Source organism: Cuculus canorus, chromosome 13 (genome assembly GCF_017976375.1).
Source record: "Cuculus canorus isolate bCucCan1 chromosome 13, bCucCan1.pri, whole genome shotgun sequence".
Lineage (NCBI taxonomy): Eukaryota > Metazoa > Chordata > Aves > Cuculiformes > Cuculidae > Cuculus > Cuculus canorus.
In genome coordinates, this window is record NC_071413.1 from 7,545,832 (window position 1) to 7,617,920 (window position 72,089).

General features: G+C 39.1%; 2 protein-coding genes across 5 annotated transcripts; both read left to right on the plus strand.

Moving 5' to 3' along the window:
• Positions 1-12,986: 12,986 nt before the first annotated feature.
• On the plus strand, positions 12,987-51,268 carry KCNG4 (potassium voltage-gated channel modifier subfamily G member 4). 4 transcript variants are annotated; one of them, XM_054078813.1, is made up of 6 exons: positions 12,987-13,380; positions 14,242-15,041; positions 31,052-31,151; positions 31,236-31,291; positions 46,186-46,241; positions 49,795-51,268. In XM_054078813.1, exons 2-6 carry the CDS (start codon positions 14,292-14,294, stop codon positions 49,856-49,858), a joined length of 1,026 nt encoding a protein of 341 aa, XP_053934788.1. In that variant the 5' UTR covers positions 12,987-13,380; positions 14,242-14,291; the 3' UTR covers positions 49,859-51,268. The 4 variants fall into 4 exon arrangements, with proteins under 4 accessions (XP_053934788.1, XP_053934787.1, XP_053934786.1 ...); XM_054078812.1 differs by having other exon boundaries at positions 31,052-31,291; XM_054078811.1 differs by lacking the exons at positions 46,186-46,241; positions 49,795-51,268 and having other exon boundaries at positions 12,988-13,380; positions 31,236-32,555.
• Positions 51,269-63,715: 12,447 nt separating this feature from the next.
• On the plus strand, positions 63,716-68,014 carry HSBP1 (heat shock factor binding protein 1). Its single transcript, XM_054079147.1, has 4 exons — positions 63,716-63,842; positions 64,684-64,750; positions 64,968-65,087; positions 66,526-68,014. The coding sequence occupies exons 1-3, from the start codon at positions 63,798-63,800 to the stop codon at positions 65,084-65,086; spliced, it is 231 nt and encodes a 76-aa protein (XP_053935122.1). The 5' UTR covers positions 63,716-63,797; the 3' UTR covers position 65,087; positions 66,526-68,014.
• Positions 68,015-72,089: the final 4,075 nt, after the last annotated feature.

The window sequence follows — 72,089 nt, forward strand, 5'->3', positions numbered from 1 at the left end:
GCATGAAAGCAATCCATACAAAAGCAGCTGTAGGGAAATGTTCTTTATACATCATCATCTGCATATATACTGCATGAAAACAAAATGCTTTTGAAATGACATAAATATGAGTATTTGTCTTATTTGCCTCTCAATAAATAATTGATACTTGAGAATGCACAAAGTACTTTTTTTCTGAATAAAATGCTTCTTTACATGTTTTTCTTCGGATATATTTTGTGACTGTTACCAAAACCCAGTACTACTCTCCTGCAAACCAAGTGGCCGTGATCCGACACCTCCTGATGCTGTTGCACTGACAGGGTGTGAAGGGAGCCCCAGCCTCAGGTTTCAGCATTGTTAGGGGGCACAAAGGCAGGCAGGAAGGATGCAAGGGAAAGCCAGAAGAGCAAGATTATCTGCTAGTCAAACAACACCAAACAGGCTGACTTCAAAACAAACATGATACCACTGAAGAGATGGGCTCCTTGATGACAGACTTCTAAACCTCTGCTCCTGGAATGAATCTTTCCATGACTGAGTCACTAGTTTTAATGATGATACCTCACTGCTCATGACCCAAGAGAACATCTTAACTTTTTTTTGAGTGAACTATTAATAAGGTATTTGACAGGAGGAGGACTGTATATTAGGAGGACAAACAGCCTTTGGGAAGAGAGATATTTTCCTTAATTAAATGTCAGAGGAGAACAGTTCTGAAAACTAAGCCAAGACATACCAATGAAGAGAACTGTTCCTGCCAGATAGCTCTAGGGATTCCAACCCAAATCAAACTCACAGAATAGGATGTTTTTAGTAGGTGTTTCAGGTGAGCTCAAATTTCTGATAGTTTTTTGCCTAAGAGACAAGAGCAAACCCTTGCCTGAGTAGGCATCTATCCACTGCTGACATAACCCAGGTGTGGATAGCTGGTGCGGCACAGCGGCTGGTTGCCTCCCAAACGATTTGGAAACATTCCTACTTGGGTCCTGCCGGATAGCTCACTGGATTAAGTCATTTTAGGAGCCCAACTTTCCCTCTCTGAAAAAGCAGGGTGTCTGTTATGGATCAAATAACCCAGAATCAACTCTAATAACAGACAAGCAAGGAAAACTTTTCCTTAAAAACAATAAAATTAGCAACAGTGGAACCAAATTGGAAAAGCATGAAGAAATGAAAAATGTTAAGACTGACAGTAGCATCCTCTTTAGATGCTATCAATGACAGCATTAAAGGCAGAAATATAGATGAAAAAGGTTCATTCACAGATGTGATGACTCCATTTGTTTTGCAATTACATTCCTTTGCATAAATGAACAGTTTTAAAAGGAACATTAAATATACGGTTTAATCAAAATGTGTTACTGCAATAAATACATTTCAACATCCCTGGCCTGATTTCCTACTCACTTAAATCTCTCTTAGCTGGTGTAATCCCAGGGAATACAATAGCTTTGATCCTGGGGGGATAAAGTCAGATGTCAAAATGAAGTTACAATGAGAAATGATTCCAAAAAGTCACAACATAACCTGCTCCCCATGAAGGTGTCAGATAAAGACAGAAACTGGCAGAAACAATGTGTTTATATTTTTGTCCAGGTGAGAAGATAAATGAATAGGCAAACACTAAAGATTATGCTAATGAGCGTTAGACAACACCATTTCCATTTGAAATACTTCCAGAGAGCACTGACCAAGAAATCAGTATCTAAAATCCAGAAAAATCCAAGCAAACAGTAATGGCTCACTATCCTTCAGCACGTGCCTTCATTTTACCTCCAGCTAATCTAGTCACAAATGAATTTGTCTTTTTTTATCTCCTGTCTTTATTTGAAACAAACGCTACAAGGAATAGTGATAAAAGCACTTTCAGTTATGTATTGAACTCTGAGGCAACTAACTGAGGAGGTCACGGTTTCTGCATAAAGATAATCAAACATAATAATAACAGCAATAATAATAATAATGCTTTGGAAATCCTTTTATGAACGTTATGAAGAAGCTTATTACAAGCCAACTAGTGCTTCTTAGGGCTTTCTCATGAAAATAGCATCTTAAGTGAGCTAGCCACGAGACTGTATTTTTGAAGAGTCCCCATTGATATTAGAAGATGATATAATTCTTAGTAAAAGCAAAAAGATGGATAGATCTATTTTCCTCTTTAACTCAGCCTAAAGAAACTTAACTGTAGCTGAGTATATCTGGAGAAAAGAAGGAAAGAAGGAAAACTTGCTGCTATTGTGACATGTTCCCCACAACCTTGTCCTGCGAAGGGCACGATAAAGGACAATCTCAAATTCAGGAGCGTGCAGGTCAGGGGGGCTGGGCGAGATGGTCATAAGCACTTTCCCATGCCAGCAAAATTAAAAGGGCCATTCATAAATCAGCATTCTGTATTTTGGGCGTGCTTGGGCTCAGTAATGATTAATTGACTTTTGAAAACATGAATGTAATGGAAATACAAAGATATGGGAATGCTTCTATCCTCAAATTGCCTCTCCAACCGGAAGAGTTTGCCCCTTATCAAAAATTCACTCCAGCTTCCATAAACTGGGCACATAAAGTCAAAACACTTGTCAAACAAACAGTAAGTGCCGCACATAACTTTTTATTAGTTGTAAATGTAATGATATTAAAATATTTTTTAAACAAGGTGTTTTGAAGACTACTGAACCTTTTATCAAGGTGTGTAGCTTCTGATTGCATAACTGCAATCTGTTCTTACTATAGAGATGCCCTAGGAGGGCAAAGCCTCAGAAAAGCTAAGAATTATCAGTGGAATTTATTATTAAAGGATGCAGTTCAAACGTATAACCATGAGCCAATTAACTCTATTGTAAATAGATGCTGGAAGGGACTACAATTCAAAGGACTCAATAGCTTAAGATGTGCTAACATCTGCCAAAGAATCTTTCACTGCCTGAAGTGAATTTAAAGTTGAAGGTAAGAATGATACTAGCACTTCTTGTCTACAGACTTTTCTGCACACCATCTACAACTCAGCATTATTTTACTGGAGTCTAAAATATTCAGCTTTGGCCTTGGCCTGAAAACATATGGTCCTTCTTTTTCTTGAACAAGTGCTGACATATTTTGCTTGTCATGCCCATATGAACATTTTCTACTCACAATTAACAGGACAGCATCCAGTATGACTGAAATTAACAGAATAATCGTGGGACAGAGAAGGATGGGATTTGGCCCTTAAGTTCTATATATATTGGGCAATTGGCCAGCTAGTGACAAACAGGAATTCACTCAAGACTCTCCCAGTGAAACCGGAGCCCCACTGTTGCCTTGAAAATGGTAAACATTTTCATACAATACTGAAGTCCAAACAAACTGACAGTGCCTGGCTTAGTCTTTTGCATCTATTTCAAGGGTGAGCTTTCTGACACAACCATCTGTTTGTCCCATGTTTTTACAAAACAAGAGGGTGTTCAAGTCTATTCCTTAGATTCTTAGGCTCTCCTGCAACACCGCTAATGACCAAGTAACAGCAAAAACAATCTCGTCTCAGATACCAGAAAGCCAGCATTGATTTCTAGGCAATATTCATGTAACAAAACATTGGGTTTTGCTGGAAATCATAGAGCCATAATACAGACAAAATATCACATGGTAAGATAGATGTTCTAGAGAGGTGTTTGTATTTCAATACTCTGACACAATTCTTCCTTTGTGTTGGAAAATAATTTATGTATCAGTTTGAATGAAAATAATAACACTTCTGTAACAGTAAAATAATTCTCACCACTACCAGAATGTGAATCTGGAATCTTATAGTCCTTCGAAAATCCTGGAGCCAGCCAAAGTATGTTGGAATATGAATCTGCAGAAAGCTGTTTCTTAAAATTAAGATCTCATCCTAAACCCAAAAGAACATTACACCACTTTTGGTTTTGCCAGTCAGCTTTATTTTTTGCCTTCTCATATCACCAGTAATGAAGAACTTGCACCCCCAACTATGCCCTCCATGGCATTGGGTCCGTTTCAGCTCTTGTTCATCACTGAACTCTGCCTGAACTTAGTGACCAATTCTGTTGACAATGCACAAAAAAGAAGATGATTTAGCTGCATTTCTGCTGGCAGGATTGCATCCCCAAAGGTAGAAGAGAAAAGCAGCATCGGTAACAGCAGCAGTTCTGCCTCTGAGTTCAAGCAGGGACCTGGAGGTGCTGAGTAAAGCACTACAATTTTTTCCTCAGTCAGTTTTCAGAGAAGGTTGTGCTTTCACCTGATGCCCTCTGCTAATCATATGCTTAGATCACATCACCTCAAATACTCTCCCTGTTTTTATCTGTTGATGTAGTTGATGAAAGGAGTAAGTGTTGGCATTGATTTTACAAGCGTTTGCAGTAGCATATGATCAGCAGGGCTCAGAGGACAATACAAGCAATAATACATCATGCTGTCACCTAATGAAAAAAAAGGAAGCACTATATTGCCCGGTTCATCAGCATGGACTGACACACCGAGATGACTCCTGAGAGGAAAATAGACTGGTGAATGTTCCTCCAAAAAGGACAGTTACTGCAGTAGTAGTACAAAACAGCAGCACCAACAAACTAGAGCAGCAATCAGAGCATGGAGGGTTATGAAAACTCACTAGGTATATGACTAGGAACCAGGGAGTTGAAGGAGCCCATCGAAAGGGATATTTGAGAGAGCTTGCAGGTAATTCTGCTGTCTGTGTTACTTTCTGAGTTTATGACAATTTGGATTGTTTCATTCTAATCAAAATCTTCTAATATTTCTTATCCATTCAGCAGATTAAATATCGCTAGAAGGAAAATCGACATCCACACACAAAGCGTGGACTCATCCATTGAGTTTAGTTATCTAATTGAGGCTGTTAAGGTTTAATAACAACCCCTTTTAGCCAGCTACAGACCCAGTAGAGAAGGAAAAGAAACAGGAAAGAATCAGACTTTCTGAGATCTCTATCCCACTCTAAGCAGTTTCTTGGTTTTGCCTATCCAAATAGATAGTCTGGAATAAATACATTTCAAATTAGTCTCCTTTGCGATGCGAGATGGAGCAACATCTTGGAGACAGAATTCATTCCTGGGCACAGTCTGTGAACAAAATGTATGCACGAATGTAAAATTACCAGGGACTTAACATTCCTGCGGCCCATGTCTAAACTGAGGAAATTTTACTGAGGGTAAAAACATTTCAACTAAATACAATGATAATTCCTGCACCTGAAAAGGGGTGCATGGAGACTTGTCTTTTTTTTTCCATGTGAAATGGTTAAAATGGACTACAAGAATTCTGACTTCAATATATGAAGAAATATCACAGCCAAAATGAGCCTTCAAATTCTCTTTCACTTGCTTCCATACATTTATATGTAACATGACTGCCTGGTTATTTCCCAAACAAGCAATAAGAGACCAAGTGGTAATTAAGTTACCTCACTCAAACACTGAGTATATTTTGAGCCACAGTAATATTTCAGCATCTCACATACCTTTCATGTCCTGTTGTTTAATAATCAAAGGAGCAATGAAAAGGAGCATGGGAATGAGGTGTAGATGAATATGAATTATTGAAAGGGAATAGGAAGCAAGCACTACAGAAACAGGAGTATCTGTCATTTAAGCTCAGTGTAAGAGGTTTTAAATCACGAATGATAGCAGTAAATGTGAAAATGCTCTGACTGGTTTGTACTGCTTAATAGAGAACAGGGGGTGGTTGAGTTCCCTCCCACAGCATGGAGAGCTCCAATACTGGGGGAATACTCAACAGCACCCAAGACATGCAGCCAGCTTCTATACAGCTACCTCCTCCCTTCAGAGCCTCTGGAGGCACCTCAGTGAACATGATGACACTGTCATTTTCCAGTGCCTCCTATCTGTCTGACTGGCCCTCCAGGATCATCACTTCTACAGTTTACAGCAGTCTTGCCTTTACTGCACCCGGCAGTAAAAACCATTCTCTCAAACAACATTCACTACTGCTTTACACCAAGGGCTTGCACTCATTCAGACCAACCACTGGCTTCTGGCAGGACAAAACCACTGGGCAGAAGAGCAGCTTTGCTGAAAAAGCTTCGGCCCCTTTAGGAGCCTAAGTGACCTCTTAAAGACATTTTTTATTGTTGAGCCCAAGCATTCAGACTGAATTTTTTTGTCTTTAGCTGAATTGTTCAAAGCAATATTTCCTTTTTCTTCATGTTAACACACATTCAAAAACCTTGGAAGGTTGTCACATCACTTCTAATCCCTTAAGTTCTTCTTTTCTCTTCCCTTGTTTTTTTTCGTCTTTTTTTCATAAGATAAAACTTTGATGTCTTTAAATGACTTTGACAACCTCATTCCTTTCAAATTCTGCAAATCTTTTTCAAACAATGAAATCCAAAACCACGGGAACTAAGAATTTAACACTACTTCCATTTAATCCACGATCCATAGCATCATCTTGTAAAATATCTCTACAGGCATCTTTTCATTAGTTTGGCGGATGAACTACATGAATGGAATAATTTTATATTTTGCTTTATGCTACCCCATCATATTATAAAACCAAATAGCATTTCTGCTTTCCAGACACTTGCTTTTCATTGCATTCATGTCTCTTCCTACTTTATGGCTGTTTTCCTTTAGATTACTCCCCCATAGTGGACATATCAGTCTGCTTTCCCTAGGTTTAAGCCAAAATTTATTAAAGCCTATCGTTTTCTTTAATCTCTTCAGCTCTGTCTATCTATCTTTCCAGACATTACCCTTGATTTTGCCATTAATTAATGTATCTTTGCAGTGTTTGCAACAAAAACAGGGTTATAAACATGAATCACATATCCATTCTCTCAGTCACTCGGAGTCAGACCTTTTCCAAATCAGTATGCTGATAATTGTAAGATTACAGTGAATGAAACACTTTCTAATTATTTTTCCCCTCCAGTATTTCAGCACTCATAGCTGATACGTCCTCCTGATTTTGCAGAACAGGAGGAGGTAGGGATTACAGACTGAAAACAGTGATCGGTTTGCAAAAGGTACTCACCCAGAATGTCATCTTTGGGTGGGGAATCTCACAAGGGGCACTTGTACCTTCCTAGTCCTTGTGCCTTTTCATGCCAAGCCAGCTCTCTAATGTACCTTAAAGCAATCCAAAAGTTCCTCTGCAGAAAGGGGTGGTGAAGCATCCAGAGATCAGCAAAAAGTGGAAAATAGTTACCTATTGACAGCAGGATAGGAACTCGAGCTATCCTACAAGTTTTGCAGTACTGAAAATTTCCACTGCTGAAGCTTTGTAGGCTGCTGAGAGGGGTCTCTCCTTGGGTTGCTCATGCAAATTTCCAAACAAACAGGGAAAGAGTTTATAGGAGGGAAAGTGCAAACCAAGGGTTTTAGTTTCAAAAAGTAAGCAGTTTTTAATTAACTTTTTAATTTAACTTTTTAATTAACTTTTGAGATATGAACCTACACAAAAGTAGGTGTTGTCAGATGGGTTGAAAGATGGGTCTGACGAGGGGTTTTGAACGAACAGCTTGGTTTTTCAACTGATGGTGGGCTTTTAAAAAGAAATGTTCAGTGATAGCCTAATAAAGGTGTCGCCAAAGCAGATGGTGGATCTCCAGAATCAGTACAAGGGGGGGAAATTCATTCCTTCCTTCTCAAAGGGAGAGGTGAAACAGTTATTCATGGCTCAGTGTATGGGTATCTTCTCAAGCATGGAAAGACTGCAATGTAAGCACATAGTGTTTTTCTACTGTTTTCATAATAGTATGATCAAACCATAATATCTTTGTATTTTAGAGTGAAAGAGACTAACATTTCATTGATTAAAATAGATACAGAGCTTGACGAGGAACTGAGCTTAAGGGTACTTGTTAGCAATGGGGTGTACTACATTCACAACAATGTCTTTTCTGTATATTGCTTTTTAACACAAGCTCTCAAGACATGGGAAGAAATGTAATTGCAATGATTTTTTTTTTGACATTTAATGCATTATATATGAAGAACTGGATTTGTATAATCATTTGTTTGAACAGGGCAGGTTTAGGTAAAAACAAGATGAAGTAATCAATCTTACCAGTAACAACGACAAAAAAATTCTCAGGTCTTCCTTCACTAGTTTTAAATTATTCGAGAAATAATTCCTAACAGGAGAGGGGGGGAAAAAAAAATCAACAGCATTCTGTATTCAAACCCACCTCAGCTGCTTAGCAATTCACATTTTAATCTGGCAGTTTGTCACAGTAGCTAATGTACTGTTTCTGCTTTCTATTTGAAAACTGAAAGTATTGCTGTATTTTATTCTTGAGTTACATAACTTTAGGTAATCACTCTTACTAGTAAATTATCCACCTATTTAAGAAAGTCCACTCCAGCATAGTTAGTTGAAGATCAACAATTTTAATGCCTTCTGTCCTTCTCCCCAAATGGGAGCTTGCTGTCATATCTTAGCATCATAAACAGAGTTCGCCTTACAAGACTTACAAGCCCTTATGCAAAATTCATTGGGATTGAAATAGAAATGTTTATGTATTCAAAATCATTTTCCTTGGGTACTGTCCATTACAGGTATAATTTTCAAGAGAGTCCAGAGGAAACAAGCACAGAAAACTTTGGGAAACTTACCTGAAGTTAATTCCTAGGTTCAGTCTTCATGCATGGACAAGAGTGAAAGGACGCATAAATTTGTGCTTTATGTATCATGAACCTAATTTTACACTTACATAGCAAAGAAATGCTCTGAATAGTTCATTTGGTTTGGTGATATTTCACCTACTCAGAAGGCAGTTTCATTAAACTTAACAGGGAAAAAAACCCCCACTTTTACGAATGACAGGGATGGATATAAGGAACAAAACACTGCCAAAGTGTGATTCAGTCTCCTAAGACAGTTTGTGGCCCCTCAAGAGCGTAGATCACAACTGGGGTTTCTAAGGACTCAAATGAGCCAGCAATATATCAATGAAAGTGCTTAACAAATCAAGGGTGCCCATTGCCTGATTTACCACATATTCCTGGGCAATCGCAGCATTCTTCTACTGGAATCAATAATGCTGCAACTAGGTAAGACTTGAATAATGAAGAGGTGAATCCAGACCTTCACTGTCAACTTAATTATCCATACAAACTAGGCATTTGGCAAGGAAGGGTATTTCTATTGCTCCACAAAGTCAAATTACGATGAAATAAACAGGAACATGAAGCTAATGGTGTTGGACTGAATAAAATAGCATAAATCCTGAAAGTTTACCTTGCAATAAATTATGTCATAATTGAACTAAGAAAAGAAGACTAAGCTATTCTTTATGCCAAATGAGTAATATAAGGAACTGAGAAGAAATTAGATTTCCATGTAACAAGGCTATCTAAATCCAATTATCTTCAGAGTGTTAACCTCCTGTGAACACAATAGAAGCATTTAACTACTTTTTAAGTGCTCAAATGCTCCTTTCAATCCTATGCCAATTATTTTGCAAATAACTGGAAAAAATATTTTATTTATCCGAAGAGTTCAAATGCCAAACTTAAAGATCCTGAGGGCGGCCAGGGCTATACATTGGCTGAGTCTTAGAGAAAAATTAGCCCTCATAGACAAAGAGCACATACTCAACTGATAAAAGGAACAGCACCCTATAATTTTGTGATGAAATTGCTCAACTGAAGATTCAACAGTGGGCTAATTTCTAATGAATGAAGACTGTACAATTTTTTAAAATTAATTTCTTTCATTCTTATTTTTCTCCTTTTTTTTTCTTCAGTGCATTCATATTTCCTTAAATAATTATCTTGATTTACACTTATGCTTTCTCTCTGACTTTAAAAGCCTGAAATGCATCTTCTATTATAGATGCCAGGCAAAGTAATAAACTTTGTATTATATTTAAGCACTACAAAAAGCCCAGTTCGGGAGGAAGGGAGGAAGGGAGGAAGGAAGGAAGGAAGGCTGACAACAGTGCCATTATTAAATTACATGACTGCTCCCTGCTAATTGATTGGAAGACCTGCAAGTACGTACAATTTCAGAGTGCAAGACATTGGATCTACCTGGTGGACCTCTCTTGAATAATCTTGCTTGGTCCTTTCCTGAATACTTTACACTCTTGGTCACCAAAACATCATGCGCCAATAAATTCAAAAGTTTCCTTATGTGCTCTGTGAAAAAGTGCTTCCTTCAGTGTATCTCTATTCTATATGTATCTGCTGCTCGATACAGGATTCTGGCATAATGGCAGAGAACAAAATACAGGAGATGAAATTACAGGTAAGCAAGCTATTCAAGCCAGTGACATTCCCTGGCTTTCTCATTTTCTAGAGCATTTAACTATTATCAATATCTAAATACTAGCCCTGCTAATTATTCCATTATTGAACTAGCTAAGAAAAAACTCTGCTCACCACAATGCATGTCTCTTACCAGCCACCTCTGCGTGTCACAGGCACACCCATGAGGTTTCAAACCAGCCTAGTAGGTCTCTGCTGTGTGTATTTGAATTTGATCCTGTAAGAATTTCACCATTAATTCATGTATGGCCTAGAATGAAGCTTTAACCTTGGTTTGCATAGCCCTAGGCTTAGTCCAGCTGAAACAGCTGTACAACTGTGTAACTGCTTTGTCCCTGGAGCCATCTGATAAGGTGAGGTATTGCTCCTTCTCAGCAGTAGCACTTTGCCCTTGTTGTACAAAGGGGATGCGGGAGGTAGGTCTAATCCAAATTACAGGAGAACAGCAAAACAACAAAAGCAGTGAAACAACTTGGAGAAGACAGGAACGTCATTCTTATCAACAAATAAATAAAGATTATGAAAACTGCACTTTAAGGCATAAAGTAGATGTAAAAAAACCAAAAAGTTGATATGACCAGATGGCTGAGGTGTAAGGATAGAGCAATTCCAGAACTTGTAAAGCAAATATAGAACAAGAAAAGAGAAAAAAAGATTATGAACTTCATACTGAATAGGGCAAATCCAAAGGGAATTTAGCAGTAGTGGTTATGAAGAAAAAAAAAAAAGTGAAAAACCAAGTCAGCACAGGTTAGAATTGAGGCAGGAAACGTGGCTTTCCCACCCAATGAGAGCTTGCAATTTTGTGGTGTCAGTATTAATAGTTTTAGATACTCTACTACTAAGGAGGATCTCATACAGACATGGTAGAAGGGTACTGGAGAGCAGAAGGCAGAGACTGGCCAGGATGGAAGGACAGCTTTGCAGGTAAGCTACATGCTTAACACCTTCAGAGTTGGGGTCAGTATCTGGCTACCTCAAATAGCAAATAAAGTAGTTCTCTTTTCTGTGCCTTCATGTCCTGTTAATAAAATTAAGACGCAAATATTTCTATCTTTTCTCCCTCTCATTTATGAACACAGAGGACTCTTAAGGACTGTCTGACAGATCTTGTATGGTTCTAGCTGACAATGAGGTCCTGATCTAGATACAGACACAGCTGTAGATCCCAGTAAATCAAATATTAGGGTATCTATTACTGGAAGTAAAGTCTTCAACGTTAGAATATATGCATTTTTTGATAAATAAGTGTAACTCTCAAATTATTCAATTATGTACAATATTTACTCATAGTTTTGGATTTATTTACCTCCTGATCATCTGGCTTTAGAACCATAACCTTTAACAACACCTCACAAGGGTTTCACAAGGTAAGAAGGAAATGCTAATTGGTTTTATCCTTTTGTGAAACGATCCATCCAAAGTTAATTAGAATAGGTTTGTTTTTTCTTTGTAAAACAATCCATAAGAAAGACTGATAGGCAGAGCAAACTGCACCTTGCACAAAGGCGGTAGGATTTAAGGGATTTTGAGCTATGCTCCCAGAACTCAGTTGCCTTCAGGCATCTATCTGGTCTTTCTCCGTGGATGGAATAATTAGGACTTGAGTGAAACCCCAGTGGTGAAGCCTGATAAGAAGGTAATTTTCCAGGCACCACATGGGCCAAGAGAGATGTACCAAAAAGTCCAATTAGCAAAGGTTTCTACCCTAGACTGTGCCATAGCATTGCTCAGCACCGATAAACAGCTGCAGCATGTGCTTCCAAGGTGTGTCAGTCCAGCAGTAGACAAGCCCCATAGACACAACAAGGGTTAGCAGCACAGTGCAATAAAGAGGGTACCACCTGCACCTTGTACCCACTGTACAAATGGCAGAAAAACAGCTCTGCAATCCAAGCACATAACACTCCTCTATGCAACTTTCATACTCACAGTGGGATATGTAAATCCTAAAGATCCACACACCTCTTCACTAATATGATTCAGCTTCTGTGCTTTCAGCCACACTGGGTACAGACCCAAGCTAAGGCATTTTGTACCGTACCTGGGAGTACCACAAAGGGTACTCGTCAATACAATCTAATCGCAGGTTTCTTAAACCCTCTGACTGAGGCCAAGCACGTAAAATACAGGTCAAATCCATGTCATCTCAATTTTAGACTAAGGCACATCAAGACCAACTGGCAGTATAGGATCCAAAAGCAGTAGAGCAAGCTTACCCTTCCCCCTCCAGCCGTGGATGAGAAAAGTGAATAAAGGATTAAATTTGATTTCCTATTTTCTGTAAAGAAGAGAGAAGAAAGTTCTTGGTTGTTGGAAGAGCACTGCAGATCTGGAAAAAAGAGTGCTCAGCATCAATACTTTGCAAGTCTGAGATGCTTTCTTTTACCGGAGGAGAGCATAGACATACTAGGTAAAGAGGTGCTGAAGCCCAATAAACTTCCCTCTCCACTGAGGGATATTTAAGAGCAAATCCTAATTTCAAAAGGGATGCGGGACAGGGAAACTGCTCCTGATGAATTTGACTGGTGTCTCCAGAGCAAGTAGCTGTGGTATGACTATAATAGAAGGAGTTAATAGACATTGAAATTGTTTTATTAAGTAGGCTTGCCAGATTTTACTTATTAAACCTCATTAGTTGGAGACTGTCCTTGTACTCCATGTTCTTACCCAGTTGCTGTCTGCTGCCTGCTGAATAGACAGAGGGATGCTGGAGAGATTATTTCTAAGCCCTTCCCCCTTCCCTCTCCCCTCCTCTTCCAAGACCACACTGACAGTCCCAAGGGAAACAGAGGAGACACAGGGAGAGGGCAGGATCCACCGGCTCTCACTCAGCACATTTCACCAGAAAGACCCAGGAGTCCAGAAGAGGAGCCACCACTTACGACATTGTCTCCTTTGCAAAGGATCTATCAAGACAACATATATTATACGAATATATACAAATATTTTCCTCTTCCAGGGAAGGAGAGAAAGAGAAAAGAGACTGTGATCTCCAGAATGCGATTGTGATTTTTCGTGTAATCAATACTGTAAGATATCCCCAGGTCTTTCTGCCGGACTGTAACTCAGAGGACAGCTGATCAGTTTGCGGCATGTGTACTTCACCTGCGGGGAAGCCAGGCACCGGGCAGCAGCCCGTGCTGCGCTGGTAAGTAACTTTGGGGAAGTTTCCTTGCAATTTTTTGTGGTTCACGGATCTGGGGTAATAAGTGCCTTTGAATCTTTAGAGATTACGAACAAAATCAGGGGTTTGTTCCTGGAAAGGGGAAGTGAAGACGGGTATCTTTCAGTTGCCACCCCCAATCCCTGAGCTGGTAAAATAATTTGCTTTCAGTCTGTTTAACGAAGTTGTCCCCAGGGTAGGCAAATGTTCCCTATATCTTCTCAGTAATTTGCAGTGACACGAGACCAGGTTGACAAGAATAGTCATCACTTATACAGCACTTTACCTCTTAAAGCATTTTACAACCATCTACTACCTAATCCTTGCAATACCCCCCGAGATGCAGGAAACACAAGCGTGTAGTGAAAGGAAGAGAAATTGCAATCTGAGCATTCACGTTAAAGCAATTAAGAACTTCACATCGAGCTGATGGCAGGTAATTGACAACTCTGACTCTAATAACTATTAAGCAGCTTAGTTGAGTTATCATGTATTTAAAGGTTTATAGAAATAAGAAAGCAGGCACCAGAAAATGCAACAATCTAATGATGAGCAAGAGAAGAGACCGATCTGTTCACACTCAGATTTGCAGGCATCCAACCCTTCGTGATAATTATGAATGAGGCTTTAGCTCTCCGCTGTGTCTGTGTGTTGCCAGACAACCAATGAGGCTGCAAAGCAAATCGCATTCACAGGCTGCAGATTTCTGCCAGAAGCATAGAGGTGACTTTTACTTACAAAACAGCCACTCATTAATTTTGTGATTTAGGAAAGTAGCCTGACACACCTTCTCTCTTGCAATAACCTCTATGTTTTCTCCTCCTTCCCATATCTTTTGGCTGACAGATAACCCTGCTCTGATGCCATTTTGGATGTCCCAGTGAGAACTCTTAGAGATGCCTATTCTCTCCAGAGGCAGTGACCAAGACTATAGTAACATTAGCTACACTTCTTGTAATTCCTTGAGCCACTTCTTTCCTGTCTCCGTTGAAACCCCTACTGTCAAAGGGGTCCATTACCAAAGAGCCAGGAGGATTTACCGTCCTGATCAAGTCTCTGCGGTCGATCTAAAATCAGAGATCATGATAAATGTTGGAGGCATGAAGTACCTGCTACCTTGGAGTACATTAGATGAATTTCCCCTGACCAGACTGAGCAAACTTAAGTTTTGCAGCAGCTATGAAGAAATAATTCAGCTGTGTGACGATTATGATGAAGACACCCATGAGTTCTTCTTTGACAGGAACCCCAATGCTTTTGGGATGATTGTCAGCTTTCTAGCAGCAGGGAAGCTGATGCTCTTAAGAGACATGTGTGCCTTGTCTTTTCAGGAGGAGCTGAGATACTGGGGGATTGAGGAATCCAACCTGGAGAACTGCTGCTTTCGAAAACTATTTCAAAAACTGCAAGAGTTGGCTGAGGTACGCAAAGAAGAGGAGCTCCGGACGAGCAAAGAAGCTACATGTGTCTTGGATGAGAAAACCAAATTTGGACAGTTTATGAACAGACTCAGAGATATGGTAGAAAATCCACGATCAGGACTCCCAGGCAAAGTCTTTGCTTGTCTCTCCATTCTTTTTGTGGCCACCACAGCTATAAGCCTTTGTGTTAGCACAATGCCAGACTTCAGAGCTGAAGAAGACAGGGTAAGTCCTTTTTAACTAGCCTAATTACAGAATTAAAAGAAAATTGTCTGTCTTGCTAAGCATAAATCATTAAAAAGATAAAAAGATACAGAAAATCCATAGTTCTGAGCTTCAAAACTGTCACTAGTAATGAAGTGGTCTATAACAGAAAATGCAAGAATGGCTTACATTACGTTTATCAAAGTTAAATTTAATTAAGAGTAATATTAAAAGATATTTTACTACTTGTCAGCTAAAATACAGGAAAGAGCATCTGTACAGAAAAGATACTGCAGCTCTTTACTGCAGCACTGTTTTTCCTTCTTAAGAAGCAGTTGCTAGTGTAAGTTATACTAACTTGTTAGTACTGAGACTCCCAAACTTACACGGTGGAGTTTTGTCTTCAAACACTCATTTGGACATACCAGCTAAAGAAATGTTTTCCTCTGACATCTTTACTCTTAAAACCAGCCAGATGTTTTCCCTTCTGATAACGAAGTCAAATCTTTAAATAGGAAGAAGCAGTCATTAATTTTTCCCCAAGAAATTTACATTTCAATAGCTGTGCAAGCATTAAAGGAGAGATACATGAACATCTACTGTTTGCAGATACTGATACTTAAAGCTGTGCCTCCAAAAATCATAATTCCATGCTGACAGAATTCTCTATTTGCCCACATATATATGTACACATTTTAGGAGTGATGCCAAACACTAGCTGAACTGTTAACTGCATTTAAATCCTTTTCAAGTCACTCATTCACAGTAATTCAGGGCAAATAAATCAAGCCTGTATCATACGTGAAGAGTCTTCTCTATAACATTGCTGTGAATAATTCAGCATTTTAAAGATTTATTATTCTAATAAAAAATGGAGGGAAGTAACAACCCAAAGTTATTTCAGATGTAATAATGTCAAGATCTATCAAATAACCTTGACTAATCTCTTTAATGAATCCTGCATTTCATTTGCAAACTGCCCTTACAAAAGTTTTGAGGAAATCCAGGTCAGAAACTCCCTGCCCCAACCACTGCTATAAGATAAGCAGCTCCTCAGAGTATTGTATATCAGTGAATAAAGCCATTTTTCAATTTATAGTACAGAACACAGCACGCACGATACAAAAATCTGTACATATTTTATTGCTCAAACAGTAATTCAAAGCAGCACAGCCATGGTGAAGATACGTGATATTTGATGTCTCTCAATAAAACTAAGGACTGCACCGAAGGCTGAAATTTAAGATCATTCCCTGTTCCATTTAACCCCTTGACTATTAACTTACATTTGTATAGGAAGACTATTACCTTTCAGTAATAAGTCTGGTGCTCTTGCTGCCTTCCACAACTATCACTTTTGGCAGGAAAAACAGTAACACTGTTCCAATGCTTCTTCCAAGGCAGTGCTTTAAATATAGAACACCCTTCTTGCAGCTAGATGCAAAAACATTATAAACTCTGCTCTAGAAAGTCCTTCCTATTAACTTTGTTAATGGAAGTAGCCCTGTGCATTTGATCTTAATTCCCCAACCAGTGCAGAAAAAGAATTACTTTTATAAATACTTTTCATGCAAAAAAACCAAGCACATAATGTTTCAGAGCTCAGCTAGGTGTAATGTGTTGTGTGTTTTAAAAATAATTAACCATATGTTAGAAAGGGGATCATGTGGAGGGGTGTTAAGTATATCTGGTAGTTGCAGGGTAGCTGCTGCTCCTGAATTTCCTATAAAACACGGATGACGTTACTACTTTAAAAACAAGCAACCTAATTGAAACAAGCTCAGAAGTACATTTTAGCTAGAAGTAGAAAAATAACTCCAAGAACTTAACTGACTAAAAATACTACCTCTTGGTTACAGCTGAGTCATACCCAGGTAAATTGCAACTCTCCTTTGATTTGTAATCAAAATTGTTCAGTGCCTGAAAGTGATTTGAAGATAGGGCTGCATTTGTGTCACCAATCTGGGATAGGCATGTAGAATCTGAAATTTTGGCTCTTTGGACTGAATATAACCGTTACACAATATTTGTTGCTCAGTGACAAAACCAGTCAAATTCCTCCAATAAAGTTTCTAAACAACATGTAATTCCACGCCTGAGTTCAAAGATGTCCTATACTGAGGTTTATTCATTTCTGAGTTAAATCTTGGCAAGACATCTATGCATAAACACTCTTATAAGTACCACAATGATCCATTTTCCAATGTCACTAACACTGGAAATTGAATTTAACCATTCTGAAATACAAATAAAAAAGGCTTTACCTCTGATGCATATGTACCACTCATGAGTCCTTTTTCTCATCACAGCCACATTCAGAGAGTGAGAACTGGCTGGACTCCAGCTCAAAGAGAAGGATCAGAGTCAAAAAAAAAGGAAAAATTAAAAAGAAAAGTAACGCAAGGTGACTTCCACTTCACTCAGAAGCTTGGCTGATCCCACCCTGCAGGCACATGATATCACTTGTCCTTTTAGCAGTTACTAAACCAGAAAGGAGAATAGCTGTCTGGGCAGGTAGAAGAGCAAACAGGAGTCCTCACCATCCGAGGGAAAGTAAAAACTCCGGTCTCTGGGAGAGGGATGGCAAGGAGCCAAGGCAAGAGCATCTGCACCAGGGAAGCCCAATCACCCTGGCAACCAGAGGGGAGGGAAGAAGCTGTTTCTATGGGCAGCTGAAAAGGGAGGGGGGTGTTAGCTTAGGAACAGAGATGAAAGTAAAATAGAGAATGAGTTATCATAACTGATACCATGCACACACTCTAGAATATGTCAAATGACATTTAGGAACATTCTCATTAGAGATATGAAAACAAAACCATAGACAGATGGGCAAACTGTTCTGTAGCTATATATCACATAAGCATCTATTGTGAATCCCAGTCCAGAGGAAACAGCCCCAGCCAAAGGAGGCCAAAAGTTCAGGAAAACTCTAGAGCAGTAAATATACAGCTTTAGCAATCTCAAGTTAAAATCTGACCATGAAACAGATATACAAAAAGGTTTGTCATACATGATGCTAAGGAAAGAGTACTCATTAGGAACAAATAATGTTATTTGGGCATAAAACAACTGAAATGTCACATCCCTCAATGGCAACACATCCTTATCTAGGATATTTGTATCTGTTCTTCATGGAGACCAAACTGTCTTCAGTAAGGAAGCAAATACAGTATCACCAAAATGTAGTGATCAAGGCACAAGAAGACAGAAAAGAGACATATTTGGAGGTGAGGAACTCTGTTTATTATTGATCTGAATGGATAGATAGCCTGAGAGAACTACAAATCTGACTCAGAGACCATATATATATAGGATAAGAAAGCTGAAATGACAAAATTTACCAGTATTTCCTACCAATGAAGGAATTAAGACCATCCCACTAGAGACGAGGCAAAAGTCCCATCAACGTCCCCAGAAAGTCCAAGTCGCATGTAAGAGTTACAAACAGACTCCTAGAGGCGTATCTGAAATAGTCACTACTCAGCATATGTAACCCAAAGGAAAAAACATAATTATACCACATAACTACAGCATAAAACCACCACGGAATATCTTGAACAGGGAGACTGACTTGAAGCACTCTGCGGATTTTCTTTAGGAAGAGTTTTTTCTTTAACGAGTCCCTAAAATTGGCCTCCTCCAGAGAAATGACTCAGTAGAAAGGATACAGCAAGGTCTTTTCTTCAGAAAGGCAAGCAAATTAAGGTCACAGGGGGAAAGAAGAAAAAGAAACGTCAGACATTTCCATTTTCATTTGCTGTTCCTCAGTGCTGGTAAAACCAAAATCTTTCTGTCACTGTGTAGACGGCTCCCAACTGATCGCATGTACGTGGTGTTATCTCTGTGGTTTAAGACAGAAAGAAGTGTCTGTTCTCGCTTCTCTCTTCTCCAGTGATCAGCGAGCGGTCAGACTTTGTTACTACTAATTCTTGTATTTACCTTTAACTGACCTTGAGAAACTTGCGATTGCTTTTTGTATTATATGTAGCCCAATGAAACATAACTGATGTAACTGCAACCAGTATTGTCAGATCTAATGATTTTTATCTTGAAACCTAGAATATTCCTTTTTTTAAAAGCTCCCACACTTGGGTTAATTCGATTATGTGAAGATGTAATTCCTTTTAAGAGAGTATGTTTCTAGTCTCTGGTCATACTGAAAATCCAGAAAACACAAACAGAGGAAAAGAACCCAGTACCTAATGCACAAAACCATTTTTTAATTATTTTTTCATCCTACACCATTAATCCGGAAGCCTTGACTTAACGTTTTTCAACGTTTGATGTTGCTGATGCTGTTTGTATCATACTTCACCTGGACTATTTCGCTTCTACACTAGAGGAAAATACTAAGAAACAAATTTTCTTTAGAAGGGGGGTAATTTTACTTTATAGGGGAAAAAAGCCAATTCTTTGGTCTTACTGTGAAGAGAAGGAAAATCAAGGAAGATATTTGTTTCATCAGGGTTACCATTGCCACAATTAATTGTGTTAATTATAAAAATTCAAATTGACTTCTATCTAGCCATTTCAGTGAAAATATGCTTCCAAGAGGTATATCTTCAATATTTAAGCTATTAAAACCATTACAAAGACATTCAAACATAAAGCTCCAACTCTGTCCATAACTTGCTGATAACATTAAATATCTATAGCGTACTTATTAAACGGAAATCCTAAGAACTTGGGAGTGACTGAAGGAGATAACGATCCCTATGGAGAGCATCACTGAGAGATGTGTAAACCTAGTTCTGCTGCTCATGTAGTCTTCAAAGATAAGACACTTCATTAAACCATAATTTGGACAACTGCTAGAAGCAATCACCTTTGGTAAATTGAATATGACAGCCTGGTTTTGACAGATACTGCTGGCTACCGTTTTTATAGCTTTTAAATAAGGTGCTCTAAATATTGATCAGAAGAGAATTTTCTAGCTGATTAGCCAGGGCAAAACGGTTCCTGCTGAAAAATATCTTTTTCAATGGCTAGTACTGAGTACTAAGAAAGAAGTGGGGGACTACTCAAAATATATTTGAGAAGTAGGACTATTTCACAATAACTTGGTGTTCAAACTTACCTTCTGTCACAAGCATACATCCCACAAAGCGTGGCCCAGAATGACTTGCTCTACTGCAAAGAGATTAATGAAACTCTGCCTTTCAAAAACACTTGCAGTGCTCATTTAAAAGTGTAAAACTATAAAGGCATATGTGTACATGCCTTACTATAAATATATTGATATATACATGGCTTGAAATCACTTGGAACAAAATAAAGCTGGATGTGCTTTAGTTTTATTACATCTGCTCTGTATATTTTTCTGGGTTCTTATCAGAACACTTACCACAGAGACTCACTCTCCTAAACTATGTAGTCACATAGTACAATTCTGATTTCTTCTAACCATTTGGATCAGCAATGAAAGCATTGCAGCATTTTAAAGTCTGGAAATGTGCATCAATGATGCACCAAAAACCTCCCAGCCTACTAGGTGAACTCAGCACGGTAGAACTCAGCTAACTTAATTGCTTGGTCGATTGAATTAGTTAAACTAATAACAATTGAAGAAAGATGTAAGGAATAAGATGCCATGAAACAACAGAAATTAGAATATTCAAGTCTAGGACTTTATTATACATAGAAATTACTGCCTTATGGGATCAGCCTTTTTTTTTGAGGTTTGCATATCCATTCAGTAATGTCAAAAGCTTTGACCTTGAAATTGCACCATTATATTAAGACTCTAATTTCATAGATCTGCACTAGCAGTAATCAGCCAGAAACAGAATTGCACATTTCAGCATTAAATCTAATAAGTGCAACTTTGCTGACATTACTTAAGCCCTTCTCTACATAACCAAAAAGGGATACCAGTGGTGGGTAGACACTGCTCAACATCTGTGTTTCAGCTTGCCCTCGCCGCCACAGAAAACAATTTTCTTTAGAAAGTTCAGACACTACTTCAGTAAATAAAAGGATTTAAAATGCTGGACCTTGTACTGGCAGAGCCAATGTTCAGAAAGTGCAATTAGACATTATTAGTTTGCCTTATGTTCATCCAGTTTTGGCTGTATCCCAAAAACACTAAGTCTCCTGGCTTTGCACGCTATCCTAGGGGGACACCCAGCTGTTCCAGCTGCTCTGCACTGGGCAGTCAGTCAACTGCTATTCAATGTGCCAACACATGTGCTCCTCACTGGGAACCATGCTTTCTTTTCACTTTTGCTGCTTTCAAGTTTGTAATATTTACAATAGGAAAACTCCTGTTTACTGTCCTCACTTGACTCATCTCAAGCAGCTCAGAACAGATGATTAATTAATAAATTACTTCTTTGGGAAGATGGGTATTTCCTGTGAGGGAAGCACTCTATCTTTGGAAAACACTACTTGAAATCAATGCATCCTCCAAGTTCATAGCAATAATGCATCAAGTATTAAAAATAAAACACCACCCACGTTTGTATGTGTTTTAGAATTACCTCTGTGACTATGATAGAAATCTTTGAGGATTCTCCAGTCAAATTCGCAATCTGGTATTTTAATTCTGAGCACATCTAATTGCTAATTTCATTGCAGGATCAGGGCTATCAACTGCATATGTTGTGTTTATTCTCAGCGTGAGCACCTCCTGTTAGCACTAGTATTTTCCCTTACAATAGATTTAACCTTATTTGGGACCCAGTGTACACCCTGTACTGCACAGGTACAATAACAAGTAGTTTCTGCTCCAAAGACCTTATAATGCAGCGAGGAAAGAAGCAGAGAAGAAACAGTAATAGGCCAAATGATGCGAACTGCACAAAAATCAGAAATTGAAGGTCATCCTCCTAAGTCTCTAAATACCTTGTCATTTTGACTATATTGATCTTCACAGTCAGAAAATCAAGTCTGTTAAATTTCTTACCAGAAAAACAAGAACAAGATAATACTCCCACATCTTTCTCCTAACACAAACACTCGGAGGTGACCAATTGGTCTAAATCAAATTCACATTCTTCAGACTGATTCTCGCAGTGTTTGTAGAATAAGAACCCAAGCTTAAAAGTTAATAGAAATATTTTATTTTAGTTACAATTCTGCCCCAAAGGAGATAATTACGTGCTGGATACAGAGCTAATAATTTCCTTCTATGTTCTTTCTAGTGTCCACATTAATAAAATCCCAATATTAGCTTAGTTTCCTCAAATGTACTAGTTGGTGTGAATGCTTTCATATGTCCAGGTTTCTTTCCCATAAAGCAAAGTGAGTAGGGAACTGTTCCGTGATCAGAATATGCAGCACTGCTTTAACAAGCTCATCGTTCTGTAAATCAGGTTATAGCCTTTCTCAGCAGGCTGCAAACCTTTTGATTTTATTGCATCAGTCTGTAACCATAAATCCAAGTACTGAAGTGATCCATAACACAGGGTTTTCAAGTTCTCTCTAACCATCATTGGATTCAGCAGAGCATGGTTTAATTATTCAAACAACAGCAGCAATGCGGTTGCAGTGATTCAGCAGTACCTGCAGCACTGCAGCTGGACCCCACAGCTCCAGGTACACAAGGAACACAGACTGGTACAAAACATCCTAGCAGAGTCATCATTTTACAGCCAAAAGGGATCTCTCCCCTGCATCTGTTCATTTCCTGGAACAAGAACAGCCGGGAGCTGGTTAGCTATCTCAGTCACTACACCGTGGTCTTGATTTGCCTCACTACTCTCTACACTTGTAGCCTCATCTGGTAGACCCACCACCTTGGATTTGTTGACAGGGAAGAGCAAGAACCAAATCTTGGTTTTTTCCCTACTACCTTAGCTTGCATCTCTTTCTACAGAGAGAATTGCCTGGGAAGAAGCTGTAGACCAGAATGCACTGCCCATGTAGAACCTCGAGAAGTGCAAAAGGCTGAAAAACAGCACCCTGCCCAGGAAATGTCAGCCTTAGGCTTAAAAAGGAAAATTCCTGTGAGATTTGCTTCTAAATCCTCCAGAGGACTCAATGTTTTTTTTTTGTCCGAGTGGGCCAAAAGGCCAGGCGGCAAGAAGAGCAGGTCTTGCTGAGATAAGCCCCTCTACTAAGTTTTGGCCAGCACAAGCAGGCAGAAGGCTGGTTGATAGCCACAATACAGACTGATCCCATCTGCTACCACTTCAGTGGACACTGGCCTCTGTCCACAAAACAGCATTTGGATCAGAAGGAATGATCTGAGCAGTAACTGGCTGTGCTTGAATGTGCCAAATAAAATCTGGACATGTCAGGGTAAGTTTAGCAATGTGAATTGTGACCTTGCATCAGTCACGCTGCCAGGCACATTTCTGGTAAGAAAAATGCTGTTCTGGCAGCCTACCCTTTAGAAAACAGGTCCAGAACCTATGTTTAAGCAAACTCTCCTTTAGAACTCAAATAGGAGTCTGAACCAATAAGAGTTAAGCATATCACTTTATGAGTTCCTTCTCCAGTTTGTTTCGAGACTGTTTAGTATGGGTGACTGAACATCAAAACAGCCTTTACTCAGATGCAATCACTACTGCATCTAGGGTGGATTTAGCTGGGAAGAGGTTTGAGATCCTTTCTGTCCACTGCTCATTTGTTTTATGATGATGAGCCAAGTTTCCACAAACATGCCCCAGGAATAACAGTGATTGCATTCAATGGGTCAATCGTGACCTCTAGCTGGGTTCAAGGACTTTCATTAGCTTGGCTTTATAAATAACACTGCTTGCTTTTCTCGTAGGTATGCTGTATAAGCAACACATACACACATTGCTGATGTAAATGTTGATTTCCACACTAAAGCTTTGAAAATATCAGGCTCTTTATGGATGATGTGATCTGAAATAATCTGATGTAGCAGCACTTATTAGCAAAGTGTACCACAAACATTGGTGCAACTTCTGCCCTGTAACTAGGAAATAGATTGTTTGACACAGGAAACACATGAAATCACTAGTGTGTTAACTTGCAAATATAGAAAGAAGATCATGAGAAATGCCACTGGTTTGCCTACCTTACATCTCAGACTCCATCCCATTTATAGATTGTGTGAAGTCAAATTACACAGCAGAGAAAACAGGTTAAGATTGCTGCCAATGAACTTCCACTTAGAGTCAGTCTCACCAAGGGCAGAAAGTCAGTACCTATCCAACTCGTATTCTAACACAGCTGCAGCACTGCATTTCAAATATAATGAGATTTTTTTTCCCCTCATTTTTATCTCAGAACAGGAGAAACTTTGCATGCCTCCATCTGATATTTTCAGATTGTTTCGGTTCCCTTTTTTACTCTCCAGATATTGCCTAAGGACTTATTTGTTGTTTTTTTTTTTTCTTTTTAAGAATCAGTAATAAAACATGAAGAGTCCACAGCCACAACATAGAGCAGGCAGGGATATAATAACCCTTGTTCGGGAAAGCGCCAGACTTCGCTAGTCTGCTGCTAAGTAGTCAGCCACTATCTTGCCATCAGAATTGTGCCACTGATTTCCACGGTGCTCTGCAAGGATTAGAAAGAACAGATCTGTTCCAGATGATACCAGTGATGGACCGGAGGTAAAACCTGAAACCCTTTCTATCAGTGTGCAACACAGCCTTCACGGCTAACAGGCCGGACAGACTCAGGTTCAAACACTCAGAATCCTCAAACCGTTTTATAAGTTTATACCAAACTGTGCAAGGTGCAAAATATAAGTTGTCACTCTGTTTTGTGTTTGCTTCAGCTTTTTTGAGAAAACAACTTAAAATGGACTAAAGGGTAAATATCCACTGCAAAAGGTATTGGAGTTTATCTTTGGCAGCAAAAAATGAATTAGCAGATCAGGTAACAATTCAGAACAAGTTGTCCAGAGTATATTTTAATTATGAAGTGTTTTGGAGTACAATCAAGTGGGACGAAAATGGTCAACACAGCAGATTCTGAAGGCCCAAGAATAGTTCCTTGGTGTTTTCATCCAGTTATCTACAAATAATATTTTTTGCCCTTGTCTAGAAAATGTAACAAAGTGAGCTGCATTTGAAAAACAAGGTATATAGACAAAATATATATTCCACAGGGGAAATTCTGATCCAGCCTTCCTGGGCATTGCTACAAGTACAGATGCACTTAACAATATTTTCCCTAGATGAGATTTATCTCTCTTGTAAGATAGGTTAGTGCAGCATAACTTTGAGATCTGGTTGTGTTTATTATCCTAAATGTCATTATGACTTAACAACGTCTCCTGGTAAAGTAAGAGAGCACTTTGGCAGGAAACTTAATTTATTTTATCTTGTGAGTGGCACATATCTCAAGTCCACTTAGCCTGAATTCACAGTCAGTGAATAGACTACTCTTCTGTACCCTCACTTGTGCAATTCAGGTCTGAGATTTAGGTGGCACACATTACCCTGCCAGCCCTGGTCTCAGAGGTGCTGAATTCCTGAACCTCAGATCCTTGTGAAAAAGGTACTGCGAGAAAGCTGCCGTGACACTTGCCAGAGTCACACAATTTCTCACTACTAGAAATGTTACATTCCGAGCATTGGCCCTACATAGATCCAACATGCTTAAACTTCTGTAAGGACTGCACAATAAAAAGCAAAATTTATTGACTTCTTCTTTAAAGAGAAATATAAATTTCACCATATAAGGCTACAAGTCACCCGCCCTTTAGAAAACTGCAGTCTCACTCCCTTCTATCTCAAAAAGGAAAAGGGACAGAAAAAGGCATTAAGGATGGAATGACTTCATGCAAGGACAGTGGCAGGCAGAATTCCTCAGGATAGAAATAAGCTACAATAGTGGCTGCAACAGAGGTCTACAAAACCACAAATGACAGGAAATGAGTAAGTGTCAATCGAGCAGCCAGCATCCCTCCCAGGGAGAGTAATGGGGACCTTCTTCAAAGCAAAGAGAGTCTCCATGCAGTATGCAATAGACAAAAGAATGGCCAAACTATAGAAGAGCAACTCAGTTTGCTTACATGAACATCACCTTCAGCTCTGGAGGTAAATAAAACCTGGAAGATTTACCTTGGGCATCTGGAGGTAAATAAAACCTGGAAGATTTGCCTTGGGTATCTGTCTTCTCGGGCCATTGGAATAGGGCACTGGGCTCAGTGGACTCAGTATTGCTTTTCTTATATTTTATTATGAGCCTATTTTTTTATATAGAAAAAGATAAGTTAATAGAAATACCCTAAAATGAACAATTTTACTGTAACACTATAAACATTCCAGTGCATAAGAGAACCTACAAAAATGAGCCATTCCGTCTTATAGCAGAAGGCAATAATGAAAAGGAAGCATTATTAAGCTTATTACCTCTGGTAGTACAGGAGTTTGAAACAGCCACTTTGCTTCTTTGAGGTGGTTTATAAGTTTAAGAAATCACTCAATATTTCAGGCATCAGGCTCAGTAAATATCTTTTTACGTACAAAATATTGTTTCCTTCATTGCTGAGCCAAATGCTCTTTTCATACATAAGATCAATACCAGAGACTCATTTTATTACATTTATAGAACACATTATAGAATTTCAGCTGGAGACAAGTTCCATCAATCCTGATAAATTCTTACATTGTTGAAAAGTAAATTTGCAGCATGAATAGAGTACGAAGAATTAGATACTCACTCACCACTGGCTTTGTGATAACTATTCTCCTGTCAGAGTTGACGATAGTTTGAGTACTGATTGATGTAACAGTAGTGTAAAACACGTCAGAGAGTTTTGTTACAAAAAAAAAGCACTCAAAATATGTTGAGGTAAGTTATAAAAACCCCTCATATTCACAGTGAACACCATGCTGGCTTAAAGCTTTTATAGGTTCTATAAAAAGTACACTATGGTACTTTGGGTGAGAAAATGCAGTCAGGAGGAGAAAAATGTCAGTGACAAATTTGACTCAAAAACCTGAAAATAAAAGTTCAGAATTCTGCTCTAGTTAATGTCGAGGTCAAGAGAGTGAATTGTTTTGTTTTGCGTTGGCAGACATGGATCATTAGAATATCCTAAATGTGCTTGCTTTTGTTCATAAAGAGAAAATATATGGAACCTGTTGTGGCACATAATCTCCTTATTGGTCATTTATAAAACAATCTATCATAGATGAGATTATATGGCCCATAATTTGATGGTTCACTGACAGTAAGTAACATCTGATGGAAATTTGTAAACAACAGCTAATTTGAAACCTACCACTGAGAAACAGGCATCTATATTTCTGTAATTGTATTTGAAGCCAGCATGTCATTCTGCCTTCTCTTTGGATAACAGTAGAACATAAAGCACTCTGAGGTCTAAAATCATCAAAAAAATAAGAAAGAAATTGGCTTTGGTATTAAATATTTCCTCTTTTTCCCCTCTTATCATTCCAGTATTTTCTGCTTTTGAACAGAATGTTTAAAATTTTAAAGAATCTTCAAAAAAACTGACATTAGAGAGGGATATTCTATATAAACCGTGTGCCATATTATATAAAACATACAAAAATTTCTAATGCATTAAAAATTCACATACAAACTAGCTGGATGAAATATCTCCCAATGTGAAATCAATGAACATGTTATTAAATCCCATAGAGCCAGGGTCTTACACTACCTTTCCAGATTCTTCTGATAAAGAAATCAGCAGACAGGCAGAGAAAACGGCTTGGAAATTTCTGCAGATGTTTTATATGGTTTCACTAAATCACGGTACATCTACACTTTGTAAAAGAAGGAAATTGTCCCGCTGCAAGGAGGTAGCCCAGCTGCATCATTTGTAGGACTCAAGTTTAGTCATCTCCATACGGAATTACTGTGCTACACGGATAAATCAGTTCTCTCAGAGACACGGGGCTGGTTTTGCTGCATGCCCGCATGTACTATAGGCATGTCTGAAGCAAACACATCCACACAGAGACTGTGCTATTGTCACTCTTTTGTTTCCTGCTGCAGAAAAAGGTCTGAATCATATGAAAACATATCTGAAGCGTCTCCTGCAAAGTACATAAAAAAGACAGTGTGCTAACAGAGGAGAATTCACTGCCCTTTACGTTCACAACTAGGCACAAAGGAGAAATAAAATGCACAGTAGCATTCCTGTAAAGTCCAATTTGAAGGATGCTTTTCTGAAAAAAAAGGAAAGATGCGTTTAGAAAGCTGACTGCACAAATCGCTTTCTCTAAATGTATGTAATTTTCCATAGGGAATACTGAAGCAACCAAGGATGGCAAGAAGAAAAAAAAATTCCCAATCAGGCCTTACAATGCTACACCTTGAGATTTCACACTCAAAAGGCGCCCTAGAAATTAATGGTTAAAACTTCCAGCAAACAAGATTTCTTGTATTTTCCAAGGAAGGAACAGTGAAAGCTACATGATGATCTGACAGCAATGTCACTTGTAAATGTATAAATGTAAATAAGTAACAGATGTACTGGAAATTTAGCCCAGTTAACAAAAAAATAAAATAAAACTTAATGTGAACAATGAATAATTCACAGGCCACATCATTAGAGTGACTACAGGCAGGTGTGTGCAGGGTCCAGGCTGCACTGTACAAGTAATTTACAACTCTGAGAAAGTGAACACTACATCACACAACCACTGATTGCAAGGAATCTCATCAAGTCAAGTCAGCAGCTCTGCAAATGTCAATGCGCTACTCTAGGCACTGCCATGGCAATGACTTTAACCGATGATATAACTTGATGCTGTACATGTTAACTGTACCAGGGCAAAGGCTTCATTACCTTTTATGATGTTTACTTTAAGAGATAAACTATAATCTTGACATCCTACTGTGCAGAAAGAGGAAAAATCCCAAACATTACTACAGAGCTACATTGTTCTGAGGCTTAGATGGGGTAAAATATTCATAAGGGATATGTTTTCTTTTTACCTGGGGAACCTCAGATAGCCAATAATATAAACACTGCCCGAACAAAAAGATTTGTTATTCCCAGTAACAACAGCAACTCTATCTCAAGGGACGCTCTTAAAAACCAGCACTACATTGCAATGCGGAGGGTAACCAAATGTTGGCAGTAAGTTTAATTAGCAGTAGCGGTATGTGTTTCCTGTGGTGTATTTAATCAATACTGCTTGTGAGAGCTGACTGAGAATGGAGAACACTGCATGAGGAACTGTTCCTTTGAATAGCTTCATTTTGGAGAAAGGCTATCAGGAAAGACACAGCAGCCTTGACTTCATTCTACAGAGGCTACAAAAAAGCCTTTCATGAACCAAGGGTCTGCAGTTATTCCTTAATAACACACAGCCATTCTGCTCTCCCAAAAGAAGGTTCTTTCTCTGCAAGGATCCTCCCTCACCATCCCTAATTCTCTTTGATCTTCTGCAGTTGTGAACATCTCAGAGATGCAAGTCCTTGTTCAGCAAGAATACAACGAGAATAACTTTGCTAAGCCTTCACATACCAAAGTTGTAGTTGGAAAGAGCTATTTGCTAAATATTAATTCTTAAGCAGCTTAAAATTCTAAAGTGAAATTACTGCCCTCAACATTCACGTTTTGTTGAACACACAGTGATAACCCAAATTCTGAGTTCAGACTGGAATTTCAAAGAGTTGTGATACTAGTCAATTCCTTTCCCTGGCTCCCAGTTACAGTTGAGATTTCTCATCTTCAACACAACACCCAAATCCTATACACTTTATATGCCAATATTTTGATAATGAGCTCAGCAAAGAAAAGCGCACAAAGCTGCTCCAAAGTCAGAGTCCGTGAAAGACTTAAGTTCACTTGAGCTGGTTTTGGATTAGAACTGCCATTCAAGTATTTGCACCAATGCAAGAATTAATGTAAATTGCAGTGTGCCACCATGCAAATATCATGCAAGTATACATTGGGTGACATTCTTCAACAAACATTCACAATGCTTAAGAGCAAAAAATATCAGCATTAGTTCAATAACAAGACTAGGTTTCTTAAGAACTTATTTTCTGTAGGGGCATTTATCCATAGGATGGACAGGGCAGACAAGAAAGTGGTGAAATCAGAATTTGAAAAGAATACATTCCTTTCTGGCGCAGGTGCCCACCTGCTAAGCAGAATATTCTGCTTTCATGGCTAGTTCTCACCTTCTATAAGGCAAAAAATGGTGGATAGACCTGGTTTGTTTTCTGCCAGTTGGAATAAAGTAAGCAGAGGCTGCACATATGAAGGAGGTAACATGTACACCTCAATCCCTGCGACCAATGTGTCCAGCTGTTGGGTCTCTCTTTGGATGGAGTTAATCTAGTGGCTGCCCATCACTGGAGCACAAGTTTCTTGCTTAATCAAATAACTACAAGTTAACATTTGCCTCTTCGTTTAACTGGAATAGGCCAAATGAGGTTTCATTTTTTTAAGCTCAGCTCAGGAAAACAAAAAATGTGAATCCAAAGTATCTAAAGTACAGCAATTGCTTAGATAACAAAACCAAGAAAGTACTGCTCATAGCACATGGCCTTAATACTAGTAGAGGATTTTTCAAGGCAAGTTTCACCTTCTGGGTGGGTATTAATTTTCCTTTATATTAAAGCATTCATGTGTACAGAAAGAAACATAATTTGTATATGGCATAATTGAGCCAAGGATCCAGATGACTTAATGAATATCACTGAACTACTATTCCTGCACCAGAGCACATAGCACTTGTGAAAACACCATGCATCGAACAGCACCAGAAGTTTACAGAAACATTCAAGCATTAATCTTTTTTAGAAGAGAAAATGATTTTTGTATAGGCTTAGAAACCAGTAAAGTTTAAATTTGTGTTGGAGAGCAGAAAGTGGGACTTACTTTAGACTTGCAGGCTGCACACCAAGATTTTATGCAGAGAGTAATTTTATTCAGATTGGAAGAAGCAACATAATAAAAACAAGCAGGTTGCTATATCCATTCATTCAGATATTTCACGTGCTCATTAACATTTATACACCATTGAAAGACTGCTGCCATACAACTACTGCAAACTCAGATTCGTTCATTTCTGATACCAATGACTGCAGCAGATACATATTGCTTCTTCCTTATTGTTTTCAGATGCTGGTTCACAGACTGATCTTTTATTTCCCTTTTTGTTTTCTGTCAGGGCGAGTGTTCCCAAAAGTGCTATTATGTCTTCGTCATAGAGACCGTCTGCGTGGCTTGGTTTTCCCTGGAGTTCTGCCTCCGATTCATTCAGGCAAGGAGTAAGTGTCAGTTCTTCAAAGGACCCCTAAATATCATTGACTTCGTGGCTATTTCACCCTATTATGCTTCCCTCATCTTCTCAGATAATGACTCAAGTGAGGAGGACGACAGGCCAAGCAGTAACACATATTTGGAGAAGGTTGGTTTGGTGCTACGGGTTTTACGTGCCTTGAGGATCTTGTATGTAATGCGCCTTGCCCGACACTCCTTGGGCTTGCAGACTTTGGGCCTCACAGTTAGGAAATGCACACGGGAATTTGGGCTGCTTTTACTTTTCTTATGCGTGGCTGTCACTCTGTTTTCTCCTTTGGTCTATCTTGCTGAGAATGAATCTGGGAAGGTGCTTGAATTTACAAGCATACCTGCTTCTTACTGGTGGGCTATCATTTCCATGACCACTGTAGGGTATGGAGACATGGTACCACGGAGTGTTCCAGGCCAGATGGTGGCTCTCAGTAGCATCCTCAGTGGGATTCTCATCATGTCCTTTCCTGCAACATCAATATTCCACACTTTCTCCCATTCCTACGCAGAGCTGAGAAAGGAACATGAACGATTGCAGTCTCGGCTAAATAGAGTGAAAAATGAAAATCACTCTGGTGAAAGTGATACCTTCAACGAGACAGACAGCTTGATCCTGGAGGATCAAGCATCACCAATCAAATATATTTACACAGGAAACTAAGCTTGGTTGTAAAACATTCCCAGCAGGAATAGAAATACACAATATGTATGTGAACATAATACACATGGCAAAGCAACAACATAGGTTACAATGCTATCTTTCTCTGCCAGCAAAGAAAAATAAGAGAAATATAATAAGAAACAAAATAAGCAGTCGAGCCAACGTGGCTAACACATCGTTATGAAGCTGGAAGTTTTGAGAATGTCAGAAGTCAGAGTTTATTCAATAATAAATATTCATTCTTCTCTATGACTAATAAGAATAAACGATGTCGCTGTCAGTCATGTATCTTGCTGAACACCTAATACTGAGTGAGTAACAAAACAGCTTCTGTTGGCACAAATACACTTGCTATTTTATTTGCCTTTGAGTTTCCAGTGTTCTTGCAATTAACATCTTGAGCCAAGCATTAGAATGGATTTTTTCAGGGTTTTGCACCACTGTTGTTTAAACAATGCTCGTCCACCTGGCATACAGAAGAAGCCTTGATACAAATCTGAATTCTGTATCTAAAGCCACTAATAAGCTTCAAATAAAAGCACTGTCTGTGAAAGCTTTCAAAGTTTGCCTGTAGTCAGACGATTAATCTCTAAATAACAAATTGCACTGCAATTGTATAAAATAAAGAGAATTTGCTTGAAATGCAGTTGTGGTCTGCAAACTGTAAATATTTCATACTAGACAGCAAAAGTTTTCAAATTTATTTTTCATATATTTATTTAAAATAATAATAAGGAATAAAAAAAAAATCAAGCTTACTGACCATATTCAAAAGAGTTTGTGTTATCTTTTCTACTGAATGGTGATGGCTTCTCCGGAAGGAAGAGGAAAAAATAGGGTTACTGAAAATGAGATGACATCTCAGAAGTATCCAAATGTATAAACAGCAAAGAATGAGGTGAATGATTGCCAGAGAGGCAGCGGGAGTGCTGGTCTAGAGGATCCTTCACAATTCAAGCTTTTAGACCCTGTGAATGCTGTGAAAGCATGATCTAAGACTGATATGAAGACATGAAGGCTGGAACTGACCAAACTCCTCTGGTTTTAGGGCATACGTCAGCTCACAGGTCCTTATGTAGTCCTGTTGACACCCACGGAAGTTTGACATGCTGAATTTTGGGCATGTATTTAAGTACTGAGATGAATCAAGGCCCGAATTATTTTTTTAATCAGATTTGCAGCTTTCGGTATTCCATTTCTTAAATCCCACCAAGGTTCCCATGACCTTGCAATAGAACAAAACCCAGCAAAGTGACCGTTCAGTTACACTTTTCAGCAGGCACCGTTCTTGCGTGGTACAGTGCAGTTTGGAGCCCTGAGGGTACTTCCAGGCGTTGTGACCTGTCTCTTGTGTGCACATCCAAGTACAGCCACTTGCAGAGTTATGCAATTTTATGGAGGCATTTGGGAATTTCGGTTTTCAGGTATTATCCCCGCTGCACTCCACGGCTTAAGTAGAGAAAAGCACAGTTGTTGGCATAATTTGGATCACGTGGCTCAAATTAATCTCTTGGATTTATCTTGCCATTGACCTTATGATTTAAACCAGAGAAACTGTAGTGGATTACAGATGGGATGTTCCAGCACAATTGGAACAAGTCAACACTAGATGACAGGTATTTATATTTGCCACATAAAGGATGCAAATTCTTCTGGATTTTGCATACATCCATCTGATTTTTTATTTTTATTTGTTACAATTAGCATTTACTTTTTGCCAGCAATTATCTACAGTAGGTTTATTTAGATGGTAAATCGGAGAAACCCCCAATCTGAACCATCACCCAAACCTCTCCGGGGTCCTATACATGGTGATGCCACCTGTGTTTCTCTGGGAGTCTGTATTTCTTTACAGTTATTCCAGTTTCCTAGAAAAAAATCAATTGCACACTGCCACATTGCCGAGCACAGTTTGTTTCTGCCCCTCTGGTCTGCAGAGCCAAAGACAGTGCTTGCTCTCTGCTAGAAACATGTATCCTGATGCAAAATAGATGCATCTTTAAAAAGACCTTCCACCTCACTGACACAGTCTTCAGAAATAAAAGAATTAAGTAGTACAACTGATTTGCTTTTTCTAAGCTGCACAAACTGGGCTACAAAACTCTACCTCACCCAGCTTACTCATCAGACCTCTCTCTCACCAAATGCCACATTTTCAAGCATCTCAACCTCCTGCAAGAAGAAGTTTTCCACAACCAAGCAACAGCTTAAAATGCCTTTGAAGAATTCATCTGATCCAGGACTCCAGAATTCTATCCTACCAGAAGAAATACCTGTTTCTTATTAGCAAAAATGCCTAAATTCAAATGGTTCTTATTGTGATTAATAAATTTTATTCCAAGCTGTGATGTGCTGCTTTAAAGCTGATGGTTCAAAAAGCAACTATTTTTGCACCAACCTAATATAACAGATTAATGTCCAATGAGCTCTGTGATGTGGGTGTGTTGCGGACATCACATGCATCCAAATTCACAGCAACCCAAACCTTGTCTCAGTCAAGCATCTAAGCTTGTGTTTTGGAAGGACTTACACAATGTGAGAAAGCACTAAGACAGAGGTAAAAGAAAAACAAGAAATCACCAGTATTTAGCAGTGAAGTAAGTGCATATATACAATTATACACAATTTCAGCAGAATTGGGATCATAACATATTTCTGCTTCTGAATGACCCTCTCCCTATAGCCGAGTCTGGGCTGCATCAGCTTTTGCTTTCACAGAAAATGTCCTTTATGATTCATTGTGTTACTAGGGAGAGAAAAAAAATATGTTGAGAGGAACATTTAGTTCCCGTGTAACTCAACTGAGTAAAAAATTCAGAACAAGCAGTTACAATTAGCAGAAAGTGTTGTTGCCAAGATCGTATCGTTTCATAACCAGACTTAATTAAAAGAGCAGTTTAGGTGCCTGGCATCCACCTTCTCTTAGTTAAAGGCTTTTTCCCAGAATCTAAATCCTAGAAGCAGCAGAGGAACAGCACTCATTATCCAGAGGAAACCATGTTGTTCAGCCCTCACCAATACATCTCATCTCTCTTAGGTTCTAACTGCTACTCTGATACAGCAACAACTGTACTGTATAATGAAGGGACCCACAAAACTATCCACCATGCTGCTTTTTTGGGGGGAGTTTGATAGATATCCTGCTTTGAAAACCAGCTAAGGACACCAGAGAGTGACAGAACTGCATGAAATGCAATACAGGACCTTTCTAATTACTCGCCTGACTTGGAACCAAAACAGAGTGAATGCGTTTTTATCACCGACTAAATGTAAATTACCTCTGATGTTGAAATAGTACTGAGGGGCTAAGACCTTTGCTTTGACCTCTCATTTCTTCAAGGATTCTGCAGATTGTTTCAAATTCTCACTGTAGCTCTTGTACCTCCCGGCTATTCAGCTGTTTCTCCTCTTTGACTTTCATTAGTTCCTCTGGTAGAGGAGCATTACACAAGACATATATATTATTTCAGTAATGAACTCCCATATCTTCCTAGACTCAGTGTGTTATTATTTCAACCTATTCTTAGATGCCCGGAAATTTGGGTTTCATCTGCCTTTGGAAATCTGAATTTTGCATCCAGTCACTACTATTAATAATCTAATCAAAGGTTTTACCAGGTTTATTACTTAAGTCACAAATTCATTGGGGGGAATAGTACATTATTCTAGGAGTAAACTGCAAAAGAATTCACTAAATGCATTGCATATCCTATGCATAAATTAGAGCAGAACTATTTAGAACTCGTATGGGTCAATATTTCTGTTTTGAACAAACGCAGTATTCAATCGTTATTTTGAACAATTAAGCACATCTACTGATAAAAGTTACAGTCATCACGCCCCTTCTGATTTTATTCCTAATGAAAGAGTGTTTTCACTTTCTTTGTTCAGAAAATTTTAATACATTGCCATAATCTATAAATATTTATGAAAACCTAGAAGGTCACGGAAAGGAAAAGTACAGCACATTCCCTGATGGAGCATTAGAAAGTTTTTATTTCTACAAGTAATAAATTATTAGCTGCATGCTAAACTTACAGCTGGTAAAAGGATGATATAATACTCATGTTTCCTAAACAGAGTATGGTTCCTGCATGGTAAAGAGCTATACACTCTAGCACATTTTACTGAAACTACTAAATTCCTTCCTGTGAACTGTTTCATTCCATAGCAATGGCTTACCTAAGCTAAATGGAGCTTTTACCACTTCCCTGAGTTGTACCCATGGTATAATACCTAAATAAGCCCTAAGAAACAGTGCAAGGTTGTGAATATATCGGGTACTCAATATGCACACTACATTCTTTGGTGGTTTTAGACATGGGGCATTAAACCGGATTTTCTCAGAAGGCAAAGCACAAACTGAGCTGAATACTCTTCTCTCCTTACTGGACACCAGCATTAAGTTCAAACATGGTCTGCAGAACTCTCTGACTAGTTTGGGCAAATCAATTATTGCATACAAGCTGCAGACCTTGTTAGGAACTTTCAGTTTTTAATTTGCAATATTAGGATGAAATCTAATACTCTAGGTTATTCCAATTTTGTTTTTTTTTCTGGATGACTAAAATTATACTCACAAGGAAAAGCCAGAGAAAAGAAAGAACTAAGATGCTTCCCTTTCCTCCTTGCTCCTGTATTTACCATTTTACCCCCAACAGAAGCTAGTGCTCAAAAAGTTATTTTCCCCAAAGTTCAGTATTCCTGTAGTTCCCCTATGCCTGTATCTAATCTCCATGAAAATCTCCCACAGAGGGGAAAAAAAAAAAAACAAACCCAAAACTACTTCTCTGTGAGAGAGATCTGCATTCAGAATAGTACCAAGGAAACTCACATAAAAATTCCAGGTGTGGAGCATCAGCACCAAGTACAAGTGCTTACGGAGCACTCTAGTAAAATATTACAGTAGCTTCAGTGAGAAGGATAAAAATCCAGCCCAGATTTCATTGTTTCCATACTTCATTCCTGCCATAACTACACCAGTACTAAAAATCAAGTTTGTGTCCAAAAGCAAAGGAGTGTAGAAGACCCTTCAAGTGTTTCTTTTCTGAAAGACATAGTCTGTTATATCATCAGCAATAAGCACCATAACTAAGTAATGAAACAATCATCCTGAAACAACACTTTCAATTTTAAATCTTACATTAAAAGGTCTATTGCTTCATACCTGGCAATTGTGTTTAAAAAAAATCCTTTATGACTTAATGTATTAACACAGAACCCACACATGCATATAAGAAAGTCGTAAAGCCTTCCAAGATTTCCTGCTTGCCAGTTCTAGCGTTCAGCCAAATATTAGTCAGACAGTAACTATGAGTCAACAGGTTTTATCTCTGCCTCTTCAAAACAATTTTGTTACTTGAGCTTTCAATGAATTGTGACTATTCTCAGTAAGAGCAAATGGAGCGATACAGAATATTTCTTCTGCCTACAGTTAAAACAGGTGAGGTTTATTTTATATTGACCTTGCAAGGCAATGAAGCCTTCAATGCCTCTGTGAGAATCCAATGATTCACTTTATTGCAGACAAACAGCATGATCATTTGCTGATGTTCCACTATTTGTCTTTTACTACACATCCAAGTCCACAAGACCTCTCAGGCAGACAGGATGCAGACCAAGTACATTCCTAGTTCCACAGCTTATTTTGGTTTTGCCTGCCCCCTTTGGAACTTCACATCAGGAATTGTTCATTTCCTATATAAAAAGTGATCTTGCTAGGAATCATAACGAGAAAATCCTTTAAACTTAAGTGTAAACTGCAGCCAATTCATCAGACTGCATTCATGAACAGAGAAAACCAATAAAACAGAGAACATTCCTTTATGTCCTTCAATCAACAAGTCTTCTACTGTCCTTTAGGTGTCTTTCACTGTCTTTTAAGAAAATATCCATTAAAATATTCTAATTAAAATTTCACTAGCAAATCACTAATGTTGAAATATCTACACCAGAACAACAAAACAGGTATCATAAAACTTTATACCTTGAGGATCATCTTCTCCAAGTGACATATATTTCCATTAGCCTTTTGTTTTGCCTCACTATCCTGAAGCTTTTCTAACTGCCTACCTTCACACCACAAATTAGAGCTGTCCTACCTCCAAGAGATTTTTATAAAGTATTTCACAAAAATCATTTCAGCTCAAAGACAATAAATTCCAAGAAATTTCAAAGCTTCAGAGAGATGAAAGAGCTATGAGCTATTCACAATTAAAGAAAAAAGTTATTACACGGTTCAAAGGCTCATTAATAGACTCAGACGGCACAATTACTATGTGTTTTTACAGGATATTTTAGGAAAGAGGGTGAAACCATATAGGTTGAAACCAGTTCTACCTAGTTCCAGGTCTGAAACATAGGTTCATCTCTTGAAGGGTGGTTGCAATTAGTAGGATTTAGTACTGCCATTTCTAGAGCCGATAAAGACAATGTTATCAGCTCATTAAGGTGTAAGTGTACAAGCTTAAATGAATTAAACTTATTTCATACCGATTCAAAGATCCTCAGGGAAAATGAAGGTCAAACAGATTCATGGCATAAGTGATTCAGAAATTGTGAAATGTTTTCACAGAATTTAAAACTATATTTTGTCCACAGAATTTTGTATTTCTGAATAAAACTGCACCCAAGGGTCCATTCCTCAGAATTATTACACAAGTGGCATAAAACCCCAGAAATGCATTTCAAGAGCAAGAATATTAGAGGGAACACTACAGAGAATAAAACACAAATCAGTTTCAAATTATCTCCTAGAAGAGCAAAATACATCAGCAGCACAGGATAATAGGTGTGCTGGTCTTTAATCACTGTTGAAATAACAGCAAATTAAAGGCCCGTTTTGGCAGGTTGTTGGATAAGCTGCTAAGTGTTTCTGGCTCTCTGAAAATCTCGAGAGTTTGAATCTCTTAGTGTACTAAAAACGCTAAGAATTGCAGCTAAATATTATGATAAAGTAGCTAAATTTTGTACTTGACTGTAGTCTATTTCATTGCGGTAATAGAGATTCTGACTATTTTTAGAAAAGATCTCTCTTTCATACCTGCTTCTGTAGCTTGGGACACCAAAGAAGAAAAGAAAAGCAGCCTAGATATGGTGTAAATCAGTATTACTCTTAAAATCCATTGACTTAATCCAACTTACCAATTGAAAACAAGGCAGCAAGCACGTTGACATTGTTGCAACACGTTACTTCATTTTCTTCCTTCATCAAATGATTCTGAAACGTAAAAAAAAAGTCAATTAGAAAGCTGAACACAAAGATCAACCTTCCTTTTATCACTGTGATCAACATTTCAGGCTCCACAAGTTTTGTTGGACTGTCCTCCCTGCAACCTGTTGACAAGAATTGCAAACCCAAACCTAAGCCTTTATTTTTATTCTTCCCTATACTGCTACCGCTGTATGCTGTAGTTTTATATATAGATGGAACTCCCTAAAACCACCGACCACGCACTCTGAAATGGCTACATCAAATGCTCCCAAAATGGCACAGTCATAGCTGTTTGCTGGCTCAACTCTGGCTAAAAATCATCATTGAGGAATGCCAATATTTATTCAATTCTCCCATTTTATTCAGAGAGCAAGAACAACAAGCCAAGAAGTCTTGGAGCACCCTGAACATAAGACAGCAACAGCAGTTATTTCTCCTAACTGCTTTGCTGCTGAATAACCAAGCTTACATTAATTTTGGAAGTATTCTGCTTCCAAGGTATAGAGGGTAAGTCAAGTGGCTTCTAAGCTGAAGACTGCAAAGAGCTTAACCCTGCCAAAAATTTGCCTTGGGAACTGTACCACTGAACTGTATTTGCATGACTGGGTCTCACGAGATAGAAGCAAAGCAGACCTAGAGGAACAACTGCTAATAGAGGTTTTTCCTCAGGAAATCTGTGGGCTTGCCTATAAGAAATCACTCCAATTCCCACAGCTCACTTGTTGCCACAGACACAGCTTCCTCCTTCTTTCTTTCCACTCATGTCTTCTGCGCTACATGGGGGCAACTCATTTTTTATTCATAGGCTTTAGGAGGATCAGTAAATACACTGTGCCGTGGCAGACAGTTTTTAAGCTAACATCCTCCCAGCTGTGACCCCGCAGTTTCACATCTGAGGAGTTAAGTGTATCTTTGTAACACTGCATTGGCCTCTCTCACAATGCAGCCACTCGGCGTACTCTCACTGACTAAAGAAAATTATTGAAGAAGCATCTTAACAACACGTGCCAAATGAGTGTAGCCGATTGTGCAGGAACACTGCTTTGGTGTTGAGCCATTATTAAGACAGTGTTCAGGATTTTCTCCCACTCTTCCAGCCCATCAAGGAAATAGAGCACACATGGACAGATGATGTGCTCACCTTTTAGGGGCTGCATCCCTTCTCTGTTCCAGCCAGATCTGAGCCCAAGACTAAGGGCCAAATGGGACCCCTACACCACGCTAGTCCCCTTCTTATTTAAGATCTTCTGTATTTTGTTACTGCTTTCATTCAAACACTGTATTATCACAAGGCAGCTTCAAGATAACACTTCTAATGCTGTTGTACTAATTATAAAACTAAGCTGAAAAAAAGGAAAAGGCTCCAGTGATACAGCTGGTTTTGTCCCTGGGACCTTCAGTCTCTTCGTGACCTACCAAATCAGTGTTCACTTAACCTGAAACTGGTGGCTCACGGAGATGTCTCCAGCCTATGAAATCCCATAGCAGACCATGACTCAGAATGACGCTTTCCAAGTCAAAACTGAAGTTCATTTATAATAGTGACAACTTTCACTATACAAACACAATTCAGCATGACTAAGTCTCTCCTCTGCTTCAAAAATCTGATCGTTAAGACTCCACCTCAAAAGCACTTTGCAAAGGCTCTGCATTGAATCCTGATCTCCCCTGGATGCTCTCCCAGAGGTCCCCACACCTTCTGTCTGACAGCCATCTAGTGGTACCTGCACTGCTTAGCAAGGTAAAAAAGCCACAGTGCTCACACAGATGGGCCCTCTCCCCTTAAAACTATAAGCTGCTCTAGGAGAATGGCATATATACTCACTACTTATGCAATTGTATATCTTTGCCATTACCCCATAAAAAACTACTATGTATTTCTATACATCAGACATCACAACACTGTGGCTGTAAACTTCCTGGTTGCCAACCGTACTCTGACGCATCCTGCCTCTGAGGTGAGACAATACAGTGTCTAACAGGGATAGTACAGCTTCTTCCTTCAAAGAATTGTTGGTGCAAGACTTCCCTCCTTCCCACAGCCAGGTCTCTCTTGTTCTCTTGGGGGAGTAAAGCATGGGTGTTCTTGCCTTCTTCCTGCACCACTACCCAACGGATGATTGCTCCACAACATATACAGTGGTATACAATATTTCAAACACAGGCACAAACACAGAAGATGTTTTTCTAGCCGCTCTCCAAGTCTTGTCAAAATGCTGTCATCATGAAATGCCCACACAAGCAATTCTTGTGGCTGCCTTTAGCTGCTGCATGCTCCTCCTCAATGTCCCCCTTAACCCTCACCCGTTTTTAAGGATGCATCTTGTGTGACTCAAAGGTTGTCAGAATCCTGCAAACAAAAGTTCCTTTCTACAGTAATTTCCAGTTGACTCAAAGGACTTCCTGCCCACTGCAACAAATACAGCCTTTTCTCGGTTCTTCTTCAGCTACCAATAGCATCCTTTTGTACTTTAAATGCTGGGATTTACACCACCTGTCCCAAATCACCTAGAGATCATCATGCTTTTCTCTTCACATATCTCCTCCTGTGGACTCCTTTCACTTGAGCCTTGGTATGCAGCGTTCCCTACTAGATATTTGCATGACAAAGTAACTGAAGCCCATATAATGCTTAGCACATTTATAGACTCAGCAGACCATTGGACTCATTCCTAACTATAGATATCATTCACTAGGTTCTTCATTGCCTCGAAGTTCTAAGAGCTGTGAAATTAACAGTAAAGTATCTTGGGTGGCTTAGCATGAAGGCAGGAAAATTGCAAATTAACATTAAGTTTTATTCAGGCTTACCAAGAGGGCTAGAATGTATTTTTGTATTAAAGGGAGAAGAAAAAGAAAAAAAAAGATTTAAAAAAATCAGCACAAGTATTCAGAGTCAGGTATGATTATTCCATATATTAGAAGCAACCCAAACAACTGCTTCCAAGTGTTTGCTTTTAGCTGAATACACTGAGGTTAATTCACAGTTTATACACATTGACACAGTTCAGAGGAACACCTCATTGCTAGAAGCACAATTTGACTCCACAACACAGTAACTGGTGAAACTACTGCCCCAGTGGAATCAGGCAAATTACTCAGTCCAGGGTTTCTACTGGAAAGAAATGTTGTAAGCAAGATTTGAAGGAACACAAGTTCTGGTCAGCTCTAAAGACAAGGCTATTTGCAGATCTCAGCATGTTGGACTTCAAACTTGCTTTTCCTCTGCCTTCAACACATTAAAGCCCTAATGTTTTTCCAATAATATAAGACCATTTACCTGGTGTGCAATAATGTAATCTTATACACAGATATCAAATAGTGTTTTATTACAAAGCTGTGCAAGTTTAGGTGCTGGGCACTACTCCACAAAGTTAGCACACCTTGCTAAAGTTACACACTGTATTTACCCTATTCTTCACTTATAAAACTCTGCCCACAATTCCATCTGATTTAATTGGCTATTTTATTACTTAATGCTTTATGTCTTATTGGCTAACACAACCCTCACTTACTAGTCAAATTAGCTGTGCGTGCCCTCTGGTTGTCCAAGTTTGGGGGCTTTATTAGGTTGGTGGTCCATGAGGCAGGGGTCCATTCCCCATACCACCTTTAACTTCCTCCTGGTTTCTATAGATTTTTAATGACTTCATGCTTCTTTGACAATTATATGGCCTTCAGCACCTTCTGAGTGCCTTTTTATCCATCTTCTAACTCTTCTTCAAGGTCACAGTAACTAACAAGGCCTGCAGAGCAATCCGGCTTACACAATAAATCTGTTGTCAATGGTCCTCCTTAGAAGATTCAGGCTGCATACAAAGGAAGCTTAAACACTTTTTTATTACAAATCATTAGCAGATGCTAACCTGACTTAGAGGGAATGAGGCTTTGCATGGGCCCTTATAGCAAGGATGAATATCACTAACTTAATTAAACTCTTCAGCCTGTCTCAGCAGAGAGGCCTTGTAGAGAATTTGTATGCAATTTTTTTTCCTCCAGCACTCACAAAGGATATACTGAAACCCTACAACCAATAAGTACAGCAAGAGAAAGTCGATCTAACTTTAGAAGATTGACAGAGAAACCCCCCCTTATCTCCTCCAGCCTCAATTCTCTATTAAAAAAAGAAGATTCCTTTCTTACCACCTGCCAGCAAACTGACCACCCAACCCCAGCTCTTTGAACTCTGCGCTGTTCCTAGCATTTTATAATGATGGCCAGCTGTTCTTCATCCCCAGCCTGATTAATTAACACAGAGATGTTTCTTCACGTGCTGTGTGTCTCAGCAAATTCCTGCAAGCAACCAAAAGCAAAGAAAAGGAAAGGTTTTACGTGGCAATCATCCAAACATGTATCTTTATGTGGAATATCATATCCTTAGGGAGAAAAAAAATGACACAATAAATTTCCTAGGACATGGTGCAGCAAAAGAATGCTGTGTTAGGCACTCTCTGAGAAATTCCCTTTTAGCTATTTTACCTATTAAGAAAAGCAGCAGGCTTTGTCATAGACTTTCTACTGGCTTCTTTCACAGTCCAGAGACACCAAGCACAGAGAAGTCTCGGTACCAACCCTCCTTCACAGCAGATTGACACTGAAAGAAGCAAATATTCTTGATTACTGATGTGCACCTTTCCAGAATGGAAGCTCCAACGAATAGCTGAAAAGCTACTTGAGAGCGGCTGGTGAAACAAATTACTTCTTTTTTTTTTAATCTACCAGAGCGAGTCAACCAAATTACAGAGGTATTAAAACACAGGCTAGTATTTTGTAATTTACAAATGCAAATAAAATGCGTGCAAGTACACATAAAGGTAAACAAATCACTCCTTATCCCTCTGAAACTTGAAAAGGTGGGTGGGAAGAAAACACAACAAAATTAATTGGTCTTCAGACCTCAGTCTTTCCTCTGCAGTTGAAATAAGGCACAAACAAGTCAGATTAAAGAATCTAACCACAAAACCAAAAAAGAATTCAAGATAGTCATGTAAGAGCAACAGGAAGATAGGGAATATTGAAAATGAACTCAAATCTTTATACTGGCAAAAGATTAAATGCTTCATTTAAAAGATTTAAATTCCTTCATCATGTTTTTATATGACATTAAATGTATTCAATCTATCACTGCCATATTTTTCACAATGTCTTGTTTTTACACCAAGTAGTCATATCTAATGTTATTTGAAGTACAGCATAAATATATAGTTAAATATATTAAATAAATTGTTAAAACAATTATTCTTGAATACAGAGGTTATTACTGTACTATGTTATAATGTACCTACAAATGTGGTTCCATCGAGCTGGAAAAACCCAAACCCTTGACTTTGGTCATCCAGTCTGGCCTCCAGACTTTTCCTTCACATTAAGCCACTGAAATGACTGAATATAAGTCTGACAGAGGGTTACTCATTGCTAATTGTCTGTAGGTCCAGTGACGTTGTATACTGAGTGTATTACCTGTAGAGAGAATTAAGGTGTCTACTCAAAAGAGTTCACAGTTGACGCAAAAGGTAAAGGAGGGAGAGTGATTTATTATTAACATTTTCCAGGTGTCTTAGTGGTTCCACATTTTTATGTTCTTAGTGGTTCTACATTTAATGTTCTTATTTTCAGCCATCTCTATTAAAACACCTCAGAAGGATATGCTCGTAAAAGAGTCAGTGGGCAGATCTGAAGGAGGAAAATTACAAAGAAGAAAATGAAGCACAATGGGCAAGAGTAAGAAGGCAAGTGCATGCACAGGGAACTCGGCTGGAACATGTACAGTGCTGGAGAGCTGTCTCACTGCCACCGAAGTACATTTTGAAATCTGGGTTTAATATTAGTCCTAAAGCTTGTGATTCACCAGGCCTCACTGATTTTCGCTGTCCTAGACTTGTCTGTGCAGTACTGTCAAGCCTGTATTTTGCGTGCCGTGTCCCCACCAATAAAAAGGTGACCATTTCCCCGCCCAGATGGCAGCACTGAATACACAGTAAAGTTAACAGTAGAAGCAGTATGTTCATTAGTATTATTTAACAAGTAGATTTTCCCTATTTTCAAGAACAATGAAAAATTATTATTACCTGATTGACAACACGTGAAGATTCAAATTCCAGGAGAGTACTATATGAGACTTTCACCAGTTCCGGCCAAAACCCATAGCTGACACTTGGCATAAAGTTACAAACCTCAATGTTGACTCAATTCTCTACTTCTCTGCCTCTTGCATACTAATGCACTGAAAAAATCCCTCAGCTGTTTACATATCGCTTCCTACACGTGGAGCAGCACAGCAGGTCCACGAAGAGTAGATTGAAGTGTACATCTTAGTCTGAGCAGATATTTTGCTGGTAGTTTTTAAACTTATTTCAAGTCATCTTTTTGCCAGCTTGTATGATTGCTGCTGTGGAAAATGAAAACTTAGGAAGATTTTTTTATAAAGAAAATGAACAGAAAGTGCTAGATTAAAAATATATATCTTTTGAATGAGCATGGGATTGCAGATAAGTCTTTAAGAGAAACTGCTGATATGGCATTTCTGTCTTGAACTGTCCTGGTTTCAAAAAGAAAAAATTTCCTTGTATCAACAAAAAACAGTAACCACATTTGCAGATTTTTTCTATTTATAGATTTTTCATTTTTATCAAACAGCTGTTTTTCTTCCCAAGACAATTAAGCTTGTTGATTTATGTGAAGCTAGATCATATCTTTAGACATAAATACCACCTGTAATTAACATGTTTTCTTCTTTTACTTGTTTACTGATGAAGTGGAAAGGTGGACCTTTGTTCTGCTCTGGGAGAATATAAAATTAAACTCAGTACCAATTGACCTTCTCTGATAAGGATGCCTGAAATAACTGAGAGTCCTGTGATTAGAAGGTCCATTAAAAAGAAAAAAAACATTGAGAAGATAATAAAAATCACATTTCTTTTTTTTCTGTAACAGCAGAAATTGTAACCTAAGCTTACAGCAGGCTGCAGTAGAACACGAATTGTTTCTTAGGCTGAATTATCACTACACGTTTCATAAGGATTAACTAGTATGCTGTTATTAGAGTAGTCAGCGATTCGGTATGCCAGAAGATTGGAAGATTAAACAAAAGCTAATCTCTAGAAAAGTAGGACAAAATCCTTTGTTTCTTTTTCAGGAAAAAGAATTCACAGCTTGCAGGTTCTCAAAAGCTGGCTTCCCCTTGCTGTCTCGGTAAGATGAAGTTTTTCTCACAGCAATGCTTTTCATTCCACCTCTCCCAGAGGAATGCAGTTTCCAACAGCTGTGTATTATAGAACATTAGGGATCAGGAGGAACGAGTGCTGCTGGGAGTTTAGCACTCAGCTCATGCAAAAAATTACGGAAATGTTCTAAAATGGCCTTTGAAGTGTCCAATTATCTTCAGTAGCTCTGGAAAACATTTAGCATCACGCTATAACACAGAGAAAACGCCACATATTAAGCAGATCTCTTGCATACTTCTACTAAATATTCTCTTGCACTGGAAGACCCTCCCATCCAAGTGTGGGAGATTGTGGGGAATGGTAGCAGCACAAATATTGCAGGACCTAGGAGGATTTATCCAGGGGAGAGTGAAGCTTTAAAACATTTGCAATTCATACTTGCGTGATCTCAACTTTCCTTGAGGCTCCCTCTGCAGTCATGTTCTGCTGAGAGTCCCAATTAAACAGATGCAGCAGCTAAAATTAGTTATCTTAAAAGCCATGCATTGGATCACGCCTCTCCTTGGGATCAAAGGCACCTCAGTGGGAGTAACTCTCTGACAGCTGGAAAGAGAGCTTTCACCTAGAAAGCTCCTACTCGTATGCTCCAGGCCCAGATCCTTCCCTTGGCACGGTCTGCACCCAGCAGTTGGCGGTGGGCACTTTTTGCCTTCAAGGAAGTTGTGACATGGGTGCAGTGATCTGCTAAGAAATTGGAAGCAGCAGGACTGGGGCCTTGGATCTGCACGGTACAACTCCTTCAGCTGGACCATGTAAGAACCAAGTTTGCCTTTCTGAATTAATTAATTTTAATATTTCTTGTCAGTCTTGCAGCACACAACTGTCTATCCTTTCAGACTGAAACTCAGTGTAGATTGAGAAGCCATAGATAGCGGCAATCCACAGGAGAAAAATATTAAGACTGTTTATCGGAAATGAAGTACATAAAATATCCATCTCAATGGCGTTAGTCAAATTACAACAAGCTTAAAAGTCCTTCTTTCTTTTATCTCTATTTTTCTTTGCTCTCCATCTTGTGTGTATCCCACTTATGGTACTCGATTTCATGTTGCCTTAGTACCTCTTCTCAAGAAATGTGAATCAAACCAGTGTTTGGTGAACCCATGGGAGGCCTCTTACTGATTCATAGTTTCGGTGAGGTCCATGTGTTGAGATTCATTGCATAAGCAAGCGACAGTGTGAGCCAGCTCTGAGCTCAGGATACTCCAGGCTATAGGCTAGTATGGAATGTCTATTAATCAGATCACATATTCACTTACTAGCTTGTTCTGTTCCCACAAGTTCCTCTCTCCAGTCCCTTAAAATTGGAGTAACCATTCCTCAATAATGAATAAAGTTTCTAGAGTTTCAGATCTCACAATAAAAAATTAACTGTTATCAGTGTTACAACATCCAGCATCTGCTGTAAGTCACTCATGGCTAGTTGTCAGCTCCTCTGCGGCTCCCTAGTGATTCTCTTAGAGAGGGAGATGCAAGGACGAATTATATTCGATCCACAGTGAGATGATTTAGCTCACACTGGCAGGCAGATCTGGCAAATGTTTCTCCTGAGTGACATTTTTGAAGGATATTACTGCAATGACACTTGCCAGAGCATCTGTAAAAGAGTAAGGGATGAGCACATTTATGCCTGTGTTCTGCACAGGCCAGCTGAAGAAAAAGTTGTAAGGAAGAACTTAGTAGATGTTAACTGTCCACAAACAGCCATTTCAGAGAATTAATAGCTCCTGTGGCGTGAATAAAATGGCAGAGTTGGGGTTTTTTCCTCACTAGAAAATAACTTTCCTAACAGACCCAAAATCAGAACATTTTACATTCATCATTCTAACTTCAGTGAATGTTCCACTGTGAAATCAAAGGTAAAAACAGCATCGTTTCCAGGATGTTTTGGCCAAAATGCACCTGTACATATTTGACAGACAGGGCCTGGAGTCCTTCCATGCACAGCATACCTTGGAAACCACACAGTCAGAAATTTTTATTCACATTCACAGGTATGTATTCCCAAAATACTGTATTTGCAAAATCCATCATGTTCTTAGCTGATGTAAACCAGCATAACTCCACTGAAATAAATAAACGCAACTTCTAAAAGATTCAGCTAATAATTCCTTAAATGAACTGTATGCAGTTGTCTCTCCGCAGTTCATTTCTAAGGGACAAGAAAGATAACACAATGCTGTCTCATTCTAAACAGGCAACAAAATGAACCCTAAGGACCTATCAAAATTATTAAACACTGATGATTTACATCTCAGCAGCTGATCTCATGCTGTGAGTCAGGTACAGTTATCTGCCTGCTCAGTTACTTAAATTTGCGTTGAATAATCATTTTGGTTGACACTAGTTTTATCGTATTTTATTATTCTAGGCTCACCATTCACTTGAAGAAAGAAGGTGAAAAATTCGCTGTTAATGTGACGACTTATGGAGTGATGTTACAAAGTGTTTTGTTAACTAAACACACATCAAGACTTGGAGTTATGTTGGTAATTCTTGGTTTTCCTCAGAGAGCTGAAAGTCAAAAGAATGTAGAATCTGGAGACTTTTATGATCTTTTTACTACACAAAAATTAGACATGAAAAATCATTTTCTACATACTGATTTACAGTTCCCTGAAGATTCAGGCTTGAAAATAGGGATAATTCTTAAAGTGTCCTTCAGAAGCATACCAATTGCTCTGTCTCAAATCACCTTGCTTCCCCACACATTCACAGTCTTTTGTAAACCAGCTCTTTTACTCTGAACACATTGCTGATTTGTAATTTACTTTCATATCTCAATACAGTTAAACACCATAAGAAGTTCTAGTAAATGGTTGGGATCTCAAAACATACAATAGACAGCTATCCATCAGGAATGCCTAAGCACAGCCTGGAGAATAGAAAAATATAATAAGCAAAGCCAGTAACATCCTTCGCCCAAAAACCAAACATAATCTTATACGATTGGTAGCTGTTGGAGTAGATCTGACCAGTGAGAGAAATCCCACCAATATACCATATCCATGTGGAAGGAAGAGGTAAAGTTAGAGGATGCCTCGCCCAGTGCTCCTATTTCGCTAGGTAATTGGGGTCCCAAATTATCACCATTTCCACTAATATCTTCTGTCCCTGGTTTTAGAAAGGCTGAACTACTGTTTATGACTGTTACTCAGGGTGAGGACTCAGGATGAAAGGGCATCAGAAATCAAGAAACGACTTTTATTCTTTGTCAGAAGTCCTAACAACAGGGTTATTCTGTACTCAGTCTACTAAGCAGACATAGAAAGAATTATGATTCCCTAATTGTGAATGACTGATTACTCTCCTTGATTTCTAATTTTGCCTGAGTAAATATTTCAGGTTCTGGTCTCGAGGTTGTAAAATAAATCATAAATTAATTATACCTTGCCAGCGTTTCAGAGGAAAAAAGTGCATGAATTTATTATTTCCGATAAGCAGTCTTAGAATAACATAAGCATAAAGTTTACCAGCAAGACAAACAAATTAACTTCTGTTATCCATGCATTTCATTCCAGATTAGAATGCCTGAACTCAGAATTTAAGATGGATCTACTTCATTCTGGAAGAAAAGCGGGGTAGTGCTTATAGACATAAGCATCATGCAGCAAGACAAGCATTTGTACATTTGGGAGGCAGCTAGTTTCAAGTTATCAAATACATCAAGCCAAACAGCGTGCGCTGAAGCATTATATCTGCTGTCAATGGATATAAATGGCTTTATTTTACATAATGAAAGTGCAATTTGTAAAGCCAATGTCTGGAACTCAAGACAGTGAATTTATCTTGTAAGCTACCTCATTTTTGGCTGTGAAGCTAAAAACCAAACTGGAGAGGATGGACGTCAAAGGCTGAGATCCACTCAAATTCCAGAGCAAGAACGCCACAACAGATTAGACCTCAACTGTGTGACAGAAGAGAAAAACGCTTAATGGTGTGTGATAATTCGGCACGTTTGTAGCTGGGAGTGTTACTTCAATGTAACCTCATCACTGTCTAGCTGCACAGATGCCTGCCTCTTTCTTTCCTTTCCTTTTCTTTTCTTAGACACACAGGCAGTAACTCTGTCCTCCAGTGCATAAATAGGATTTAGTCTCAGTCAGCATGCAGAAGCAGAGAAATACCATTTGGAAAGGCTGAATTATCTCAAACACTTTTGAATTACCCAAGCAAAAGCATGAAGACTTGATCTTAAATTCATCCTCAGATGCAAGAGGCAGGCACTTCTCCTGGACACATTCCTACCTACCCTGTCACTAGAAAAACTGGACCTTGTTCAACAGCTATTGCAGATAATAATCTAGCTATTTGAATTAATACGTACTCACTCAGCCAGAACAGGCTTGGCAGTAATCATGACCTAGACCCATAATAGCACTTAATGTCACCAGTCATCTAAATTTACTGTGAGAAATGGAATACTTCAGTAGATCCCTAATGATTTCTATTACGAAAGTATAAAAGACAGAGATTTAAAAAACCTAAATCACATATCTTAATGCTGTTTGAATGATAATAGTTCTGCTGCCTCTTTGCCTGGCAGGCAGCGTGAGTAGCACAGAGTAGAACACAGCAAGCTCTCACTACATTTATTTTCTCTAACCCATTTTAATCAAGCAACGGTTAATCTGGGAGACATTCACATTACATCTGGTGCAGTATCAGAAAGCAAAGAGGACTGTAGCTTGATGAAGTTGGAATCCACGCTTGCTCTGGACAGCAGGTAGTCTTTTAACATGGATTACTTTCAGCTTTTTAGTCTTTCAAATTTTGTTCTCTTTTGAGTTCTGACTTATCGAACAATATCTTTTTAGTAATGGAAACTAATTTTAACCACTCTGCTTCCTAATCTCATTGCAATTGTAGCATTTAAGAATAAAAGGGTCTCAAATTACATTAAACCCTTGGAGACACGCTCCGGGAAATGCTGTTTTAAGCACCAGATAGCAACCTGAAGCATAAATTTGGAACAATGGACTGTACTAACATGGATAAGGGAAAGAGAGTTAACTTCAAATTAACTGATTTTAAAAGACACTCAGCTGTAGCCTTCCCATAATCACCACACACTCTTGAAGAATTAAGCTCAGTTAAAGCATGTAATCTACCTAGTGTGATTCCTGATGTACGTTATTCCTTGCTTATTTCAAAGACATGGGATTATTAGAGCAGCTCTGTGAGATTTTTGTTATCTACTACTGATGCTAAAAACTAGAGGTATGGATCCAACATGTTTCACAAACACAAAAGACTGCATTTCGCAGTTAATGCAAGGCAGGGGCACACAGGCATGATCATCGTGGGAGAGAAGGTGAACTCTAGTCCCTGTGTTTGATAGAACCTACCAGAAGACATCACCTGGTGCGGGCTGGATCAAGAATATCATGGTGATCATGACAACAGATCTTGCTCTGCACTGGCTCAACTGAAATGCCCTGGAAGGGAGATAGAAGTTCCGGAAAAGCTTGATCCCTCAAAAACATAGGATTGAAATATACTCAAAGCTCTAAAGCTCAAGCCTAATCTCTGCTATATGAATATCTAAATTCAGACATAAAATAATGTGTCTGGCCAAATCCAGTTATTTGGTGAAAACACTCCAGAGTTTTGGCTTAGGCTGTATCCAATTTGAAAATACATATATTTAAAATAACCTTTCACAAAAAGTGCTCTGGTGAAGACTGTAAATTTCAGAGCGCTAACAATGAAGTAGCAATTTTCCTCATTTAAACCATAAATAGAATTGCTCAGGTGGTGGTCTGACTGCTACAGTCATTCTGCATTAGAAAACTGCTATGATTCACTATGGATATCTATTAGATTAATCAAAAGTCCTATAGAATGTTATCTACACTGATTTAAAGCCAAGTGGCGATTGACATTGGAATGGATTTAACCAGAGGTTAACATTAATGAAAAATAAAGGTAAATGACATGGCATTTGAATGGACAGCAATGCCAGGAAATAAAACTATCATACATGAAAAGAAATTTTAGAAAAAAATCTTGCATTAAAAAGCTATTGAATATTCGAGGATATTAAAACAAGATTTCATGTATCTAAGCCACTGCTAGCTAATGTAATTTTGTAGAAAAGCCACGGTGAACTGAAAGAGTTCATATAGTGGTCAATGGAAGATTAAAATAATGAAATTTTGACCCCGCAAGATATTTTAAAGCATATGATTGAGATAAGGCAATCCCATTATCTGGTTGATCATCTGATATTATTGCAGAAAGTAGCTAAGAACATTTAAGGGAGTGGATTAGATGCTGTGAATAAGGACCTCCATGGCTATGAAAAAAGGCCAGAGTGTGGAAATCCATCCCTTAGGCTTTGCAGTAAGCCAGAATGCTGAAAATAACATAGCTGGAGTGATGCTGAAACTCTCACATGCATGGAAGGATGGGAAATAGCTGAAGATCCCTTATGATTTCTTAAGATTTTATAAAAGCATTGGAACCCATGAGGATGAGGATATCTTTCTAGCAATAACCACCAATAAAAGCATGTAGAATAAATAATTAATGATAGATCATCCTATAAGCAATCAGGCATTCAGAAACAGTCTGGTGACCAAAAGACCAGATGAATCTGAAGCTCATGACACTCAGCACAAATTTTGCTCTTCAATGAAGGCTCCTTCTACAGAATCTCCCATTAAAGGGAAAAGCTTTGTCCCAAACTGATGACTTTATTGCTATTGAAAGCCATCTTTCAGTAACAAGAAAGAGTTTTTGCAACAGGTTTCTGGTTCACAAGTCAGGCTACTCAAAGCCTAGATAAAAATGACTTCTCTGCTAATTCCTCCATTACACTCAATATTTATAAGAGAAAACACAACCACGATTCAAATACTGATAAAAAGGATTCTCCTGACAATCACCAGAACTATCTATGCTATTTTGAAAGAGAAAGTTTGGGACATCCTTCTTGTTTTTCTTGCTTCGTTAGTAAAGCACCAATGTTAACTCTATTCCAGTCACTTATCTTTGTAATTCAGATAAGACTAAATCACCTCATTTACACATTGATAAAATATCTTCCTTTTCAATGAGCACCGCAAAGTCTGCAGCAAGCAGCATTGATCATTCTATTATCACTCTGTTATGTTTAATTTCCTTTTCATCTTTCAAGTCAAACTCCATTTCAGACTACATCAATACTGGTGGCAACACACTGATTGATTACCCTTGCCTTTGGCAGGCATGCACGCTGCAGGTAAGTTGTAAGATTGCTTTTGTGTGACCCCAGCACAACTGAGATTTCCTAAACTATTCAAAGAATCAAATTAACAAGTGCATTGCGGTCTCTAAGCGCTCTGATATGACTTTGTAACAAGCAATTAACTGGTGTAGCCAGACAGCTTGACAAAGCGCTAAAAGCCTCTAGGAGGACTCTGCTGCAAGCACAAACCAGCTTCAACATCCACCTGGGCAGCTCCTTGGCTCAGTTCTGCCCCTGAGAGTAACAGGCAGGGCTTGGGTGATGTCACCCATTCCTGGTCAGCCAAAGGAGGCAGCATGACTGCAGTATGGAAAAGCAGGGACAGTCATCCAGTATTCTCCACTCAATAAATGAAGGCAGATCACCAGTACTACCCTCGCTCATAGCCCAGCCAAAGGGTCCTATTATCCTATGGCCCCAGAAATTAAATTACTTAACACAGTGGACATCAGGATTATAAGAAACGCCAAGTAAAAAGAAACATCTCATCAGTCCATCTTTTCTGACACCAGAAAACCCTTTGAACCTTTAGCATTTCCAAACACACCCAGGGTGTTATCAGTAACTTGATTTCATAGTTTACCAATACCATATCTTGTAAACTGTCCTACATAGCAGCAGTCCAAGAGATATGCAGCTGCAAGGAGAACAGAAACTGAACAGCAGGGCAGAAGCACAATCCTCTTGTTGTGTTGTGAAGCTTTTGTCCCCTTACATTTAGGTGTTCTGGCTATAGCTGAAAGCAGTGGAAGTGTACTTCCCACAGCAGGACAGGTATTGCTTGCTGCCTTCAAACCTGCAAGCCAGGGGCAAATAAAGTAAACAGCTCTATTCTGAAGTCACTTGACTCAGACAACAGTACTCCATTAGTTCCTTGCCACCAGAGCAGAACCCTTATTTGAAAACTGTAATGAAGAAGTAAGTCATATTTCATTGCCAAGATTTTATTTTTTTACATTTTTAGAAGATTTTAACCAATTTCCTTAAGACATCAGGATTGTGGTGTCCCTTAGATTAGTATGTGTAAAACCACAATGCTCTAATTGCTAACATTACTTCATTCATCATTTACCACCCTAAGCGCATCTCTTCAGTGCCCGCCTTTACTTTATCTGGCCTATCTCCATACTATATGCACAAGTTATGAAATTATTCGAAAAAATTAATTAACATAAGTTCACTTGAGGAGACCTCATTGCTGTATGATGAATGTAGACAGAACAGCATTGACATAACCTGAAACTAAGATACAAACTCATGAGGTGTAGTAGCATAAAAGGTTAGCTGGATCTTTAAATGTATGTTTGGGGGACATAAGAAGTAGGAAGAAGAAACTTATTCTACAGCACAGCTGAGGCAGAGACTGGAAGACTGTGTGCAGTTCTGGTAGGCACGTTTTTGATATTTTATATATATATATCTCTTGAAGCCACACATTGTGTATATATATATATATTATAACCACGTATTGTTTTGATATTATATATATAGCCACGATATTGAAAAACCATGAAATGATGGATGAGCTGTGTCTGGTACCCAGGATTCTGCCTGACTGTTGCATGGCAACAAGGGGAGCTTGCTTTGGCCCAGCTCTTGTTCTCACAGGAGTGACTTTAAAGGGAACAGACCTGCCAGCTGCAATCTTTCCTACAAAGCTTCCTCCATCATCTGACCTAGTATCTGGATTGTCACAGTCAGGCTCAGGAAAATGGTGAAAAGTTTCCATTCCTCCAGCAGATAAAGAGAAGGGGCCCCAAAAAGAGGCAGTCTAGGAATGTTACACTGATACAAGATATAGCCTTTAATTAAAGCTGTGTTTTTCCTTTGAAGCACAATGCACTTGAAGAAGTACTTATTTTTCACTGGTGGCATTTCTAGTTGGTCTGTGATAACTATTTTCTATATTATTTCTACTGAAGACAGTTCAAGCTTTACTTGAGGAAGAGAAGGGACTAAAACAAATGATATTTTTTTCCCCCAGTATTAGAATGAAAAAAAAATCCAACCTCCTTTGTGTTATCACCTTTTGTGTGTGGTAGAACACACATGATGCATCATGCCACATTTACAACTTGAGGAAATTTAAATCTCAAAGCTTGAGTTTTACAGTACCATTTTGACATTTTTTAAACACACAGTCTTCCTTTCCTGCAGCAGGGGCAACAGGGTCTTTCCTTCACTTTATTAATGCCTCGAGAGTGCTAAGGACTGACTGGGAGAAGATGATTACATTATCACAAGCACTATTCCTGAAAGAGATAAGTCTCGGAGAGTTTGTTTACATCAGATGTAGTGATTGAATTTCACTTGACATGTCACAAGCATCCAGTCTGTTGGCCACAGAATGAAGTGAATAATTTAGCAGGGAACTGCTGTATGCCAAGCAAACAGGTTGTAAAACAGTTCTGCATAAAATCTGGAGAACCAGCTGTCTAGATCTGAGGCACAGAATAGTATTTATTGCTTATGCATCATGCTGAATTGCTAACAACATGGCTTAAAATTAGGAAAAGGATGATGAACATGGAGGAATTTTTATGTCGTCCATCCTCAAAAACTCTTTTAGCACATGGACAATTGCAAAGAACTGCAGACATTACTCTTAAGGTTCCTAACATTTAAAGAATAGCGTATACTAAAGCAGAAATATTCATGTGGTAAACAGGAACATCACAGTCTACCTACAACAGATGAAACTACTGCAGATTTTTATGTGATGAGAAGCACTGGTGCACAGTTTGGGCAGGAAATGAAGAAATCATTCTAGTGAGTGATTTGGGAACTTAAATGCAGACACATATTTGCCTGGATGTTGCAGTTAGAAAGCCTTTCCTTTCCCAGCATGATATTGAACAAACAAATGCCGGGTTCATTCATTCCCGGATGGGTGGATTTTGAAAAAAAGCTCAGCACTGACCTATTTCTGATCACCCCAGAATCAAGAGGAATTTAACATCAGATTCAGCCAGTGAAGGAAGTGGCTATCACTGCCCCAGGACGTCCAGCGTTATAGATTTACACAATCCACAAAGCCTTTATAATTACCCTGTTATTCAGAGGGGTTGCACAACCATGTAATCGCCCCTGTTCTTGGTTTGGCTTCCATGGTTCACCATTTGTTTTCCAGGTGGCACCTCTGTCCATTTACACATGATGCCTTTCTCCTGGCTTTGTAGAGCTGGAATTGGAAAGAAACGTTTCAAATTTCAATGAGGAAAAGTTTCTACTGTCAATTTTAGTCTAGAATATGTAGTTGTAAATTTGTGATTGACTTGCCAAACATCTTTAACTCAGTAACAGAGAGAAAAAAAACATCTCAGTGGAGCAGACACTAAGAATAATTACTTATTCTCCTCAACACATGAAGTATTTATAATTAAATACATCCAGCTTTGTCTATTCAAAGCAGCAGAAATGCCAACTCTTTAAGAAATATTGAAGGAAATGTCACCCTTGAAATTTTCAGCTAATTCTGGGTAAATCATTAACATTCAAAAGGCAAGAGGTACCTAAACTTCACTGCTTATCCAGAAAAAGGCAAGAAATAAATAAAAGGAATATTACATTATCATGCATAAAAAGTTAAAACTGGGAAACAAATCACAGTATTATACTTGTGGAAAGAGATAAGGACTTCAGCAAACAAGTTGTACATGGAGTTATATTAAAAGAGACAACAGCTGTAATTCAAACAAAAATGTATAATCATCAGAGCAGAGAAGTTCTTTTAATAGAATGACAAATACAATGGAGTTAGAAGACATGAGGATAACAGTATTGATGTCTCTCAGAAAACTCTACTAACAATTTTTCAGGAGAAAAAAGGTGAAATAATCTTATCACATGGTAATGGTCATTGTTTGGATACAATTTATAGCACTCAAGCCTCAACAAACACTGGACAGAAATTTCCCCATCACCCCACTGGAATCTGTAACTTCCAAGGCACTTCTCTTCCCAAGCTGTGTTATTGCTGCCCTCTGTGTGACACTGACCTAGCCCCACAGAAAGAACATGGTTCAATACTGCAGCATCCTGAGGTGCTCAGCATCTGCAATTCCATGTGTCAGCTGTGGATAATCAGTAACATGCAGATGACGACTAGTACACATATTTTTGGCAAAGAAGTAGACAGGGCTAATTAACGCACTCTTATCTTCCTATGAGTTAAACCATAAAATAATTTAATTGCACCATACCCTGGTGAATCTTCAAGTAATTCCCTGGCTTGATTGATTAGACTCGAAATGCAAAGACTGCAAAACCAGCTTTCAGTTGTTGTATTTGCTATGCTTTCAATTTAAAGCTTTAAGTAAACCAGCCTGCTGCCCAAGTGCAATTCCAGCTCCTCTAGCTCAGAAAAACTACTACAAAACTAAACATTATTTGGCACTTATTGACTATCCTTAGCTTAATTTGGGAGCAATAACAGTGAGATTGCATCCTCAAAGTCAAGTTCAAAATGGCTTGGCTACATCTTCAAAACCAACAAATTTTCACCGAAGGAGGTCTGATGTCCTTTTGACCTCCACTCTTAAGTGCTCAGCAGCATCATTGTAATATCAACCCAATGTTTGCGATAAAGCATTTAAACACTTCTTGAAGCATATGTCTTTGTGGTTAAAAGCAGTACAACCTACAAAATATCTTGATCTGTCTTTTCTCTGAAGGTGCATTACCAGGAAATGCCAGAAAATAAAATTAGAAATGAAGATCACATCCAATAATCCTGGATACAAGTCTCATCTCTCTGGAGCCTTGCAACCCCTACATTAGGATGACAATGGCTCCTCAAATACCTCTGAAAGCAGCCCATCAGTGATTTTAGCAGATGTAGCGATCTGTGCTAAAAAGCATCATGAACAAATACCTACACTAACAGCCAGACTCGACAAGGTACAAAACATTTCCTTGGCATCACTACCTGCAGAAGAAACTGAATCTCCATGAAGAACTTCTCTCTTTCTGCGCTGTAAATTTCCTTTTGCCATCAAAATATTCAGGCAATGTTGCTACTCATTACTTCATTGAAAAAACCAATCATTTACATTAGGTTAGCACAGCAAAATTATTCCTCATATCTGTGGCACGCTTGCTGTTTTCAGCAACCTGAAAATGACATGAATGAGATGCCCTCTGGAATGCTTATAATTGAAAGAGAAAATGGACCTCAAGTTTCTAAAAATGAAGGTCTTCAGGCACTACGGGTCATAAATGTCAATGTACGTGAGAAGAAAATCTTTCGGTTTAGTGCATGGTCCACACTGCACATAACTATGATGAAAGAGTCACATTCCTACATTAACATTTTCCTTGTAAAGTGCTGGGTATCCACAGAGCTCATACCCTTCCACTAAAGTTGGACTCGATGGTTGTTCACAGAAAAATTAGAAGGTAATTTGGTGCTAAGGGGCAACAAACCAGGGATGGACCTGAAAATGGCATCGAAAGAGCAGCATCCATAAAACTGCCCAAAGGAGCCTGAGAGAGCATTACTTTGTCTTAGCAGACTATGACCCTTTCTTTTCTCCTCAAATTGCCTCAGCTGCAGTAGGAGCAGCTCTGTCGACCTTCCCCTGGCCCAACCTCCCAAAATGAAATCTGTCTACTCCTAATGAATCCCTACTTGTCTTTCTCTTTCCTTGAGTGAGGAAAAAAAAATCATTTTTCCAAATGACTTGAAGCACCCAGGAAAGTACTCCATCATCAGTTCTGATGGCAGGTAAGAGCACGCTTATCAAATACTGAAGCTACAAAATATAGGATAAATTACCAGAGAGGAATAACTATCACAAAAATTATTTCATTCTGCCACAGGAGTTAACTTCACGTGAGAATACTCATACAAAAGGTATTTGTTGCTGAGGAATAATCTGAAAAAACCCCACAGTGAATTGCTTCTGGTTTAATACAAATCACTGTCACATTCATTCTAGACTTGTTTTTGCCATTTCCATAATTTGTTCTTTATTCCGTTAAATATTCATATGAATCACAATACTGAACATTTACTTTCCCTTGATGGTTGTTTTCTAAGCACAGTTCATTGTTTAAAATGTTCTGACCTCATGTATATTTGACAGCCTCTAAGGAGCGTTATTCCTCTAGATGTAATCAATGAGTTCTATTTGTTACATTGGTATATTTTCACAAGAACTTCTGCCACAAGCAACTCAGGTGGAACATTGAGATATTAAAATTTCACTCTCAAATTTCATCATGTCTTTGGCTTGAATATAAAAAAAAAAATCTCTGTGATTTTATAGGCTGAATATCTTTAGATCCATAAACTCAGGACATCCAAATGAGGGAGCAGGCAAGAACAGTTCCAACAGTTTGAGCACACAGTCATTGTACAAATAATACTCAGAACTGCCACAATTATCTGAAAGTCATCAGGGACCCCAATTAAGATGTGATACTCGAAGCAATTAAAGCATAGTTGCTCTTTCTTGCCTCACAGAACATATGGACATAATAATATCTTCTTTTCTAAACTGTTACCAGTGAGATAATGTACCAGATTCTACGAGGTCCTGTAGAAAAGCCCTTATTTAAAAACGCTATAAATACAGGACCACAGCTCCTTGAGGTCATTACAAAATGGACAACAGTGGTTTTGGTAGGAACAGGGTCTTTTGCAAAAACTACTGTCTTTGTAAAAACTGCCTTTGGGAATTTTTATTCTGCATTTTAAAATTTACATTTCTTTAGATGCCTCCCAGTCCCTGTGTTATGATTACCGGAAAGGAGTAACAAAAAATATAGAATTAATTTTGCAGCATTAACTACTTAAAGTGATTTTGGCATTAACTGGCTCAAAAAATAAGCTGTTAAATTAACAGCCTTTTTTTCAAGTGATTACTTTATTAGAATTATATTGAGCCCTAATCCAGTGTCACCAAAGGAAACAGGAACTGAATCAGCCGAAAAGACATCAGTACCAGAAATCTCTATCATGTTTCCACAAAAAAAAGGCAAAGTTCACTTTGAGTTCTCTGGAAAACTGAAAACGTGCCTGCTTTTGTACAAAGCCTGACTGTGACTTACTACTATTTGAAGTCCAATTTTAAAGGAGTTTAATTATCTGTTTTTGCATTAATCTTTGGAAATTTTCCTTGATTTAAAAAAAAAAAACAACAAAACACCAATAGGCTCTACAAATTGTTAAGGTTTTCCTTCTCTGTATACTTTAAATTAAGACTTCATCAGTAAGAAGCTAGCAAGAGAATTCAGCCTTCTACAGCTCCATCCATTTTAGTAATCTCTGAACATGACTACGAAAGTATCATTAATCCTGCCAGCCCTCCTTGCATAGTATTTTCTTTCAGTGCAGTCTCAAAAAAGAGACAAAAGCCTGCAATTTTAAGTAAGCCATTGTTCAACTGTGCCATGCTAGGACGCAAATGAATAATGACAATGTTTTATCCTTCCATGACAAAAAAAATCTGAAGTTATGAGAACAAGTGTGCAGTCATTTGACGGTTATTAAAAATCATAATGGCCTGAGGAATCATTTTGTTAGTCTGATCTGACTGCTAGCATGACAAGGACTGTTATACCAGTTTAGTGGATACACATTTTAAGCAATGTAGCACAACCGTCTAGGGCTTGTCCATATCCTAAGATGAATATTGCGATGCCCGAGTTGGAAGGGGCACCAGCCGAATCTGTAAACCACCTTATCTAAACTGGTCACAGTTGGAAACAGTACGGTCATAAAGGCGTGAAGTCAAATCAATAATGCCTCATTCTCAAGGTCAAGCTGCAACAAAAACACCTAGAAGAAAATAGCTGGAGAATCGGGCCAATCCATAATATTTTCTTGCTAAATGATGGAGAATCAATAAAGGCATGTGCATGTCACCAGCCGAAAACCGGAGGACTGTGGCAGGGTGAGGACTTTGGGCCTTATGTCTTCTCCTGCTAGGCATCTAGCTACAATCTGTATCCTTGACACCCTGGTCAGGAGGCTAAAAGAGACAGAAATGGCCTCCAATAGCTTGACACATCAAGCAGATTCCTGAGAGCTCCCTCCTTTTCCGCGCTACTTAAGAGCAGCAAATACTATGACACAATGGGACACACCAATTTAGTTTACGAGGAGAACACAGAATAGCATAAAGATCATCCCCAGCTTGGAGCAAGAAGGCATAAGTGTACACATCAGACCTCTCCTACTCAGCACGTAGCTCCCCACAATATGTTTGCATCTGCTGAACTAATTACAGAAAGCCACAATTGCCTGGCTGAGCAACACACGGTGCACACAGGAGACAGTTCATGTCAGTGAGTAGCATGTTATCTCCCTGAACAGTTACAGGTTCAAAAGCATGCCAGGGAAGATGTGGTCCCCAGACAGACACTGTTACGCCCCACTCTTTGGAGGCTGGAGCAGGCAGGCAGGCTACAGCCCATCCCTGGAAGCACCACTACCTGCCGTGCGACTGACACCGGCATTTGGGCAGCCCAGAGGTCAGCACTTTGACATGCACCAACAGCCCAGGTATGACAACCTTTTCAAAACAATAGTTTATGTGATTCAAAGAGCTGGCATAAGACCAACCACCTCTCATAAACACATCAAACAAATAAAAGGGAGTTAATATCTTAGCATCTGTCAGAACTGAAAGCCATATTTAGTTTTAAACAGACAACAAAATTTCCCCAAAGTGGAACTAAACAGTTTTCTTATTACTACTGCAGTGGTCCAAAAGGCACGTTAATAATGCAAACGCCCTGCATATCCCGCTTGTTATTAGATGAAGGATAAGGCAAAGTGTGTCGGTGCATGGTGTCAGCTTTCAGGCAAAATGAGACGTTTGAGACTCATCTGCTGCTAATGGGAACCATTCCTCATTTACAAATTCATATTCCATGTTCTTGTTCAGTTTTGATCTTATCTCAGTGCAGAATAACCAAACCATGTAAACATCATCTCACTTCACAAATAAAAACTATAAATGAGCAGTTTTAGCCTGAAAAGCCTATAAACCTACACTTGGGAAATGCCTATCTCACATCCATCCCCACCGCTAAAATCCATCCTATGAAGCTTTACAGTGTCTTAAAGACGATGACACTAATCTGTTGCAGACACGAATTTAATCTAATGCATGCAACTTTGTTATTTGTACTTTATTTCATGAAGACAATAGGCCACAACAATAGATTCCTTTTAACCATCAATCCACTTACATAACATTTCTGACTTCCAGCGCTAATCCGTAATGCCGCCTTTCCTACAATGAGCCTTTCTGCAGCCAGATTACCTGCAAACGTTTGCTGGAGGGGTTTAACTGCATGTTCCATTCCAAATTAAATGATAAACAGGGGGAAAGCCTCTACAGACAGCACATTCCTCAGGCTAGGAAATGCATTTGTTAATCTCCCCAATCTGCAAAGTTGTTTTTTAAGTGCCTGAGCAAAACTATTAAACCTCGCAGTGAGGAAAGCTTTTATTCTAAGCGCAAGATTAAATGTAAACTTGATGCCCTTGAGGGGAAAAAGACAGTTTAAAGCCATCCCTTCCCATATAGCTGTGCCAGTGCTGTGTTTACGCCGGACTTTGCTAATTCTCGCCCTGACTGAGCTCAGGCAGGGAGGCTGAGACATGGTTTAGTGGTAGATGGGAGTTGTTGGACCCGATCATCTAAGAGGTCTTTTCCAACCTGATGATTCTATGGTTCTAATTTCATCCAAGTAACTGTATTTTTTGAAAGTTAGACAGAATGTCCCTCTGATAGCTTGGGGGTTTTTATAGCGTGTTTTATCAAACAGTGATCATATAACACTGTTATGTGATCAGTGTGAGCTGTGCTGAGCAGAGGTGTCCGTGAGCAACTCTCTTTGCAGCCTTTATCTCAAATGCAAGGCCAGGCAGAGCTGGAGCCAGCTCCAAATTAGCAAGACTTTTGACTGTTGGGAAGTTCATAATAACATTAAAATTAGGTCTCGGAAAATAGTCGAATATGTGTAAGATTTCTGGGAAAAATGCTCTGCTCCAGCTCTTGCCTCGCTGCACAGGGTTGATGGAGGTCACTCCCTCACGTTGCCCAGAGTGATCGCTTTCTAAACCTCCAAAACAAGTCTTATAGAGAGTTTATTTGCCGGTGTTTTCGGGGCCAGGGCGATGGGGCGGGTAACGGAGGCAGCACCGGCGGGGCTGGGGGGAGAGAAGGCGGACTACACTTCCCAGGATGCCTCGCGCCGCCCCTTCTCGCGAGAGGCGGAAGTCGCGAGGCGCGGCCCGGAAGTGCTACTGCCGCGGAGCCGGGAGCCGAGCCGACCATGGCCGAGACCGACCCGAAGAGCGTGCAGGACCTCACGGCCGTGGTGAGCCCGCCGGGCCCGGGGACACCGCCTGGGGGCAGCGGGGAGCGCCCGGCGCGGCTCAGCGCCGCTCGTGGGGGCCGCGGCCTCCCTGGGGAGAGGGAAAGGCCTCCGCCCTCGCCCCGTTCGCGGGTTCTGGTGGCTCCTCCTGGGGCGTGGGAGCCCCGCGTCTGCTGCTGGGGGCGCTGCTGGGCTGGCCTTGCTGCTGGTGGGGCTGGGGGTGGCTGCTGGGCTGGCCTGGCCTTGCCGCTGATTGGGGGCCTCTGGGGGGTCCTCTGCTGCTCGGGGGGTCTTGGCGCTTTCCCTGGGCCTTGTGGTAAAGCGCAGCCACTGTGGCGTTGTTAGTAACGGGTCCTTCGGGCACGGCTCAGGTCAGAGCTCGTTTACAGTCGTGATCCTGTCGCTTACCTGAAGGGCTCTGCAAGTGCTGCAGCTGGGCTGACTGTGAGGAGGACTTACCTGTGTGTGGGAGGGATGGGGTTATGAGCAGCGCTTTGGGAGTGGAGAGAAGGCGGCTGTTATTCCCATAGTGAAAACAGTGGCATCATGAAATTAACCTGGGGTGCTGGAAGCAGGTGTTGTGGATTTAGGCCTGATTGTGGAATGCAGGCATTTTCTAGATCTTAAAATGGTTTGAGCCTTATTTCTCCTGTGTGTACATATGTACATATTAAAAAATATCACTTAACTATGGGATTATATGGCAGAATTTGTGCATGTTGAGCTCAGTAATAAAAGAAAACATTGTACTTATGTCATTACATAAGGTTAAATGCTGTACCAGCCTGTTTAGTGAAAACAAACCAGACTTTTTTTTTTTTTCTTTTCTTCCCCTTTCTATTAGGTGCAGACATTGCTTCAGCAAATGCAGGACAAATTTCAGACCATGTCTGACCAAATCATTGGAAGAAATATCCTTTAAAAAAGTCAGATGGGTGCTATGCACTGCAGATGCGCAAGTATTTTAAAGTATCTTTACCAGTGGGATTTAAAAGATAAATTTAAAGTGACCATAAGTGTTTGAGCAGAGATGTAATACAAAGCTCAAAGCAGCAATAAAAATAAAGACTCCTGAAAACCAGCCCAAGCGCTACTAAATTGCAGTCATCATCCTTAACTCCACTGAACTTGATGACATGAGCTGTCGCATAGATGACCTGGAGAAGAACATAGCAGATCTCATGACGCAAGCAGGAGTGGAAGAATTGGAAGGCGAGAACAAGACCCCTGCTGCTAACAAGAGTTAAAGTGAGACAATTGCTTACTAGTCCTGAAACAATCCCTAGGTCACTTGAAATTGCTGTCTTTAAAGTAGGTGGGCTTTTTCCTTTGATTTGTGAGGTAGACTGAAATTAATTCAGAGCAGCTGAATTTCAGGTTGGACTGAAAGATCTTAGAGGTCTTTTCCAGCCTTAATGATTGTGTGATTCTAAGACGCTCTCCTTAGCAGATTCCTACTAGCCTCTTCAGCAAGGATGTTTTCTTCACTGGTACTGGGAGGAGAATTATTTTTTCCGTGTCTAGTTACTTTTGAGGAAGTGCAGTGGATGTATTCATCCTCTGTTCCTCACTGCGGTACTCTTATTAAGATCTGAAATAATGACTGTCTTCACAGCATGGGAAGGAGAAGAGGGGAAAAAAACCCAGTAGCTGAGCAAGCTCTTCTCTTCTCTTCTCTCATCATATATGAGTGTTCTGGAAAGGACCGTAATGTTGTGCATGTTACCATCTCCAATTTCCATAGCTGGAAAGCTGCTGTGGGCATGCTGCTGCTCTTCCATCTCTCGCTGCATCCTGCAGACTCCAGCTCCCACTAAGCTGCCAAAGGCTGTAGACTTGCAGCTGTGCGTGGGGCTAATGAGTGAGTTACTGTGGATCCATTGTAAATTCTTCCTGCGTAAGTTAGGAGCTTGCTGGGAGTACGTGACTCAGCACATGACTGCAGGGCAGCAGATCCTGTCTTGAACAGTGTAAGGCAACAGTCAGACATGAGGCAAGGCGTATCCTAGGGCGGTGCTCCCTGGAAAAATAAATGTCTTACTAGAAGGTAAATTTCTTACTATATGTTCTTTTTATGTAGCTTCTTAATTGATAATCTGCCCTTACATTACAAAACAAACATTGAAGAAAGAGATGTTTATCTGCTTGGCAAGCAGCAGGACAAAATCCAGTACAAAACCGCGTAAACAAATTCAAGTGATCAGGTAGCACAATGCACAGCATTTACAGCAATTGCTAAAGGCATTTCAAAAGATGGGGGCAGTGGAAGACTGCCAGAACTGTTACACCATAAACAAAGGTGGTGGTGTTTAATTATAAGATTTAACTTCAGTTTGCATAGAGCTTGATTTTTGTAATCCATGGAAGGCAGCTAGTACATTTATTATTAATAAATCATGTTAGATTAACTTTTTTAAGGTGGTTGTGACAGACACATCTCAACTTCTTTTAAACTTGAAGTTCTGAGGTCACATCTAGCATACAGTACAACACTGTAACAGGCACATGTTTGAAAGAGGAACGTCTTGCTTGTTGAGGTACCTATTTTTTGATACTTTGACAGAAATACAAATTATTGTAGGCTTCATTGCCCCTAGTGCCTTAGCCTGAACCCCACAATTGAAGATTTCTGATGAGTGTGATTCTCTTAATTCTTAGTTACGTTTTTATTATTTTTCCCCAACAGATTGCCAACAACTGAAGATGAATCCTGGAAGACTTCTTTTTCTTCCTACAAATCCTTGGAATTACAGAACAGCTTTTTGCAACTACTGTGTGTAAAAGCATTTTTATATTGTTACAGAGCTTGCATTCCTAATGTATATTGTACAGTTAAGGATAGGTTAGTTTCTATTTTGATTCGTGTACTGTAATTTCACTTTTTGAATTCTTGTTATGAGGATCAATTAGTTGTGTTATTAAAACACAGATCTTGCAGATCTCAACTACTGGGTGTATTTTTTTGTGGAGTCTCTCTTTTCCCTTTCTTAGACTTTTTCTAGACGTTTCATTTTTGATAGGTAACCATTGAATAGAAATCTTAACTTGTCCTATGTAACTTTGTGGAGTGAAGCACAAGATTGAAACTTAGTATTAATCTTAGATGTAAGCATCAGTCACTCAATTTCTTGAGGACTGTTTATTTTTTTTCTCATAAATGTAATCAGGTGATTTTGGAAACATAAGACACTGAACATCAAAATAGTCTCTCATACTCCTGGTATTACCTTACCCGTTTGTTCCTAGAACATAACCAGAAGTAGAGTTTTAACATTAGAGTCATTTGTACACAGTGAGCAACCACTGCCATTTGAATCTCTTCTATTTAGACAGACAAGGAACTATTAACTATGAAAAATCTCTCTATGGGATTTAAGTTTTTTAATAGCGTGAAACTGTACTTAGAAACTGACCACGTGTCATTTAGCATCACCTTTGAACAAGAATTGTAGTAGAAATAGTGATACTGGACAGAATAGGGATGGGATTGTGGGAGTGTTGGTATGTGGCCTTTCTGTTTAAATCACTGGCTTGTGGTGCTAAACAGTTTGCTAATAAAGCAATGATATATTAAGTAACAAAAGAAAAAGGAGAGAATCCAGTTAGGATTGTAAAGCCTTGCTGCTCTGCAGATAACTAGCTGGAACTCTTCAAAATACTTGGTTTAGAAAGGTGTTTGCATTTACAGTCATATCTACATCCGTGGGCCTGGGCTTTAAAGGATTACACTAGAGTATTTTGGCAATGAAAAATGTATTTAGAGAGTCTGTACGATGTCACTTGTGAAGAACAATGACCAATGTTAGATATTACTGACAATCACTGCAGTGCTCCTCCAGCTTGAGATAAAAATTTAAGAAAGCAGTAGTGGCAGCCAGCGGTTACATGTGGAATGCACTGAAGACTGCTCTGTGAATGCCACCGGATTAGCACCTGTGTATTATGAAGGCAATACGACAGTTCATTTTTCAATAATGGGGGAAAATTGTAGTAAAAGCTCATAATGGGGAATTTTGTCAATACAGGAATGTATCAATATACCTTGTAATACCAGCCTTAGGCTCTTTGTAATATCATTTAAAAAAATCCAATAAACTGTTATGTGGTAACAAATAGTCAGGTCATATATGTATTAAAGCCAAATCTAGTATAAGTGTATCGCTGTGAGATTGTATTTAGTTATAAATTATGGAAAGACTTCAGCATGCTGCCTATAGGATGTAGTCTATAGCTGTGTTCTGTATAATAAACAGGTGAGCACGAGTCGAGCCCTGTCAGATCTGGATTTTACCCAGGGAGCGACAAGACAGCCCACATTTATGGGGAAAGAGAACAGCTAAAGATGGAGAAGACAGCCCCCCCATTGCCTTTAAGTTTCTCAAGCTTTCCTTTGTCTGCTCTCCCCTCTCACTGCTTCTACTCCAAATTTCCACTACCACCATCCTCTTCAACCCCAGCTTCTCTTCCACTCTTCAGCTGTTACTGAAGAAAAAAGCCATTGTTTCCAAACTGTCTCTGGGTTACTACTAGATAGAGATGCTCTTTCACAAGAGAGCTACGTTAGAAAGAACAAATAAAATCAGGTTTCTTTTCCAAGGTAGGAAATATAAGTGACACCATGCAAGTTTTCAACCACAGTTTTCATAGCCAATCATTAATAGTAGTATTTGTTTCAGAATGCTTGACTTAAGACCTGAGAACCTAAAAACAAGCTAAGATCACCGCTGCTGTGTGGTCTGTGCATTTTACACTGGGCAGCAGCAAAATCTTTATATCAGGAATGATACTATCTCTGTATAGAGGAACAGGGTTATAACAAATCCATGTTTTGAAAGACTTAGACCCACTGATAAGTGATCTAGAATTATAGTTTCCGTAAGAGGATTTTTCATTTAATCTCTGCCCTAACGAAAATGTATGGTAAATAAGACTGCACTCAGATAGCTCCAACTAATGCCATCTGGTCCATGTGCTAAATGAAGCTGGTAATAGGCCAGAGAGACACACTAAACTATGACACTTGCTGCCTGCAAGAACTGGTTTTGAAGTCCTTGAGTTGAACCCAGATCTTCCAGATGCCTGGCACGTACCATTGCCTGCATTGCTGCCTGCTTTGGGACAGAGCCCAGGAGAAATTACTTGGACTTCATCTTGCAATTCTCATAATCTATTGTTGGCAGTGGAGAGAGGGAACATCTGTGCAAATTCATGTTTTCTGGCCTCCTCTAGACTTACTATCTCAGCACTAACAATAAAGTGCTGTTGGTTCCTTTCCTTATATAGAATCAGGCACAGGGAATTGGTTTGCCTGAAATTACTGTGGAAATTAGTAAGAGACCTAACCTGCCTGTCTTCCAACCCTTGGGGGAGTGCAGAAATCACTCACGCGTTCTCTCTCCAAACTTAAATGATCATGAAATTAATTCCTTCATATTATAAATACATTTGGCACTGTGCCTTCAAAAAGAAAGTTATTTTGATGCCATATGGTTTTGCTGTGAAACGCCTGTAACGAAGGCCAGAGACACTGTCCATCCTCTCTCTAAAATTACATCTATCTGCAGTTTTCCTGGAGGTATTCACATGGGATTATTTAATCAAGCTTTTTACTTTTCCTCAAGACTATAACTCTAGCAGATACTGCCTTCTAGTGGGCACACTCTCGCTAATAGAAGGAACGCTACTCAGATTAATTATTTGGTTGTCTTTAATGTACAAGTTCAGATGTTAGGACTTTAATGAGCCACATGCTGTTTTGAAATGTGGTTATTACACAAGACATTAAGGCTTTGTTTGCAATTAAGAAAATTAATAGGATACACAAATCCCTTCCTGAGCTTTAAGCCTTACCGTGTTTTGAAAAGACCTGATATTTCCTGAGATTTTTTTTTTTTCTGGCTCCGATTTAGAGTTAATGAAATTAGGTCATTAGGAAAATAAAGCACAGGAATAGAGACGTTATGTCATATGAGCACTGCAAGATAAGAATGGTTAAACAGGTGCTGTCTCTCTGAAAAAATGCACATACATTAGTAGAAAGTGTTCTCTTATGCCATTTTGCTACAGAACTGACATTTTTATTTATGGAGCTCCTGTAGTTAGATACATATGTAAAAAAATTCTCCAGTTTCCAAAGCTGTAGAATATGCAATTGTTGCTCAAGAGATTAAATCCTGTTTGAAATAGCGACTGGAGAAGTGATGGGCTTAAGTGTCGCTCAAGTCTCAGATTTATAGGTGTTAGTATGATGAGTATGGGTGAGGGCCCAATACCCTTATGTGCAAGCCCTGCAAAGATATGGAAAATACAGCAAAATAATTTTTTAAAGGCAAAATGGAGAAAACAGCAAGGAGCTACCTGAAAAGTGGAGGCAAAAGAGATGAGATAAATTTCATAAGGCTTCACAGTGGCCCAGTATGGGCTTAGATTTAAATCTTTCTTAAGCAAGCTGCAAAAAAAACACTCGAGAGTGACTATGTAGCACTTGCTTGTCTCCCAAAACAGCTGGCCAGGCAGGTGTACTTGAAAAATAAGGATCTGCTCCTTCATGTCTGAATTCCCTCAAGAGTTTGGATCAGTAAAAAAACATGTGCTGCGTGGCCTGATTGTCTTCAGCCAAAAGATCCCAGATTTTGGTGCAGCACAGTGCTCTGTTATATGTAGGTGTTATATGTAGGTGTAGGGAGAAATGTTTGTCCAGATGTTATCTCATGGTACGCAGGAATATCATCAGCCCAGGCCAGATGGATTACTGACAAAGACCTGTCTGGTGTTGCATCCACTGACACTTCCAGTTGCTCTGGCTCAAAGTAATTCACCTTTCCTCCTTCTCTAACAACATGAATTCCCCAATGGGTAAAAATTTCGGATTCCTACGCAGCTCTAATAAATATTTCACTTATTTCTGTTTCAGATGTGTTTGGTTTTGAAGACCAGATCCCCGCCTGGGGATTTAAAACATATTAGGGAAGCTTATTGCATTTTAACCTGCACCATCACACTGGAGAAAATCACCAAATTCGGCTGTTCTCTATTCACTTGCATAGAAATATCCGTTCCTTAGGAGCAACACAGGAAGATTCCAGGAAGTTTTTGTCTGTTTGGTTTATTTTTACATGCATTTTGAGAAGTCAGGAGGCCAAAGATAGGTCAGAATAGTTTGGGAAAATTAAAGCAATGGATACTACAGAGGAAAAAGAGGCAATCTTGAAGACATGTGGCTGGCTGCTAGTTTCTAGGCATTTAAGACCCCATGAGTGAAGACTGTGTGTCCATCATAGTCTGAGCTCTGATGTATGACACATCCCAGTAGCAGTAATGAAGGAGCATTCATTAGCTTCCCAAGAGGCTGCTTAATGTAATAACAATTAATTTAGTTTGCCAGTTGCTATAAAACAGAAGTTTTGTATCGTACAACAGGTGCCCAGATTCATTTAAGACTGTAAGAGGGTGAACCTCAGCCAAATCCTCACTTCAGAATGTATTCACTCTAAAAAGTATTTTTTACAGCTAGAAGGCAGTAAAAATAAAATCAAAGAACAGTGCAATAGTTTAGTATCTAAGGCTCCAAAGTGCAATTATCATTGATCTTTGCAAACAGATTGATTTTGTAAGGATTTGGTTCACTTGTGAAGTACCAGAGAGAAGACCCTTCGAGGCTCATCATCACCACATCTTTTACGAAATTGCATGTGAATTTCTTCCTGTCTCTACAGAGCATTAAATTTTTAATGCAAATGACTTGTCACCAAAGATAAAACAATCTAACCGCTTTCTTGCCCAAATCCATGCCAAGGAACACAAGTACAGGACCTCCGTCATGTTATTATCTTTTTAAAAACCACCTCGTTCAAACAACTGAAAGAGAGTTTGTTAATGAATGTTAATAGGATATAAGGAGGAGAAACCCTAACCATAACCTTACATTCTTCTCAGTGAAGCCAAGCCTCCTGCTATGGGCACACAAAAGATATTATAACTCAGACCAAATCTTCTTAAAAAATTAATGCAAACGTTAAAATTAATGACAAATGCAATTGGCATTTATTAGAAGGGACATCATTGGGATCTCCCACAAGTGAGGGAAAAAATGTAATCAGATTCTTATCAGAGGGTTACGAACATATGTGTCATTGTAATAAATTCGACAGGTGTACCACACATGTGAGAATTGGTTGCATCTTAAAGGACAATTAACCATAGATCCTTAAGCAGGATTCACTGTTCTGGAAATTCTTTGCAAGTCCTTTT

What these genes read in the sequence shown, in the direction of transcription:
- HSBP1 (XM_054079147.1), top strand. Translation starts at nt 63,798, where the DNA reads ATGGCCGAGACCGACCCGAAGAGCGTGCAGGACCTCACGGCCGTG. An exon ending in TGCAGGACCTCACGGCCGTG is followed by an intron (nt 63,843 to 64,683) that starts GTGAGCCCGCCG and finishes CCTTTCTATTAG; the next exon opens with GTGCAGACATTGCTTCAGCA. An exon ending in TGACCAAATCATTGGAAGAA is followed by an intron (nt 64,751 to 64,967) that starts ATATCCTTTAAA and finishes ACTCCACTGAAC; the next exon opens with TTGATGACATGAGCTGTCGC.
- KCNG4 (XM_009561056.2), top strand. Translation starts at nt 14,292, where the DNA reads ATGCCTATTCTCTCCAGAGGCAGTGACCAAGACTATAGTAACATTAGC. An exon ending in TCAGAGCTGAAGAAGACAGG is followed by an intron (nt 15,042 to 31,051) that starts GTAAGTCCTTTT and finishes GTTTTCTGTCAG; the next exon opens with GGCGAGTGTTCCCAAAAGTG.